Source organism: Pungitius pungitius, chromosome 14 (assembly GCF_949316345.1).
Source record: "Pungitius pungitius chromosome 14, fPunPun2.1, whole genome shotgun sequence".
In the NCBI taxonomy this organism is placed as follows: Eukaryota; Metazoa; Chordata; class Actinopteri; order Perciformes; family Gasterosteidae; genus Pungitius; species Pungitius pungitius.
Genome location: NC_084913.1, coordinates 1,805,784 through 1,873,172, shown reverse-complemented (window position 1 = coordinate 1,873,172; position 67,389 = coordinate 1,805,784). Strand labels below are relative to the sequence as shown.

At 45.1% G+C, this 67,389-nt stretch overlaps 3 protein-coding genes and 1 long non-coding RNA gene across 6 annotated transcripts; 2 read left to right on the top strand and 2 right to left on the bottom strand.

The window, feature by feature from the left end:
• Positions 1 to 7,242: 7,242 nt before the first annotated feature.
• LOC119227391 (transcription factor IIIB 90 kDa subunit-like) lies at positions 7,243 to 20,321 on the bottom strand. Its single transcript, XM_062557273.1, has 12 exons — positions 20,080 to 20,321; positions 18,990 to 19,198; positions 18,142 to 18,222; positions 17,534 to 17,707; positions 17,377 to 17,408; positions 15,747 to 15,819; positions 10,032 to 10,181; positions 8,515 to 8,608; positions 8,319 to 8,445; positions 8,042 to 8,081; positions 7,730 to 7,822; positions 7,243 to 7,647 (listed from the first exon to the last, which is right to left on the bottom strand). The coding sequence occupies exons 2-12, from the start codon at positions 19,171 to 19,173 to the stop codon at positions 7,268 to 7,270; spliced, it is 1,428 nt and encodes a 475-aa protein (XP_062413257.1). The 5' UTR covers positions 19,174 to 19,198; positions 20,080 to 20,321; the 3' UTR covers positions 7,243 to 7,267.
• LOC119227396 (BTB/POZ domain-containing protein 6-B-like) lies at positions 11,613 to 15,283 on the top strand. Its single transcript, XM_037486150.2, has 4 exons — positions 11,613 to 12,663; positions 12,950 to 13,040; positions 13,232 to 13,350; positions 13,892 to 15,283. The coding sequence occupies exons 1-4, from the start codon at positions 12,203 to 12,205 to the stop codon at positions 14,922 to 14,924; spliced, it is 1,704 nt and encodes a 567-aa protein (XP_037342047.2). The 5' UTR covers positions 11,613 to 12,202; the 3' UTR covers positions 14,925 to 15,283.
• A 29,667-nt stretch (positions 20,322 to 49,988) lies between the features above and the next one.
• On the top strand, positions 49,989 to 52,592 carry LOC134104173 (uncharacterized). Of its 3 annotated transcripts, none has more exons than XR_009941625.1 (3): positions 49,989 to 50,874; positions 51,794 to 52,087; positions 52,218 to 52,592. It is a non-coding gene; the product is annotated as an uncharacterized LOC134104173 (long non-coding RNA). The 3 variants fall into 3 exon arrangements; XR_009941627.1 differs by lacking the exon at positions 49,989 to 50,874 and adding an exon at positions 51,360 to 51,665; XR_009941626.1 differs by lacking the exon at positions 49,989 to 50,874 and adding an exon at positions 51,360 to 51,672.
• Positions 52,593 to 60,230: 7,638 nt separating this feature from the next.
• Positions 60,231 to 66,999, bottom strand: LOC134104086 (protein NLRC3-like; the record flags this gene model as incomplete). Its single annotated transcript, XM_062557392.1, is given in 5 exon segments — positions 60,231 to 61,348; positions 61,468 to 61,514; positions 63,542 to 63,777; positions 65,994 to 66,974; positions 66,976 to 66,999. Coding segments are annotated over 5 exon segments (1,875 nt in total), but the record flags the coding sequence as incomplete, so codon positions are not given.
• Between the last annotated feature and the right edge of the window lie 390 nt (positions 67,000 to 67,389).

Below are 67,389 nucleotides of genomic sequence, written 5' to 3'. Positions count from 1 at the left end.
CTCTTCGCTGGGCCGGTGGACTGAGCAAAGGAGGTCCTGCAGAGTCCTCTGAAGTAGAGCAGAGCTCCAGGGAGGAGGACGAGCTGCTTTATTTTATTACATCGGATACGTGTGACGGGTTTAAGGAGAGAACTCAAATACATTATATTATAAATATTATAAATAAACTAATGGAACCGATCTCAAGCTGCAGAACCTCTGCATGGATTCATCAGCAGAGTTTCACGCTTTACTTCCTGTTCTCCTGTTGCACAAAACATCTACGCATGCAAAACGTCTCTCAGCAAAGTGCCTTAAATGGAATAAACCCCCCCCCCCCTCGCCCCCCAGCTCCGGGGGCAGAAGTCGTCGCCTACGAGGAAAAGAGTCTCGGTGCCCCGGAGACACGAGCAGCAGAGCGCCCATTAAACGCCGACCTCCACGACCTCAGAGGAGCCCAGACTGAGAGAACGCCCACTCATCCACCTGCTGCTCCTCCTCCAGCAGAACCATGAGGGGAGAGAGGGGGGTGGGGGGGGGGGGGGGGCAGAGGAGCCAAGGGACAATTCGGCTGTGATTTGAGATACAATTTCATATGTTAACATTTGAGAAATCTAAATTAAAAAAGACATCCAGACAGTAAACACAACCTCGGGGCAGAAGCAACGCGTCTGATAAGACGGGTTCTACGTAGGTCCAAAGAAAGTTGATTTAATTGGACTTTAATGAGCTGGTGTTGGGAACGTCGTAGAGAGGTGATTAGATTATTAAACGTTGTGACATTTCATCAGCGCGTCGTACCTGTCGGGTGGCATTTGTGATATTTTAATGAAGTCATTTGTTTCCATTGTGCAACACGTGCCACAAATGTCAGGGGACGTTGTGATTGGGCTTAGCGAGGATGTCTTTTATGTCGTGAAGAAGAGTTCGACAAGTCGCTGATTTGTGATTAAAAGAATCCAACATGACTGTTGGGGGTCAAACAAGAATTCTCTTTAAAACGAATACATTTTAAAGAAAACTGAGCCAAAAAACTAACTTTTCTTGCCATCTTAAGACAAACGAACAGTAAAAATGGACTTTTCTGCTCCCATAGACGTCTATGAGGAAATGACTCTACTTCTGTGTAGTGACCAGCAGGGGGCGACTCCTCTGCTCCCATAGACGTCTATGAGGAAATGACTCTACTTCTGTGTAGTGACCAGCAGGGGGCGACTCCTCTGCTCCCATAGACGTCTATGAGGAAATGACTCTACTTCTGTGTAGTGACCAGCAGGGGGCGACTTCTCTGCTCCCATAGACGTCTATGAGGAAATGACTCTACTTCTGTGTAGTGACCAGCAGGGGGCGACTCCTCTGCTCCCATAGACGTCTATGAGGAAATGACTCTACTTCTCTCTTGATTTATTCCCTCAGTAAACATTGTAAACATGAGTTTATGGTCTCAGTCTCTAGTTTCAAGTCTTCTTCAATGCAGCATGATGTTCATTTAGTGGATGAAGGTCCATTTAGAGTCAAACAGACCATAATGCAGGGGATGCTTCCTGCTCCGTTTGCCAAAAGGAAAAGACGCCAGCGGTCACTCGAGGTTACTTCAAAAGCATCCGTCCACAAACCGATGGGCGCCGTCACCATGACAACGCCTACTTCTTACAGACTGCTAAACACATGGAGACCTTTTGTTTCCTGAGCAATGAAACAACGTTTGTGAAGATTCCCTCAGAGTCGCTGTTAAACTGAACATTCCTCCTGTTTACATACCTTCAGTCTCAGAGACATCCCATCCGCTCGGTTTCCATGGTTATGAGCGGCCATGTTGTTTTTCAGCCCTCTAAAGACGAACGTTAGCACTGAAGGTGACAGATCCTTTCAGGCTCGAGTGCAAACTGTCCCACCTTCTGAGTAAAATCAAAGAGGCGTCCTGTCATTTTGTCTCGTTTTAACATTCTGCAATGAGGACGATGATGTCACAACTTCAGAAGAAGAGGAAACTCATGAGAACCGTTTAATGTTCGTAAAGTCAAAACATCTGAGACGCGTCAGACGCCCGCCAGGGGAATGCTGGCGTTACCACGGCGATGAGTCAGCGGTCCCAACGCAGCGAACAATGATTTTGCGGCGACGAGCGCGTTTCAGCTTCTTTTCTCCAGTCGACAATGAGTGACTCACAGCTGCAATGCATCATGGTATATTTTTAGCAGCCGAGGGCATCTTCTCTAATGGATTTGTGTCTGAATGGTGGTGGATCTCAGGGGGAAACTGAAATTAACCGTTTCACTATTTTAAGTGTTTCAGACAATGTCCTTCAGATCTCCACAAGGTCAAAGAAGAACTTTCAAATTCCACCAAAAATGATATATCAGTAAAACTAGATATTTATTACTGTGTACACACAAGAAATGCAAATGAGCAGAACTCTCCAAACTCCTATGAAATAATTGTTTGTTAAAAGCTTGTTAAAGTGTGATAAAAGGTGATTCAATATGACCAGAGTTTGATTTTCAAAACAAAATCAAAGAACGAGTTTTTGTATTTTTACCAAAATAACGAACGATCTCCAACAGCATCTAAATATCCATGTTGTCTGTAGGAGATGATTATTTTATTATGATAATTAATAATAATTAATGATGATGATGATGACAACTATTCTTCACCTCATCCTCCAACATTGGGAGGCCCTGTCCCAGGGGGAGCCAATGCTAAGCGTTAAGAGGGATGTGTGTGTGTGTGTGACGGGGGGCGTGCGTTGGGTGTGTGTGTGTGTGTGTGTGTGAAACCTGCTGTGACGCAACAGCCGGCGGCGAGCGGCTTCCCGCCTGCTAAACGCTAGCTGTCATCTCCCGTCAGGCAGACGAGACGCCTCGCTTTATTTTCCCCTCTCGCCTCGGGCCAGAAGACGCACATCGTCTCCAATCTCACCGAGCGCTGTGACGGGCCGCTGAAACCGCCTCGACACACACACACACACACACACACACACACACACACACACACACACACACACACACACACACACACACACACACACACACACACACACACACACACACACACACACACACACACACACACACACACACACACACACACACACACACACACACACACACACACACACACACACACACACACGCACACACACACGCACACACACGCACACACGCACACACACACACACGGCAGCTCAGCTGGTATCTGTTCGCCCCTCCCTCCTCAGAGAGGTCGCTCCCCGGGCGGCCATATGTCCGGCTCTACTGTACTGCCCCCCCCCCCCCTCCTCCCCCCCAGAGGTCCCAGCTGTCCGGGCGGCAGACAGGAAGTGAAGACGTCATCTTTAATGAACAATGCGTTTTGGTTTCACAGGGATCGTTGTCAGCTGAAAAAGACCATGAATCAAATATTTATCCAACAGGTGCTGAGATTCAGGTCTTTCAACCCCCCCCCCCCCCGCCAGTTTGCACTATACCACCACTGACAGGATGCATCAAACAAACCCCATCAACGTCACAATAATGACGTTATCCTATACTTAACATAAGTAGGATCATTTATTCTCCTGTGTTGGTTGTCACTTTGCGTAGAGGAAGGCGTGGCCCTCTGTACGTGTGCAGCAGATGGTTAAATGATAGTTTGGGTGGGGTTGTATGAATTACTTATTTATTTATAGACAGTGTAGACTACAGTAGACAGCTGATTTATTTTTTGCATGTGTACTTGTACCATTATTAAGTATTTTAACGTTTGCTGCGTTAAAATACTGCGACGCCATTTTCCTTATGTTGATTATTTAAACTAAAAGACTCCGCTCGGATCTTCATCTCTTCAAATACACTCTGTGAAACTCTGGTTCTCTGCTCCTCAAAACACAAACCCAGCAGGAGGTTGTTGCCGAGTCGCATCAGCGACGTCCACCTGTTTCCTGACGGCGGGAGGCGCTGGGAGCGAACCAGTGACCTGCTGGTTTTGAGGGCTGCCTCCGTCTCCTCCTCAGCAGACTCCAAACGCCGTGCGCAGCCGTTTTTAGCAGCTGAAGCGCCAGATGAGACTTTGACCACCGTCCAACGCCGGCTTCCTTCCACACGGACAAGTAGCTCCAAACAAACAAGGGGTGAAGAATGAAATAGATTCTTCACAGGCTGAAATCTAGAGCCCCCCCGCACATATATGGGTGTCAGAACGGCAGCGGCGCTCTGAGGCAGCCACGGCCGGCGTCATCGATTGAACTAAGTGCTCCGTGTGCCTCGATCAATGCGGCCTCTGATGGAGCGGCGCCGTGCTCCCAGGGGGCCGGAGCCGCCCGGGAGGGGCCGGAAACACTAGTTAATAAAAACACCCCCACTGGAAACACCAGTTCATAAAAACACCACCACTGGAAACACCAGTTCATAAAAACACCACCACTGGAAACACCAGTTCATAAAAACACCACCACTGGAAACACCAGTTCATAAAAACACCACCACTGGAAACACAAGATCAAAAACAATAACATTATGTACCTTCTAGTGACAGCGAATAAGCGCTACTTTTAATTATAACTGTAGTTTTTTATTAACTTTCTCTGGTGAGCGGATAGAACATTTGAAGAAACTCGGGTTGATAAGAATAAATGCCGAAGCTAAAGCTAGCTAGCATGCTACGAGTCCATGAAGCCAGCTAACGGCAGCGGGCTAACGGCAGCGAGCTAACGGCAGCGGGCTAACGGCAGCAGGCTAACCGCAGCGGGCTAACGGCAGCGAGCTCAATAAATCACTTTCATCCTTAGCTGGGAACGTGGCACTTAGAATACCATCATTGTTATTGATTGAGATCGATGGGTGATTTGTTCTCAAAACAGGTTCACATGTCAATAACAGATATCATTTAAGGACATGTTTTTTTGACCGTAGTAAATTGTATTTAGGGGTTGATTTGACTACAGTGCAGGGTTCTCATGAACCGGTTTCTCACCTATTCAGATTTGAGAGTTTTGAATGTGCTCTTTATTTCGATTTATTGAATTCATGCTCCATTCATGCAGTCTGAAGTTAATCATAGGCTTGAGCTTTGTCACTACAGAAGCTTTATCATCTAAAAGGCCAAAATAATATTTAGTTAAGCACAGACCTCTTAATGTAATCAACTATATTATATCCATGGACTGTTTTATTATTATTTACTTGAGCCCTGTAAAGAAGTCCAGCTTTAAATGTTAGAACTGAGCTAAATAATAACTTAACGTGTGCGAGGCAAAACATGAGGAACATCCCCCATGTTTCCATCGTATTAATAACCGCTGCGACTGTTCCAACAACTGCCTAAACTACAACCTCTCCCTCCAGGGCCACACACACACACACACGCACGCACACCCAAGTCACCACAATTAGCCAGAAGAACTGAATCCACGGCAAACACGCGTCCATTAACCAAAGGCTCAGCAGGAAGGACGTTTAGTCGCATCAACGAGCCTCAAGTCCAGGGGTCCCCAAACTTGTTCCTGTGAGGGCCAGATTACTTTTCCCTTCTCTGGAGGGGGCCGGGCTCAGAAAAAGTGTGACTATTGCAGTGGGAGCCTAAATGTAAACATTTGTTGTTTTCCAGAAAGCCACATATAACCAAATAATAACAATCTGGGATATTCACAGAAGAAGTCAGGAAAATAAATAATATCACTTAATGAAATAAATAATAACCAATAAACCATCTTCTCTGGGATCTTTACAGAAAAAAATGAAATAAATAATAACCACCACCGCCTCTTGACAGATGAGAGCATTAAACAAACAAATAATCGTTTGACCACTGCAGGTTAAATACCCTGCATTCTGAATCTACCTTTGCTCCATTATTCCGTTCTACTTCACAGGGGCTGGTCTAGGATTTGCGTGGCCAGACTGAAAAAAAAAAATCAAAAGGCCCCTCTGGTATTGTTCAGGGGGCCGGGCCAAGTGTGGAGGCGGGCCGTATCCGGCCCGCGGGCCTTAGTTTGGGGACCACTGCTCAAGTCCATTGCGTTGTCGTGTTTAACGACTTTAAAGCCGCAACGAGGTCCGTGTTGCGTTGATGATGGTGTCGCTGGACTGAAGTGGTAGTGCCTCCTCCTCCTCATGTGCTGCATCGGTTCTGACGAGTCGAGGCTCATAAGATTAGTTTTTAATTGTCTTCATGAACTTTTGCCACTCGAAGGGAGAGTGAAAAAAAATAAAAAATAGAAACCGTCCTTTGGTTTAGCAGCCGGCCAATCGGGACGCTCCTTATATAAACCAAAGCAGAGCCGGCACACACTGCAGCAGCAGAATAAAGGCCCTCTAATCACCCCCCTCCCTCGGTGAGATCAGCCTCCATCCCACCAGCCAACAATTAAAGCCTTTAATCACAGCCGCCTTCATCTTTTGATGATCACTCACGGCCATCACGACCTTCGTGATACGACGACTTGAAGAAGACGACTCAGACCTCAGTTCTGGGTTCACTGGTGACCTTTACTTTGGAGGTGACCTCCAAACACCCCCCCCCCCCCCCATCCATCCAGACTCCCCCCATCCACTAGCAGCTGTAACACACATTTCCACATCAGGACAGATGTAGCTGCGTGGCACCATTACCTCACATCCATCACCGCCTCGGCACCACAGACAAGGGGGGGTCAGAACATCCTACTGGTGTAATTAGGTGATTATAGGCAACACATGACGGATGCTTGTAGTCCTGTTACATCTGCAGACGTTAATAAGTCACAATGACAGTTTATTTTTCCTTTAGGACCTAAAATGCAAACAGATTGCTTTGTTTTGGACTTTCGTCCCTTTTTACCTCGGAACTTTGGCTTCGTTTGTGTCTTTGAATCTGAACTGTTGGCACAGATTGAGTGTTTGTGTTACACTTCTCTACCTTTACAGTGGATGACCTTCAGAGGACCTTCAGACTAAAACTCTCTGCAGTCGGACTTTCTGCTTCAGCACAAAAAGATTTTAAAAAAAAAAGCAGCCAGCTGCCGCCTCCGGAGAAAGGTCTTAAATATGCAGCAAGAAAAAAAACAAAAAACAAAACTACTTTGCAGAATTTGTGCACAAATGAGTTAACGAACTGGCACCTCGACCCCCCCCCCCCTCACTTCCCCTCGCCGCGTGAGGCCCACCAGAAAGGGAGGAACGGGGACGACAGATTTCACACGCCGCTCAGCCAATTTCATCCCGCCGCAGAGTTAATTACGACAATTAGACCTGGGAGAGCGTTCTTTAACGTGATTACGGGTCGTTACGGGGGGGGGGGGGGGGGGTTGGGGGGCGCACAGCGCTCGCAATCAGACCGCCCTGCAAAAACAAGGAGCAGCTGACCTGAGCTGCCGAGAACAACGTCGCACCTGCAGAGCGATGAAAGCAGAGTCCCACTCACCGTCCTCCTTCCCGTCCCCGAAGCCCTCCGGGAGGCGGAGGGAGGCCGCCGTGGGCATCGGGCCCAGGATGGACAGCAGCGACGGGGATTTTCTCTTCGGGGAGTCCCCCCCCTCCTCCTCCTCTTCCTCCTCCTCCTCCTCCTGCCCCGGCTTCCTCTGCTCCAGCTTCATCAGGGCCTCCAGCGTGAGCTCGCCCAGGTCTTTGCCGAAGTGCTTGGCCACGGCCTGCAGCACGTCCTCGTCGTCCAGCTCCTCGCCGCCGCCGCCGCCGTCGTCTTTGTGAGCGTCTGGAGGAGAAGAGGCTTCATCTCAGAACGCAGCCACTGGCCTCATAATGTCAACAAGAAGAAGACCCGTGGCGCCCCGTACCTTCTCTGGCGTAGGCGGCGTAAACTCCTCTCAGTTTGGGCCGACAACTCTCGATCTCTGCGTCGATCTCGTCCTGGTAGCCGAGGATCTCCTCTGAGGGACACAAGGTAACGCAGAAGGCCTCCTGGGTCAAACTAAGACAACTCGTGTCCATCTAGTGTGTCCACCGTTTAAATGACATGTGTGTGTGGAACTCTATGATTACAATGCGCTTAGGGACGTGATGTTTGGGTAATTAGAGGCCTGCTGAGGAGCAGAGACAGAGGGTCCCACTACGCTGGAAAGATCAAAGACAACAACAAAGAGCCAAACCTTCCACGTCAGTCATGCTCTTCTTCAGCTCGATCTCCAGCTGGACAAAAAAAGGAGAGAAGCGTTTTATTCTCAGTCCAACAGGCTGCAGCTCAGGATTCAGACTCCACGTGACGGCTGCTCATCTGATGAGACGCAACATGAAGTGAAGACGTCTGAACTACAAGACCTTCTATTCATAGAGGAGAAGAATGACAACGACAGAGAGGGGCCCTCGTTGATTGGAGGAAACATCCAAACAACATTGAGTCCTACTAAATATCGACCAAATCCAAACCTGATTGAATTTCATCTTCTTCAGCCCGCTGGTGAAGCAGGGCGGGTCGCACTCCTCGTCCAGGTCCATCTTCATGAACTCGTCGACGGTCAGCTGACTGCTGGGCGTGGCGTCGAACTCCGTCAGTCTAACACAAGGCGGCGCGTTCAGAAATCATCCGATCAACGCTGAAGGCTCATTAACTGGCGGCGCCCACCTTTTCCTCAGCGTGGTTTCCCCCACTTTCACAACGCCGACGATTTCTTTGATGGTGCGGCGGAAGTCGTGCATGTGAGCGGCGACCAGAAGAGCTAAAAAAAAAAAAAAAGAAAGACACCGTGTGACGGTGCAGGAAAGACGCGGCGCAGCACTCCGCCCTCTGAGGTCGGAGGGGTTTTGCGTCGTTGACCTTAAAAAGGAACAGCTGGTGAAGGAGAGCGTGATGCAAGGCGCCTCTGGAGGGGCCGCGGTTACATAACCGTCATTAGAGCGCCGCAGAGCCTGCTGAAAGATACGTGCACGCTGCCACGTGCACGCTGCCACGTGCACGCTGCCTGCAGGACTGAAGCGATGCCTTTTAACATTTTTACACGGACGCTGCTGGGAAACCACTTCATACTCGGTTCCTGCAGCAGAGTCAACTCTGGGATTTGATGCTTTTCATCCACGACCTTCGTCGCCCTTCAACTTTTTTTTTTTTTTTTTTTTCTTCTACAGAAACATTTGTGGTTCATTACCCGCGGTGTTTATTTCGTGTCATATTTGGGAAGAAACATCTTCCATCTGACTGTCTTCTCAATGATTTATGATGAGGATTTAATTATTCAGGCAATGCAGCAGAGGAACGGGGGGGGGGGGGGGGGTACACATAAACATGCAGGAAGCCCCCTCGATTCCACTTCAGGACGTCTCAGCCGCTGACGCATCAGAGAGGGCATTGAGGCCGACAGCTGCTCCGCAAAGACTCCAACGGGGAGCAGGAGGAGAAAAGCAGGTCGGGCTCCTGATGACAAACGGATCCCAGAATAAAACAAACACACCTGCAGATTTAAAGTTATTCTGAGGCCACAAACCAGCGGCATGACTTAAAACATAAACCGGTTTAAATATAGTAAACCTCACTTTGAACATTTATGGGAACCTGAAGACACATTTTAGGTGTCACAGATTTTCTTCTACTTTGTGAAAACAGTTTAATTATTTAACAGGAAACCTAGAAAATCGATTCTTTACAACAGCACCACTCAAAGTGTGAAGACTTCACTCCATTTTAAAACGAAAGGCGCTGTGATCCTAATTTGTAGTTTGGTTTTCAGGAGACATTCTCTCCTCTGATCTTCAGCTTGTTGCTTTTTTTTCCTGACACCATTCGCTGCCGTTTCCACGACGATGTGGTGAAAGCAAAGTGCATTCTGGATGAAATGAAACGGCAGAGCGTTTAAGACCCAACGGAACACACAACCTTTGAGGATCTGTTCATTATAAACCTTTGACGGGGTGGACTGTAATCGACTTTGGGGGGGGGCAGCGCTCTGACCACTTCCTCAATGCTAAAAGCTAACGGGGGAACGTCGCCCTCTAAAATATGACACACACACGGAGTGAGAGCCTGTTGTACTGCGCGCTCAGACCAGGCTCTGAAAAAGGGTGAAGCCCCCGACAGAGGTCACCTTGATGCTAGCAGAGCGCGTTAATCACTCATGTCGATGACTGACTGACAGTCGCCGTGGTTACCTGCGCCGCAGAGCCCCGAGGGCCTCCGGCCCGTGTGCATCCAGTCCCTCTTCATCCTCTGCACCAGCCGCATCGCCGTCATGGACACGTCGTGGTTCTTCTCCCCAAATTCCAGCAGCTGGGAAAAGCGGGGAATGTAGAGGCACGGGTCTGTGGGGGGAGACATGGGGGAGGGGGGACGCCTTCAGATTCAGTTGCATCACAAATATGAAGCGGTAGGTCCTTTGGCGACAAAATGGATTTTTAAACCCTTGTTTATCTAAATTAAATATTTTCAAACCAAGATGTAAAAACCCCCCAAATGGACTCAAAGCTGCCAGAACGAACCCAGCGAGCCTTTAGCTCCACGCGGCTCATCCACGCATGGAGCTCCCATCAGAACCACCTGCTTCTTAAACCAGACCTCTTTTTTTATTATTCATCCTAAAAATGATTTCAGCATTGCTAAAGAAATCTAAGTGAATACTGAAATTCGGCGGCGGCGTGTTTGCACCGTACGGTTACCAGAGCGGACGGGAATATCTTTGAAGTGGCTGTGCCAGCTGGTAACAAGATCCAGGCTGACCCCTCCCCCCCCCCCATGTAATGATATGTCTGCAGAGCTCGCCGTCACCGCTCCAAGTTGCACCGGAGAGTCTGGAAAATACCGGCCAGGCGAGATCCCCACAGAGAGGGAGAAAGGGCCGTTTAAGGGGAATGAAATCCACCTTCACTGTCGACTACAATCAATCAGTGACGCTCCAAGGGCCCAGGAGGCATTCAGGGATGCAGCGCTGTGGTTGACTTCCTCAGCCTTCCTCTTCTACTCTGCACATTCCCCCAAAATGACTCCACCACCTCCAGAGAAGAAGGGGGCCGTGAACCTGCTTCTTTAAAATCGAGATACGGAGCAGGGAGGCATGAATAGCTTTCCTCAGAAATCCAAATTACTGGAATGCATTCTGGGGATTTTGTTATTTTTGGTCTCTGTTGCATTTTCTCATAGGAACTTCTTGTGAGAGTTGAAAATGACGTGACGATGTACGAGTTAATCGGAACTGTGGATGGCGCGTCACGTTTCTTAGTAACATATAATCGGAAGAAATGACCAAAAAGTTTCAAATTGATATAAACATGTAATACAAAAAGTATGTCCCTTTTCTGTAAATAGATATATACACATTAGTTATATATAGTTTACCAAGTACTTTTACTTTCGGGTCAAGTACATTTTGATGCTTAGAATTTTTAATAATGATTAATTGTAAACAGTGTTCACACCGTAGTAGAACTACTTTTCCTTGAAGAAATGATGGAACTACTTCGCCACTGTTTTGTTTGCGTCACGTTTCTGGGTCAACGTCTCATTAATGTACTGTACTTCTAAAGTAATTCATGAACGACCTTTTATTTTAATTTTAATCTTTCCACCGGGTCTAATCAGGGGAGACTGAGGCGGAGCGGTTGAGCCCTGTGACGCACTCTGCGGAGCTGCCGGCAGGGAGGTGCTTCGGCTCTGTTGACGTCACTAGCACGGAGGGCGGGGCGGGGGCGGGATCTGATTGGTCCTCAGCCCGCTCTGGGCGTCAGATGGAGATCACGACGAAAAAAAAAAAGAAAGAAAAAAGACAAAAAAAGGGGGAAGAAAATGAAGCAGACCTTAAAAACTCCCGTCAAATGACTGTTTACATCGAATGAGGGCGACGCGGCATTCGGTCGACGACTCCGTTTCAGAGAAGAAAGCGGGAGACGTAACGGCGAGGATTAACGCGGAGGCGGAAGGACTCTAATACCAGCTGCGACTGTTCGGATTACCCACTCACTGCTCACTGGACGAAAAAAGGGAAAACAAGGAGACGTTTCTGCGCGCGAGGGACGAGGAGGTGACGGACAGGAGCGAAAGTGCTCGCGAGTCGGCAGTTGGAAACCGAACGGAGCCGAACGGAGCCGAACGGAGGCGTCCGATGTTGTCGCGTGAACTTCGCTGTCGATGCCGTTTTAAAGCGGCGCTGTAGGAGTTCCCCAGAAGGGGAAAAGACAGTTAAAATCAACGCCGAGCGAACGGAACCCCCCCGCCCCCCATACAGTCTCCCTCTTCTCCGTACAGGAGGTTCATTTCCTGCAAACCCAGCGACATTTCTCCGGATATCTCCTATAGAGGAGGTCGGGGGAGGAGGGGGTCGCTTGTGCCGATGCCAACGGCGGACTGCAGGTTGCTCCATCATGGCCGGATCATGAGGTGTCTGACTTATCTGCTCCTACTTCCAGAAACGCTGAAAAAGTCCAAGAAGGTCGGCAAGCTCCCGGGCAAGCTGCCGGTATGTTATGAGATCCTGACTCTGTCCCTGACGAGCAAGAAGAAGCACCACAACCAGCAGGAGGAGCAGGAGAAGATGGCCGCGGAGTTGTACCCCGCCGCCAGCCCCAACAACCCCAACCTGTCCACCGGCACCACGGTGGCGGACACCGAGAAGACCAACAAGGAGGTGCAAGTGAGCCAGGCGGGCGCCGGAGGAGGAGGAGGGGAAGGAGGTGGAGGAGGAGAAGGAGGCCGCGGCAGCGCAGCGACCTCCCCGACCACCCAGCAGAACATCAACAACAACAACGTGGAGCCGCCGAGCTGGCAGTGCAGCCACCCGACGCTGCGGGAGAGGTAGGACGCCGCGTCACACCAGGCCTTCACATGCGAATGAGCATGTGAAACTAAAAAAAAAAAAGGGGGGGCCGAGATAGTTCAATTGTGACTGTATTTGATGGTAAAGGGAGTATCTGTGGGGGTTCCAGTACATTCAGCTAAAAATAAAATGATGTAAATAAATGACTAGCTGCAGAGTGAAATCCTCCCAAACCTGTGAAAACAACAGGAGCAGCGTGGGAGGACTTGATGTTACACAATACCTGTTTGAGGCTTATTCCTGAATCCATGCTCCCGCTTTTAGGAACGCCTTGATGTTCAACAATGAGCTGATGGCTGACGTCCACTTCATTGTCGGCCCCTTGGGGGGGTCGCAGAAGGTCCCGGCCCACAAGGTAAAGACACATCTACATGTTAGGACTAACCCCAAAAAAAGGTGGATCTCAGAGAGGAGCAGGAGTTGTATCCATCCCCGCAGCACTAATTAAAAAAAACAAACTGCTCCTCTTGCTCCTTCATTGAACTTGAGAGTGATTCTGGATGCATCTTTCTCTTCCCCCTTCCCCCCCCCCCCCCCCTCTTTCAGTATGTGCTGGCCGTGGGAAGCTCGGTGTTCTGTGCCATGTTTTACGGCGATCTGGCGGAGGAGGATTCTGAGATCCATATCCCAGATGTGGAACCGGCTGCTTTCCTAATTCTGCTGAAGTAAGCCACTCACTGCCCTCACGCAGCCAAAACCAGAAGGGGATGGGGGGGGGGGGAGGAGAGGAGATGACAAGCACAGTCAGTGTCACTTCAGAGCATATTATTACTCATCCACAGCTAAGCAGCAGAGACGAATGCCAGAATGCTGGGAGCGCTCCGGAGCAGCAGCGCTCTGTAATTGCCGGTTCTCTCGGTGCTCTTTGTCCAACTACAAACATTTTTCTCCCCGTCATCCGCTGCCTGACAATCTCCTTTGAGGGGGGGGAATGCATGCAGGCTAGTAGTTATAAATATCCTGCCTTTTGTTGCCGTTCGGTAGCATTGGCTAAGCCAGCCCTGTTGCATGTTGGGTCTTTTGTGATCGTCATTGCACAATCCTCCTTGGGGAGAAAAACAGATTGTGGAAATTCCGATGAGTTATGACCGTTTCCCAGAGTCTTTAGCGATCCGAAGGGAATGTTCCCCGACACGTGTCCCATTCTAAATAGTTGTCCCTTCATGCAGCAATTTTAAAAAAAGGGTCATTGTCCCCCTCTCCCAGGTACATGTACAGCGATGAGATCGACCTGGAGGCGGACACGGTGCTGGCCACCCTGTACGCCGCCAAGAAGTACATCGTCCCCGCGCTGGCCAAGGCCTGCGTCACCTTCCTGGAGACCAGCCTGGAGGCCAAGAACGCCTGCGTGCTGCTGTCCCAGAGCCGCCTGTTCGAGGAGCCCGAGCTGACGCAGCGCTGCTGGGAGGTGATCGACGCGCAGGCCGAGCTGGCGCTGGGCTCCGAGGGCTTCTGCGAGATCGACCTGCAGACGCTGGAGATCATCCTGCGGCGGGAGACGCTCAACACCAAGGAGTTGGTGGTGTTCGAGGCCGCCATGAACTGGGCCGCCGCCGAGTGCAAGAGGCAGTGCTTGGGCCCGACGACCCGCAACAGGAGGGAGGTGCTGGGCAAGGCGCTGTTCCTGGTGCGCATCCCCTCCATGACGCTGGAGGAGTTCGCCGACGGGGCGGCGCAGTGCGACATCCTGACGCTGGAGGAGACTCACAACTTGTTCCTGTGGTACACCGCGGCCAAGAAGCCCCACCTGGACTTCCCGCTGACCGCGAGGCAGGGCCTGGCGCCGCAGAGGTGCCACCGCTTCCAGTCCTCGGCCTACCGCAGCAACCAGTGGCGCTACCGCGGGCGCTGCGACAGCATCCAGTTCGCGGTGGACAAGCGGATCTTCATCGCCGGTCTGGGGCTGTACGGGTCGAGCGGCGGCAAAGCCGAGTACAGCGCCAAGATCGAACTGAAGAGGCAGGGCGTGACGCTGGCGCAGAACCTGACCAAGTTTGTGTCGGACGGGTCGAGCAGCACGTTCCCCGTGGGGTTCGAGCACCCGGTGCAGGTGGAGCAGGACGCCTTCTACACGGTGAGCGTCGTGCTGGACGGCAACGAGCTCAGCTATTTCGGGCAGGAGGGCATGACGGAGGTGCAGTGCGGGAAGGTGACATTTCAATTCCAGTGCTCCTCCGACAGCACCAACGGGACCGGGGTGCAGGGAGGACAGATCCCCGAGCTCGTGTTCTACGCGTGAGGCGCTCGGGACTGGCGCCGGGCGTATAGAGGACGGCGCCGTCGACCCTCTCCGCCTCCCAGCCTTCACAGCAATGTAGCATCAAAGACACTCGACTCATGGTTCGTCCAGTCAGAGACTACTTTAAAAGCCAAGGAGCTGTCGTTTTATCTTATTTAATTTAATGTTATTTTTTTATTTAAATACTGGGTTAACGTTATTCGCTCTGACGGCAGAGCTGCTGTAGGAACAACATTAATACGGTGATGTGTTGCGTAATCAAGCCGAGCTCCGCCACTGGAACAAGTAGGGACCGCTTCAAGTTGTGTAATTGCAGGTTTATATGCAATGTTGTTAATAAAGTGTAAGCAGCAATATTACACCAAGAGCAACCTTTTATGTGCTGTTATGATTCTAAATGCAAAAAAAAAAAAAAGTAGATCTTGTCAAAGAGCGGCGTTGTTTTGCACTTCAGAGGACGGCCTCAGAAACAATGTGTCTTTTGTAGATTAACATTTTGGCAGCTTGATGCTGTTAAAGACGACCACATGGTTCTGTACGACGATGCAAATACAGTGAAACATAAAAAGGTTCTAAAGTGATCGACGGCTGTCTTGATTTGAGGGACTGCAGCGCCCCCTGGTTACGGTGGTGGGAACTACATGTGCTTTTCATGAGAACCAAGAGCTTCAGTGCGGCTATTCATTAAGGTTTGTTCTTAAGAGGGGGGGGGGCATTTGATCCTTTAGTACGATATGTAGGGAGGAGCATCTTCTCATCTCCCTGGTGATTCTTAAGTCATGTCACATGTCAGGGCGTTGCTGGGGGTGGGGGTCAGGGTACCTATAGCCGGGGCGTTGATGCACAGCTCTCTGGACAGGACGAGGAAGGTCCTCCCCAGGACGTAGACGTTCACCTGTGGAGGAGAGCAGGGTCACTTTAGAATAGAACTCCAGTGTGACAATAAGACGCTGGATGGACATCATCGACCTGCAGGGTGACTGCAGGTCAGTATGCGCGAGGATTAAAGTCAGAGCTTTGGGCCATTTCAAGGGCTGCTGGGACTGGCCCCTCCCCTCACAGATGTTTCATTGTACTTTACCCTCGACACCTCCAGAAAGCCTGGCAGTAAATCTATCTTCCCCCCCCCCCCCCCTTCTGAAAGGATGAATAACAAAGCCCACAGGGCAGCGCATCTATCACTCTCGCCACAAATCAGCATCATCACAGCCTGGAATCCAGATCTGGGGCATAAAGCAGGCGGGAGGAGGATCGGGTCGTGAACCCAGGTCAGATGCCCAGTCCGGGGGGGGGGGGGGGCAGCAGACTGACAGACTCTCGCTAGCGGCCCCCTCTGGAGTCGGCCAGATGCTTCCTCTGCTATTCTGGGAAGTGGATTCCAACAAGGAATTTATATGCAAACAGGGCTGAAGGAGGGGGGGGGCTTTAAAGCGCACACATTATTGCAGAAATATTGAGCCAAACAGAAACAAACTCATCTTGGTCAAAGAGCATCTTCGTTTACCCCCCCCCCCCCCCCCCTCACATTGTACCGATCACGTCTCTGATGTCTCAGGCGTTAAAACAACGTCCCGTCGGGGAAATCTGAATCGTGTCAGTCTTTAAATATCATTTCATCATCTCTTTCATCTCTCAGCAGAGGAAGTCAATTGAGTTTTCTTTAAGAGAGACTTAGAAGCTCACATCAGATCTGTGAAGATGAAGCCAGAAGGTGGAAGAGACGACCAACACAGCTCTTTAAAATCCCTCGTTTACCTCCACCCGAAACAACAACAGCACATTGCAGCATCTCTCAGGAATGAGTTTAGTGGAGCCCTGAGGACGGTTCATGTCTTCATGGTCTCACCATCATGTCCATCAACCCTCCATGTCCCTCAGCCTCTTGTCTCCATTACGTCTTCAGCAGGGAACCCAAATCAGGATTATGGGTCCTGAGCCCGCTGAAGGCAAAGCGCTGACTGAACGCCGGTTACTTTTTCTTTAATGTGAAACTCACATTTCTACTTACTTTTAAAGCCAAATATGAATCAAAGTGGAGTCTTGTCTTTAAAACTCTTCATTTTTGTGAAATTGAATGTTCAAGTAAAAATGAAACCATCACGAGGGAATAAAAGCTGCAGCATGAAGAACAGCTGATTGCTTTCCACTCCTCGATCATCTGAACAATGCAGGCTGGATCCATAAGGAGACCCACCCAAAGCCCACTCCCAGCCTCCTCATGCCGGGGGGGGGGGGGGGGGGGTCCCGGCCCCTCCAGGGCAGCTGGGTGCATAAAAATACCCCCCCACCGCACACACCCCTGACCAGCTGTGACTGAGAAATGTGGGCACACCCCCGACCCACCGGTTAAATAGTGCCAAATCCTTCACAAATGTGGGTGTGAGTCACATGACTCAAAGGCATTTATTCATCTGTGGGACTAAGCGAGACACATTTAAATTGACGGGCTCACCTGCACGATGTCACTGAGGTCGAGCAGCATGTCTGAGCCGCAGGAAGTAAAGGACTCATTAAACGTTTCACAGTAACTGGACAATCTCAGATCTCACGGTGTGTCGGTTAACCCCCCCCCCCTTTGTGCAGAGGACAACGTTCAAATGGAAGGATACGCGGCGTTCCCTCGGTGCGGCACACCAGGTAGAGGCAGGCGGCGACCACGTGGCAGTTCTTGCGCCCGCGGGTCAGGTTCTTCATGAGCGCCATCTTGTAGAAGTTCAGGGCCGTGTCCAGACAGTGTTTGTTCATCTGCAGCTGGTGGCCCAGCGTGTTGATGTTTTGTCTCGCTGGGGAGGAAAAAAAAGGTTTAAGCAGTAACTTTTACTGCTAAATCTGACCTGGTGACCTTTTAGAAAGACATCACAGACCCGCCTTTAAAGCAGAGAAACACACGCACAATACATGTTGTTACACAAGCACGTGTGCAAACGTGTCGAGACAAACACGAGGTTTTTGCACGAAACCAGCAGCTACATACACCCCCCCCCCCCCCCTAAACTTCTAAAAGAAGACCCAGACGATGAATTCCTTTGTTTCAAGTTATTTAAATAATTCTTAATCATCTCCCGTTTCCATTTCTTCAACAAATTGTTAAAAAACCCGATGAGAAAGTAACGGCAGGAAACGGACCACAGCTTTCAGAATAAAAGCATCAATGAGCCATGATGCACACGACCGTGGTGGAGGGGAGAGGCTGTGGCCCCCTCTGCTGCCCACTCACCGTTCTGCAGGGTCTGAGCCCGGGACTCCCTCCCCATCCCAGAGAAGTGGTTCTCCCCAAAGGACGGGTTGACGCCTCCAGCTGAAGAACAAAGATCAAACATCAGGACTCGTTTTGGATATAAAAATATTAAAGTTTATATTTCAGACAAACAAAGTCATGAAATTAAAGTTGTGACTTAATTTGCAGTTTTTACTCATTAATGTTAATTTAATGTTTACAGACACGGATCAATTAATAATGAAACTAATCTGGAGCTGCAGCTCATTAAAAATCTTTAAATAATGAAATACTAAAAGAAGATCCAAACCATGAATTCCATTTTTTCTTTCTCCAAGTCATTTAAATAATTCTCAATCATCTGCCGTTTCCATTTTTTTCAATGAATTGTTATTCTTGTAATAAATGTACTCCAATCCATAAAATTCAAGACAAATCAAGTTAGTGTGAGTATTATGATTTAGTGTTATTAAAGAGGTTATCAGACAGCGCCCTCTAGTGGGCGACAACACATCGCACGTCAGAGGGAGGCCTTAGCAGGAGAAACGTCCTGCAGGCTGAAGGTCAGAAGATCACCTGGAGGTAAACGTGACACACTGAAAAGCGTGACCCCCCCCCCACAACGAATAAGCGGTGACGGACCTCATTTAAGAAAAGGAACTTCTGAGAAACTGAAACGTTGGAAATGTTGCGATGATCGACTAATCAAGTAATTGATGAATTGACTTTTAGCGTAGCGTCTTACATCAAAGAGTCAAATGACCCTTCTAGGCGAGGGTATAAATACTGGTAAAGTACCTCCGTTGTGTACTGGACCACAGCTCCCGTGTCCCTGCCCCCCCGCTCACCGTCAGCGGCGATGAACTGTCCCACGGCCGACGAGGCTCCGCCCCCCGTCTCCACGAACTCCACCTCGGACACGATGATGTTGTCCTCCAGCACGGAGCCGCAGGTCATGCAGACGGCGTCGCCGCGGGCGTGGTCCACGTCGATGTCGGCGCCGCCGCAGTTCTTGCACACCTTGGAGCTCATGGTGTCGCTGGGCGAGCCGCAAAGCCTGATGGGAAAAAAAGAGAACTTAAATTCTTCTTATTTGACAATCAGAAGGTGATGTTTGCCCTCTGTGGATTGAAGAAGAAAGATGAAGTATTGGTACTTTAGTACTTCCACTTCTTACACTCTACAAGTACTCTGCTTCACTGCAGTAGTTACTTTATAAATGGACAAGTTAAGAACTGTTTTTAAGAGTTTTAGAACAGTCAACTTAAGCAGTTAGTGGTTTTACCTGGACAGGAAGTACCTAAAGAACAAGAATACTTCTACCCCGTGGTATTGCTGCTCCTCCTGGTACTTCCAGTACATTTCTGACTGTAATACAATTATACAAAAGCTGATATTCCAAATATGTGCCTTTTACTTAACACAGTGTACTTTCAGCATATTGTGACATATTGTTCTATTCTAAAATAGACTTCCAGTAGTATTTCTACCGTCTGTCAAAAAACACAAGCCCTTCACTTGTAACGGATGAGTACATCATAATGAAGGTACTTTATAGTGTAGTACTGTGCTCTGCTGCCGGTAGCCGGTTAGCTACGTGGCACTCCGGCGGGGGCTCGCCGGGCTGTCCTCCCCCAGCGAGCCGAGCGGAGACGTCATTCTGCGGCCTCCAAGTTGGCAGCCACGGCCCTGCGTTACGTCACGTCACGTTACGTCAGCCGGCCTTATAAGGGGTTCGTTGAAATGACGCGTCAGCTAGCTGCTAACACGTTGACAGCCGGGCACCGGGATGCTAACGGGGCGCTGTTAGCCCGCCACACACACACTTTAACACGCGCGTGTAACGGACACGCAGATGACGTAACGAGTGTTAAACAGTCAAAGCGTTAGAGTTAAAAGTGTTAAAATCCCCCCTCAGCCCCCCCGCGTGTCACATACCTTCAGGCCGGTGGTCGGTAACAGTCAGCTGCTCCAGGAGCGTTTTCTGCACTATAAGTGAACCGCAGGCCGTCTCTCGTGGACCGGGACACTTATCGCATCGTCTCTGGTGTCGTCAACGTGCAGCCGGTACCGGGGGGTAAAGAGCGCGGCCGGTACCGGGACGCCGCTTCGCTAAATGCTGCAACAATCCTCAACACAACACACCCGACATGTGCGTTTAAGTTAAAGCTGTGGACTCACGGGCGAGACCAACTCGAGCCGGAGGGGGGGGTGAGGTGGTGTCACGGTGTTGATTAATAGAGCTAATAATGGGACAAGTGGGGACATTTCTAGAAACGAGAGGCCCAGGGAGGCCGATAACATTACGTTGCAAGTCAAATAAATGTAAAATAAGCACAAGGTTATCAAACAAGACTTTACACCGGCAACGGAATCCCCTACTTATGTAAAAGCACTTCTTATGTCCCTGATAGCAAGTACTACTATTATGTTTAATGGCTGAGAGGAAGAAAAAAGTATGATTTAAAACTATTTCTATTTCTTTATTCTTCTTTCACCATGTTTAGCTTGCATGTCTTTTTTATAAATATAAGACTTAGTGAGCTGGCAAGTTTGTAACAGTGAGCAACAATGTAGTATGTTGTAACTTTTATCTCCATATTATCATGTGTAGTTTTTTTTATTTACTTTTTTTATCCTAAGAGGATCAACAACTTGAAAGCCCAAATTAAGCATCTGAGCTTCAGTCAGAGGGACATTGAGATAAAAAAAAGAACTTACGAGCTTATTTAAGTCCCACCTATGGAAGCCCATTTCCGCCACAAAAAAAAAAAAAAAGAAGGGTGAGAAAGTCGAAATTATGACTTAAAAAGTCGAAATTATGACTTAAAAAGTCGAAATTATGACTTAAAAAGTCGAAATTATGACTTAAGAAAGTCGAAATTATGACTTAAGATATGCGCATGCGCAGCTTCCAAAGGTCAAACGGTTTTCTAGCCACTGACTATGTGCAATTATTTGACAAGTACAAAAAACAGTCGTAAAGCTTCTAAGCTCCAGTAGCCGATGGCGTAAGGCATCCGTCCTGGATATGTTGTTATTTTGCTCGACATGGTTCGAATCCAGGTTGTGGCGATCTTTCATTAATATATATTTTCTTGAATTACTTTCTTAAATGTCTGTGATGCACGTCACTGTATGACCGTCTGGACATAAAATCCTCTTATGTCCAAATGTTTCGGTGGTTCCAGGCTGCAGCCTCGCGAAAAAAGTATCGATACACATGTTTGCATGTGTTCCATGATACGCCACCAAACCAGTTGTCTTGGCTCACCCTGAACCAAAAGGCTTTCTTGCCACTGACGATGTGCAACTTTATAAGACGTATTGAAATCAGCAGCGGCACCGGACAGCTCGGTTGGCCGACGGCGTAGCGCCGCTGTCTTATAAAGTGTTTCTGCTTTGCTCGACTGCATGGGTCGAATCCAGGTTGCGGCGATCTTTTAATAAATGTATGTTCTTGTATGTTCTGTATTTCTTTATACGTGGCAGTGATGTAGTGCTCACTTATACAATCGTAATCGCTGCATTGGATATGGGATGCATTTTGAACATTTTCAGCAATATGTTTGCGACTGTGTGACGGATCAGGTGACCGAGGCAGACAAAGTTCGGTAAAGTTAGCAAGATATTGACAGATTCAGATTTCACGGTTCAATAGCTCATCAGCGAAAGGACGATGAAACACAAACGACACCTCCTTGTAACCGTAGTTATGTCGACAACATGCTACAACCCAAATAACGTATAATTTGACCAACACGGACCAGTGCAGAAGCTGTACAATTCACATTGATCTTAACGAGTGGCCGCTCGTGAGACAAGTGCGCGGACCGTGAGGCGAGTGCGCAGGGACCGTCTGCAAAGTGCAATGCGGAAAAACATATTACAGAAAAATTCAATAACTTCCCTATTATAAACGCTAGAACCACCAAAACCATGACATATGTCCATGGGCTTGTACTCATTGTACTACAACTTGTATCTTGTTTGAAAAAGGCTTTTCAGTATTTTTAAAGAATATTTTTCCATTTTTATTGCAAATACCATTCAATAGCTCCACTATTATAGATGGGAGAGCCACCAAATTGAAAGCATATGAACATGAGCTTATACTTGTTGTACTACACGCTTTACTTTGTCTAAAAATAGCTTTTGAGTATTTTATAAGAATATTTTTCAATATTTTTTGCAAATACTGTTCAATAGCTCCACTATTATAGATGGGAGAGCCACCAAATTGAAAGCATATGAACATGAGCTTATACTTGTTGTACTACACGCTTTACTTTGTCTAAAAATAGCTTTTGAGTATTTTATAAGAATATTTTTCAATATTTTTTGCAAATACTGTTCAATAGCTCCACTATTATAGATGGGAGAGCCACCAAATTGAAAGCATATGAACATGAGCTTGTACTTGTTGTACTACACGCTTTACTTTGTCTAAAAATAGCTTTTGAGTATTTTATAAGAATATTTTTCAATATTTTTTGCAAATACTGTTCAATAGCTCCACTATTATAGATGGGAGAGCCACCAAATTGAAAGCATATGAACATGAGCTTATACTTGTTGTACTACACGCTTTGCTTTGTCTAAAAATAGCTTTTGAGTATTTTATAAGAATATTTTTCAATATTTTTTGCAAATACTGTTCAATAGCTCCACTATTATAGATGGGAGAGCCACCAAATTGAAAGCATATGAACATGAGCTTGTACTTGTTGTACTACACCATTTACTTTATTTAAAAATAGCTTTTAAGTAATTTGTAAGAATATTTTTCAATATTTTTTGCAAATACCATTCAATAGCTCCACTGTTATAGAGGGTAGAGCCACCAAATTGATAACATATGTCCATAACCATGTACTTGTTGTAGTACACCCTTTACTTTGTTTGAAAATGGCTTTTCAGTATTTTTAAAGAATATTTTTCCATTTTTATTGCAAATACCATTCAATAGCTCCACTATTATAGATGGTAGAGCCACCAGAATCATGGCATTTGCACATGGCTGTATATAATTGTATCTGTTCCTGCTGTCGAAATGAGGACCTTCCCAAACCTGCTGTTCATGTTGTTTGGGTGAGAAAATGTTTCTACACATTAGGGTATAATCTGAGTTGTGAACAATCCGTAAATAACCTGGACTGAGCTTCAAAGAATAACATTAATCAAATATTGCTATAATGCCTTTATGCATTTCAGGTTTCCTTAAGTTGCCATTTTCTTAACACATTCAATGTATTTATTCCCATGTAGATTCAATGTGAAACCTGCTCAAGATGGTTTCACACGCAGTGCCTTGGAATGACATCAGTCGAAATACCAAGCAAAGGCACCCCTTGGTATTGTTTGTTGTGTAACAGCCAGTCTATACTATAGAAAGGCAGACTCAAGCTAAAGTTTTGAGAAAAAAGTCAGGCACAAAAACATTAAAAAAAAAATTTGTTCAGCAAAATATATGCAACTGAATTGAACATTTGTTTATAGCGTAACTTTTTTTTATTCCTTAGACCTGTTTAAAGTCATAAAAATGTTGTTCAAGCTAAAATATATGTTTATATTGTTATGTAATATTTCTTTGAATTAAAATAATTCGAGTGAATAAGTTCCAATGGCTCTTATCTTAATATATGTATTAATATTTGTATTGGTCAAAACCAACGTAAAGTATGAAACATAGGTTTACAATTGCAGTAGTTTGATCAAATCAATGATACTTGCAGACTAACTAATGACAACTGGGTTGAGTGTTTTCAGGAAGCCTTTAGTTAATATAAGATTGTGTGTCTGAGTCTTTATATTGATTTATAAAACTGCTCCATAACAAATATTATGTTTTATGAAAATCAAATGGGATCGAGTGATCTTTGTTTGAAGTTTAATGAAGCTACACTGCAATAGAATGTATTTGGATTATACTCAAAGAAATTATAATCTAAATTGTATCAAAAAAACTATTGATGGCCTGGTTCTGGTGGTGCTATCGTCCATGACATTATTTGCCAAAAATATTGAGTTTTATACTTTGAAATTACTGAAAAGCCATTTTTAAACAAAGTAAATGGTGTAGTACAACAAGTATAAGCTCATGTTCATATGCTTTCAATTTGGTGGCTATACCATCTATGATAGTGGAGCTATTGAACAGTATTTGCAAAAAATATTGAAAAATATTCTTTAAAAATACTGAAAAGCCATTTTCAAACAAAGTAAAGGGTGTAGTACAACAAGTACAAGATCCTGGACATATGCTATCAGATTGGTGGCTCTACCCTCTATAACAGTGGAGCTATTGAATGGTATTTGCAATAAATATTGAAAAATATTCGTAGAAAATACTGAAAAGCCTTTTTCAAACAAAGTACAGGGTGTAGTACAACAAGTACATGGTTTTGTACATATGCTATCAATTTGGTGGCTCTACCCTCTATAATAGTGGAGCTATTGATTGGTATTTGCAAAAATATTGAAAAATATTCTTATAAAATACTGAAAAGCCATTTTCAAACAAAGTAAAGGGTGTAGTACAACAAGTACAAGCTCATGGACATATGTCATGATTTTGGCGGTGCTACTATTCATAACATTGGAGTTATTGAATATTTCTTTTAGTTATTTTTTTACGCATTGTACTTTGCAGACGGTCCCTGCGCACTTGCCTCGAAAGCGACCGCATTTTAAAAACAAAATGATTCCTTTAGCTCGCTGAGCCGTCTGTTCTGGTAAAATGAAGGTTAATTCGGGGTGTAGTTGGTAGTCGACCTCACTACGGTTACAGAGAGGTGTCGTTTGTGTTTTAATGTCGTTTCGCTGACGAGCTATTGAGCCGTGAAGTCTGAATCTGTCAATATCTTGCTAACTTTACCGGACTGGCAGACAACATCTGCCGCTGTCGGGGCAAAACAAACACGCACGCGTAGCCAAACCAGTAGGTTCAAAAACCAGTAGCTATGTTGATGTTGCTGTAACGTCATCCCCCTTTGAGGAATACAGAAAACACATCCCTGATTACTAACAGTATTAATTTCCGTGTATGAATCAACATCACAAAGGATAGCGTATACATTGAAAAACCAGCGACGTTGTGATCGCGTCACGGAAGCTGCGCATGCGCATATCTTAAGTCATAATTTTTATCTCATAATTTCGACTTTCTTAAGTCATAATTTCGACTTTTTAAGTCATAATTTCGACTTTCTAACCCTTCTTTTTTTTTTTTTTTGGCGGAAATGGGCTTCCATACCCACCAGCTTCACTCATTACTATATAAAAAATACTGTGACCCTATGCAACAGGGTCCCAACATATTAATAATCTTTGTCTGCGCTCATTGCAACTTTTCGTTATACGAAATTCTGTCATCTGCCAAACTTGAAACAGAGTAGGTTTAATAATTGTTGGATTCCGTTGCGGACGCGTTTGCTTCAATGAGTCAAAGATCCAGTGATTGCATTGCAGTAGTTTATTGAGGTTTATAGATTTTATCCAAAGGAAGCATTTCAACCAGAGATACAAACGCAGAAGAACAAGTAATAAGAAAGTGCAATATTCATCAAATCAAATTTCATCCAAATTTATACATCTTTATAACGCGGGTAGATGAAATCCAGCGCTGTGGTTGGTTGAGAGCGAGTCACAGGGTGCATCATTGAGCGATAATGTACAGGTGCTGTTCACATTGACCCATTGTTCCATATCACTGCAAACTCAAAGTTACATTTTGTGGGACCGTTAGTTGACATTTGGCCGACATGCAGCCTCTTTATTGGAGTTCCACTAAATAATACTTTTATAAAGCAATTATTATAAACAGGAAAAAAGATGAACAAAATAAGAGTAGACGACGGGTGCTAAATAAACTCGTCTGAATTAGACGCAGAAGGTTTCCATGGCAACGTTTCCATCCATCTTTAGGTCACTTTGCGGGGGTCGTTCCTCCAGAACATTTCTTCTGTTCTTTAGAAATTCATTCGACCCGTTTCATAGGAGCTGCTCCCTGTGTAGATAGAGAAGTGTCATCGTCTACACACTGAGTACACATACTTATTGATACTACATGTGTTCTTTGTGACTACACACTGAGTACACATACTTATTGATACTACATGTGTTCTTTGTGACTACGCACTGAGTACACATACTTATTGATACTACATGTGTTCTTTGTGACTACACACTGAGTACACATACTTATTGATACTACATGTGTTCTTTGTGACTACACACTGAGTACACATACTTAATGATACTACATGTGTTCTTTGTGACTACACACTGAGTACACATACTTATTGATACTACATGTGTTCTTTGTGACTACACACTGAGTACACATACTTATTGATACTACATGTGTTTATTGTGACTACACACTGAGTACACATACTTATTGATACTACATGTGTTCTTTGTGACTACACACTGAGTACACATACTTATTGATACTACATGTGTTCTTTGTGACTACGCACTGAGTACACATACTTATTGATACTACATGTGTTCTTTGTGACTACACACTGAGTACACATACTTAATGATACTACATGTGTTTATTGTGATTACGCACTGAGTACACATACTTATTGATACTACATGTGTTCTTTGTGACTACACACTGAGTACACATACTTATTGATACTACATGTGTTCTTTGTGACTACGCACTGAGTACATACTTATTGATACTACATGTGTTCTTTGTGACTACACACTGAGTACACATACTTATTGATACTACATGTGTTTATTGTGACTACACACTGAGTACACATACTTATTGATACTACATGTGTTTATTGTGACTACACACTGAGTACACATACTTATTGATACTACATGTGTTCTTTGTGACTACACACTGAGTACACATACTTATTGATACTACATGTGTTCTTTGTGACTACACACTGAGTACACATACTTATTGATACTACATGTGTTCTTTGTGACTACGCACTGAGTACACATACTTATTGATACTACATGTGTTCTTTGTGACTACACACTGAGTACACATACTTAATGATACTACATGTGTTTATTGTGACTACGCACTGAGTACACATACTTATTGATACTACATGTGTTCTTTGTGACTACACACTGAGTACACATACTTATTGATACTACATGTGTTCTTTGTGACTACGCACTGAGTACATACTTATTGATACTACATGTGTTCTTTGTGACTACACACTGAGTACACATACTTATTGATACTACATGTGTTTATTGTGACTACACACTGAGTACACATACTTATTGATACTACATGTGTTTATTGTGACTACACACTGAGTACACATACTTATTGATACTACATGTGTTCTTTGTGACTACACACTGAGTACACATACTTATTGATACTACATGTGTTCTTTGTGACTACACACTGAGTACACATACTTATTGATACTACATGTGTTTATTGTGACTACACACTGAGTACACATACTTATTGATACTACATGTGTTTATTGTGACTACACACTGAGTACACATACTTATTGATACTACATGTGTTCATTGTGACTACACACTGAGTACACATACTTATTGATACTACATGTGTTCATTGTGACTACACACTGAGTACACATACTTATTGATACTACATGTGTTCTTTGTGACTACACACTGAGTACACATACTTATTGATACTACATGTGTTTATTGTGACTACACACTGAGTACACATACTTATTGATACTACATGTGTTCTTTGTGACTACGCACTGAGTACACATACTTATTGATACTACATGTGTTCTTTGTGACTACACACTGAGTACACATACTTATTGATACTACATGTGTTCTTTGTGACTACACACTGAGTACACATACTTAATGATACTACATGTGTTTATTGTGACTACGCACTGAGTACACATACTTATTGATACTACATGTGTTCTTTGTGACTACACACTGAGTACACATACTTATTGATACTACATGTGTTCTTTGTGACTACGCACTGAGTACACATACTTATTGATACTACATGTGTTCTTTGTGACTACACACTGAGTACACATACTTATTGATACTACATGTGTTTATTGTGACTACACACTGAGTACACATACTTATTGATACTACATGTGTTCTTTGTGACTACACACTGAGTACACATACTTATTGATACTACATGTGTTCATTGTGACTACACACTGAGTACACATACTTATTGATACTACATGTGTTTATTGTGACTACACACTGAGTACACATACTTATTGATACTACATGTGTTTATTGTGACTACACACTGAGTACACATACTTATTGATACTACATGTGTTTATTGTGACTACACACTGAGTATGTGGTATGGTGAGTGAGAGCTTACTGCGAGGTCTTTCTGTGGAACGGGATCGAAGTCTCTCCCTCCGGGTCGGGAAGAATCGGGCTGCAGCTTCAGCTTCATCGAACACCATGCTTCTGGTAAACAAGACAAGAAAATATTAGATTATAAAAGAAGAAATCAGGTCATTTGAAGTCAATCATAAAGTAATAAGGACTCACGGATGTTCTTCACAGCCACAAGTTCCATTTGATCCAACCTTGTCAGACATATTCCCTAAGAGACAACGCAGGGTCATCAGGTCACATGAAAATAACGATCCTGTCACTTAAATCATTGAGAAAGTACCTCCTTATTTTGACTTTGTAAGCATCACCAGGATAATTCCAACGTATGTGTGAGTGGTGAGAAGAATAATGAGGTTCCACACATTGTTGATGACTTTCATGAGCTGCTCCAATCAGTAGAGTGGATTACAAACATTCTAAGTGTGTGTGTGTGTGTGTGTGTGTGTGTGTGTGTTTGTTCCACATAACAAAGCCAGACGTTCCTTCTTTCATTGAATCTAACAGATTTCTTTATTGAGTAGAGGTCAAAGGTTAACGGAGTTATCTGCCCAAATCTGGAGAGGATGCTTGTTTTCTGTTCTTGTGACGTCCCGGGCGAGCGGAGCACGACTCCTCTTCACAATATGGAGCGATGATGCTCCAGCACCGGGGGAGGGGGGGCGGCCCAAGACCTGCCCAGAGGGTGTATCCCACAACCTGCTGTGGTCCCGATGGTTGGTGGTCCCCATCTCCATGGAGATCTCCATGACGATGAGCCGAGAGAGACCGAGAGCACCCCCAATGGGGAAGGCCCAGGACATCTGGGCCCCTCCCCCCGCACCTGGTCTTTCCTGTGGCTGGCTGTCTTCGCACATGGTCTTCTCTGGACATGGTCCTCCCTGTACCTGGTCCACGCTGCACCTGGTCCACTCTGCACCTGGTCCTCCCTGTACCTGGTCCACGCTGCACCTGGTCCTTCCTGTACCTGGTCCTCCCTGTACCTGGTCCACTCTGCACCTGGTCCTCCCTGCACCTGGTCCACGCTGCACCTGGTCCTCCCTGTACCTGGTCCACGCTGCACCTGGTCCACTCTGCACCTGGTCCTCCCTGTACCTGGTCCACGCTGCACCTGGTCCTCCCTGTACCTGGTCCTCCCTGTACCTGGTCCACTCTGCACCTGGTCCACGCTGCACCTGGTCCTCCCTGCACCTGGTCCACGCTGCACCTGGTCTTCCCTGTACCTGGTCCTCTCTGCACCTGGTCCTCCCTGCACCTGGTCCACGCTGCACCTGGTCCTTCCTGCACCTGGTCCTCCCTGCACCTGGTCCTCCCTGTACCTGGTCCACGCTGCACCTGGTCCTCCCTGCACCTGGTCCTCCCTGTACCGGGTCCTCTCTGCACCTGGTCCTTCCTGTACCTGGTCCTCTCTGCACCTGGTTCTCTCTGGACATGGTCCTCCCCCCGGACCTGGACATTATGATTTGAGCCTCTTGCCCCCCCCACTACAAACTGTGATGGAACAGTATACAATTTGACAAATAAAATCTTGTGAGGAACCCCCCTTATAATAAAGGGGAATGCCAAATGGTTCATCTCAGCGTCTTAGATGGTTTCTCACTAGGACTTTGAAGGACGATAGTGGGATGTTGACGTTCATCTGGCGCCCCCAGGTGGACACACGACGCAGCGGCACCACATCCGCTTTAGTATTTTTAAATGAGGCGATAAAATGGGCCCTTTGTAGAAAGGCAGGTTCCAATAAGTTTCCTTTCAGGCCACATTTTCAGGTTTTTCAGAACCGAACAATGAATGAATGAATGAATGTAGCGACATGAATCAGTCACTCATGTTTCCCATCATTCTAACAGTGTGTGTGTGGGGAGGGGGGCACGAAGCAAAGAAGTCAGGAAATGAAAACCAGCGGACTGACGACTTGGTAAAGTGGGTTTTAAATGTGTTGTATAACAAAATCTATTATTATTATTATTATTATTATTATAGTGGCGGATGAAGAAACGTCTTCTGTTCGATCCACAGACGGTTTGTAGCCGTCATGAGGGTCTCGTGTTGGGCTTTAGTCCCGCCCCGGATCTCCTCTTCAACCCGTACTCGGTAAACCTAAACACTCAATCTTCTCTCTGATGGTCTACTTCATAATACACTTTCATATAGAGTTGTTCCATAATCAGTTTAAAGTTCCTGTCATTTCCACATTAAAAGCTACAGATCGAGTTAGAAAATAACATTTATAAAATAAGCGGAAATGAACACAGCAGCTGCGGGACGAGACTCGACCTTCAGACTCTTTCTCGGTAAAAGAAACAGATCGATTCTATCGAATTTAAACCATTAAGCATTAAAACAGAAAATAAACATCTCGGTGAGAATAAATAGAATAGATTTGATGTGTAAAACACGTAGAAACATTACCTGCAATGGTGAAAGACAAACTGCGACACGAGAAGTGAAACCTAATTATTGTAACCCCGCCTTTAGAATGTTGTTATTCAAAGGAACAAGATGAACAACTTAAAGCTACAGAGTCAGAAATAAGTAGAAAGAAACATGTCTCACCTTTCATTATTGATCCGTGATACAAAACATAAGAGCTTTTAAAATATATATGAAACGATCCTTTGACTAAAAGCCTTTGATACTGAAGGAAACTTATTTAAACGTTGATTTTCAGTTTTAACTTTCAGGTGAGTTTGTATTTTGCTGTTAAAGTAACCCCACTAGTATTTAAAAGTTCAACCTTTACAACCACATGATGAATAAGCTGCTTTCACACTGATGTCCGTTCTAATAATCTCATTATGAAGCAAAGAACAAGCAGCCTTTTTCCTCCAGTGACTTCTTTTAATATTTGAAGGACAGATTTGTATTTTAAAGTTTCTCAGAATGATCTCTTGCAGACTGACAGAATCCCTTTATGTGATCAAAAGGATTTCCCTCTTATTAAATAACTGAAGTTGAGGAAGCAGCAGACATGATGAAGAGGATCCAAAGGTCCTGGTGAGGAACCTGGTCTCCTCATAGGACCACAGATCATCATTAAACTGCTAATATCCTACAAACAACACGTTGTTGCTACTAATGAAAATGTGTTTTCTTCCAGGACCCTGAAGCAGCTACCAAGGTCGTAGCCGACCCCCCTCCCCCCGCACAGAACCTGTTTGTGCCCTGCCCCCCCCCGAGGTCCATCAGGACACGTTTCTTCCGTTGTTCTAATTCTAGTTTTGTTGCTGTTAACAATGAAGAAACACATTACACTATTAGGAAAGTGAGTATTTGGAGCATATCATCATTTGTTTCCCAACTCCAAGCTGCTTAGACCTGAGAGCTAATTGTATTGAAGCATATCAGGAGATGTGTGTTTGTGTAATGAGGGAAGCTGTGGCCTGAGGAGATCAACAACTAAATCAAGGTGTTCAGAATTATTAGGCAGCGTCACGCAAAATGGGCCAAAAAAAGAGACGTGAAGCTGCCAGGAACCCGACCTCCTCCAGTGCTGCCAGAACTAAAAGGTGTTTGGTGCTCAGAAGAAGCTCAAACCAGAGCATCACTGAACAAGATGCAGAAGGTTTCATGGCCTGATGAGATGATGGAGCAGATGGATGGGCCCCTGGCACAGAGCTCCACCCAGACTCAGACCCCAGCAAGGTGGAGCTGGGGTTCTGGTATCATTAAAGATGAGCTAGTTGGACCCTTTGGGCTGAACATGGACTAAAAATCAGCTCCTAAACCTACTGCCAGTTTTTAGAAGAAACTTTCTTTAAGCAGTGGTACAGGAGAAGGTCTGCATCTCTCAAGGAGAACATGACTTTAATGCAGGACAAAGCGCCATCACATGCATCAGAATACTGAACTGTATTTTGTATAATTGTTGATGATCCAGTGACTTCATTCATTCACACATAAAATAAACTACTGAATAGGAATCTACACAATAAGTGCTGTAAACAACGGTTTCCATGGTGACGTCTCCATCCATCTTCAGCTCACTTTGGGGTGGGGGGTTTCCACCAGAACCTTGGTGGTTTCTTCCACTCCGGACCTCTGTAAGTTCGGTCGATCCAATTCATTGGAGCCGCTCCCTGTGTAGATATAAAGTGTCATCATCAGGTAACGGATGAAGTTACATTTTATGTGGATAAAAGCTTACTGCGTTGTACAGGATGTTCTTCCTCAGGTGTCAGTGAGTCGCAGGACGCAGCTGGACCTCCATCGGTCATCTTAATTCTGTCAAATATCAATAAACATTTCTATTAAGTCACATTTAATCACCTCAATCGTCTCAATCTCTTCTCATGCTGAACAAGTATCATGAAGCATCTTTCAGCCTGCAGAGAGAAGCCATCTTGTTATTAAGCAACACGTGTTCTAAGTCACAATCTCATGGAGCTCAAAGATCATCTGAAGGCTAATGTTGGATCCAGTGTTTGGTCATCACTCCTTTCACTTTGCTGCTGCAAATGATTGGAACTCATTACAAAACAGGCTCAAACCAACAGCCCTCGGCTCCCTCAACATGTTCAAACATAAGCTGCAACGAGCCGTAGTTGACTGCTGAACCTTCTGACCTCACTTCTCGTAACATGTGACGTGTGAAATGTTCATTCAGGTCAGTAAAAAGAGTATTACATGCAAGCTTGGGACATCCTTTCTAAATGTAAAAGCAATCTTCTAATAATTCAAAGTTTCTTGACCTCCATGTGGCGTCTAGAAGAAAGATCACAAACATGTAAACATCTCATGTTGATCTCTGAGAGGATCCACTAGTTGAGAAACACTGCTTTACACCTTGAATAATATTATTACATCACTATTGGGAGAGTAAGTGGACACTTCACATAGAATGAAGGAAACAGATTTGCCATATATGAACCTTTGAAGGAGGATGTGTTTGTGTTCAAAGTTACAAACTGCCACTTTAAGAGGAAACTGAGGCCCAAATCTTTGCATCAGACTCACATTTCGTTTGAAGGCTGCACCGAACCACCAGCAGCTGCTGCTGCTGCTGTACGCTCCTCCTGCACCTCCTCCTTCACCTCCTCCTTCACTTTGTCAGAAGTAGAAGTCGCGTTTGGTCTGTTGCAAATAACAAGCAGAGATACGATGCTACTTCTAAATAATAATAATAGCATTAGCATGGGGACACTTTAAAGATACGGATCACGATTTAAAAAATGACAGTTTGACTCTGAGCCACAAAAAGTGATGGCTGCACAGATAATAAATGATGAGTCAGCATCAGAAGTAAAAGATGATTTTTGACCCTTTCATCCATGAATTAAGATTTTCTATATTTGAACACGTCCACTCGGGGGGACAGCATGCATTTTGGTTTTCAACTGAAGAAATATGAATTCATAAAACAAATCAATGAAATGATCTATAATGACGTGAAAACCCTAAAATAATACATGTATACACAAAGAAGAAGTGAACATGATCTTTCATGATAATTGGCAAAGCAGCCAGGGCCCAAAGCCCAGATGTTCTTGGTTCTTCATGTGTATCCAGCATCGTGGCATCTGTTGGCATTTTTTGCTTCAGTGGTTTCCAGAACCAAACTGGATCTCAAGGGGCTTTGGACACAGCTCTGTGGATTCTGCTTGTACCTGTGCCATAGATGCCCTTGTGTTTCTATGATGTCCAAAAACACCTTCTTTATCTGTATGTCGTCACAGAGGAGCATAACTACGTCAATGATGCGTGATGTCCAATACAGTGGACAGATAATTAATCATAATTTCCTCCCAATATAAATTCAATACTTGGAACATTTGTGACTTATATGATTCCTTAGATGTTAGTTGATCCCAAACATTTTTATACCTGCAGGGATCTGTTTGAACTGAAGGATTGGCAACTTATTGATGAGTGACTGGACGTTTCTGAAATGTATCTTGTATCTACTTCCCACTGGGTGGAAATGAGTCAGCAGAAGTAAAAGATGAGTCAGCATCAGGAGTAAAAGATGAGTCAGCATCAGGAGTAAAAGATGAGTCAGCATCAGGAGTAAAAGATGAGTCAGCATCAGGAGTAAAAGAAGATGTTTGGGCAGGTGCCAAGTAATGAAGTGAGCATCTCCATAAAGCTTGTCTCCTGAAGGAAGCATGAAGTGCTCTAAAATGTCCTGGTACACGGCTGCGTTGACTCTGGACTTCATAAAGCCCAGTGGACCAACACCAGCCGACATATTCTCATTTCTTTGTTCCAACGGACATTCATCCACTGTAGTGTGTCTAAGGCGAAACTATGCCATAAACACCCATTCAAATACAAGAAAACAACAGTGACCCCTATGCATGAAAGGGTTAGAGAGAAATATTCAGACATCATGTCAAATAACCCACCTCAAGTCCTTCATTGGTCCCCGTGTGGCTGATGCAGCTCCAACCTTTACTTTCCAATAAGGATCATCTGACGCTTTGCTTTAAATGTCCACCATTAATCACATAACGTTAACTCGACAATTAGCGCGAGGTGACCTTTTTAACACCAACATTCAAGATTATTTAAAAAACGCGTCAAAGTGAGTAGATATCAAACCGTTAAATGGAGAAAGAATCTGTGACGCAGCTGGACGAGGAGACACTAATGGAGCCCTTCCACCAGAGGGAGGATCCTGCAGGATCCTCATGTTCTTCTTCTACTTCGTGCTGGCGGGTCGCACCAACGTGACAAGGAGCACAGCGCCACCTACTGTACAGCTGCACACTGTGCAGTGGGCACATTCTGGGTTTTATTGCTCAGCCTTCCACTGTTTCCTGGATCCTACGATCCTAGTTCCGTCTCCTTTATGCATCGTGTCAGTGTCCTGAAGCTCTCATGTCCACCCTGCTCCACTACCAGAACCCCCTCTACCAGAACCCCCTCTACCAGAACCCCCTCTACCAGAACCCCCACTACCAGAACCCCCACTACCAGAAACCCCTCTACCAGAACCCCCTCTACCAGAATCCTCTCTACCAGAACCCCCACTACCAGAACCCCCTCTACCAGAACCCCCACTACCAGAACCCCCTCTACCAGAACCCCCTCTACCAGAATCCTCTCTAACAGAACCCCCACTACCCCACTACCAGAAACCCCTCTACCAGAACCCCACTACCAGAACCCCCTCTACCAGAACCCCCACTACCAGAACCCCCTCTACCAGAACCCCCTCTACGCCCCACTTCCGTCCCTGCTGGCAGATTTTAGCCTTCAATCGGTTTCTTTCGTTATTGTATATTTAACACTTCGTAATGACAGGCTCTACTTCTTCTGTTTTGTTATAATTATTACACTTGTCTGTTTGTCATTGCAAATCGAGCCCTGTAGTCGTGATATGATGACCTCCTGATATGATATGATGACCTCCTGATAGGATATGATGACCTCCTGATGTGATATGATGACCTCCTGATAGGATATGATGACCTCCTGATGTGATATGATGACCTCCTGATGTGATATGATGACCTCCTGATATGATATGATGACCTCCTGATGTGATATGATGACCTCCTGATATGATATGATGACCTCCTGATATGATATGATGACCTCCTGATGTGATATGATGACCTCCTGATATGATATGATGACCTCCTGATGTGATATGATGACCTCCTGATGTGATATGATGACCTCCTGATATGATATGATGACCTCCTGATGTGATATGATGACCTCCTGATGTGATATGATGACCTCCTGATATGATATGATGACCTCCTGATGTGATATGATGACCTCCTGATATGATATGATGACCTCCTGATGTGATATGATGACCTCCTGATATGATATGATGACCTCTCTCCAAAACCTCCCTTTGAATGGCTTCATATTGATGGACTTCTGTATTTTGTGGTATTGTCTTCCTTTCCTGTTGTTCCCTCACCGCCTCTCTTATAACCGCTTTCGCTTCCCCTTTCTCAAATGAGATGTTCATCATTTCCTCCTGTCTGCTCTCTCGTTTCCCTCCACGCTGAGCAGATGACCTCCCTCTCAGGCCTCCCTCTCAGGCCTCCCTCTCAGACCTCCCTCTCTGACCTCCCTCTCAGGCCTCCCTCTCTGACCTCCCTCTCAGACCTCCCTCTCAGACCTCCCTCTCAGACCTCCCTCTCAGGCCTCCCTCTCAGACCTCCCTCTCAGGCCTCCCTCTCAGACCTCCCTCTCAGGCCTCCCTCTCAGGCCTCCCTCTCAGACCTCCCTCTCAGGCCTCCCTCTCAGACCTCCCTCTCAGGCCTCCCTCTCAGGCCTCCCTCTCAGACCTCCCTCTCAGGCCTCCCTCTCAGACCTCCCTCTCAGACCTCCCTCTCAGGCCTCCCTCTCAGGCCTCCCTCTCAGACCTCCCTCTCAGGCCTCCCTCTCAGGCCTCCCTCTCAGACCTCCCTCTCTGACCTCCCTCTCAGGCCTCCCTCTCTGACCTCCCTCTCAGACCTCCCTCTCAGACCTCCCTCTCAGACCTCCCTCTCAGGCCTCCCTCTCAGACCTCCCTCTCAGGCCTCCCTCTCAGACCTCCCTCTCAGGCCTCCCTCTCAGGCCTCCCTCTCAGACCTCCCTCTCAGGCCTCCCTCTCAGACCTCCCTCTCAGGCCTCCCTCTCAGGCCTCCCTCTCAGACCTCCCTCTCAGGCCTCCCTCTCAGACCTCCCTCTCAGACCTCCCTCTCAGGCCTCCCTCTCAGGCCTCCCTCTCAGACCTCCCTCTCAGGCCTCCCTCTCAGGCCTCCCTCTCAGACCTCCCTCTCTGACCTCCCTCTCAGGCCTCCCTCTCAGGCCTCCCTCTCAGACCTCCCTCTCAGGCCTCCCTCTCAGGCCTCCCTCTCAGACCTCCCTCTCTGACCTCCCTCTCAGACCTCCCTCTCAGGCCTCCCTCTCAGACCTCCCTCTCTGACCTCCCTCTCAGGCCTCCCTCTCAGGCCTCCCTCTCAGACCTCCCTCTTCCACTCACTGCAGCCTCAGGATTACTGCTGTGATTTCCGCAGTGAAGACGGACATCTTGTTATTAATTCTTTTGCAAATAGCCTTATTAAACACTGTGACGTATAACTCTGCTCCCACGTGTTCACTCCCATTGTCTTTCGAACAGATCAGTGTATATTTGCAGATATTTATAACACGTGTTGTTTATGTACTCCTGAGTTTTATGGCCAATATCACACCCGTATTTCCCTCTGTTCTATTAGTGATGGATCCACTTGATCCACAGTGGGTCATTTCCTCACATTACATTGGGACCATACTGGTACCCACCAAACCGGCCTCTTTGACCACTGCACTGCTGCTCCATCCAAACCCCTTTCCTTTATTCTGGGTGACCTCCCAGCATTCGTGCACCACGTTGTCTGCAGGGAGTCTCTCCTGATCCCTTTAGCTTCACCCACTATGCCAAAGATAATTTGGTGCGTCTTAGACTTAGAGGCATCTCGTCTGCCTCCACCAGAAGGCCGTCTTTAGGGGTGGATTTAATTGCCCCCAAAGTTTATGTCCTTTCTAATGTGCTCTTGGCAGCTGCTCCACCCACCATGGATCCATAGTCGATACACGATCGCATCACGGCCTTATAAATATCCAGCCGTGGCCACTTCTCTGCCCCCCATTCACATCCAGCAACTGCTCTCATAACGATGAGCGCCTTTTTACATTTAGCTTCGATATGCTTAATATGAGTTCTCCACAAACGTGTTTCATCAAACCACAAGCCTAAATATTTAAACTTTGCCACCCTCAACTTCACATTTTTTATATTTCTTTTCCTGGTAACAGACTGCTGACATCTTTAATCCCCATTCATACGACCACTTTTCAAGCCTTTTGTTTGCTACTGACGCCCCATCATCGGGCGTCTCGGCGCAGGAACGGGCGCTGACGGGCGTCTCGGCGCAGGAACGGGCGCTGACGGGCGTCTGGGGGCCGGAACGGGCGCTGACGGGCGTCTGGGGGCCGGAAAATGCCCGCTGGTGACCTCCCCTGAGGTCAGCGTAGGGCGGCGAGGGCGGTGACCGGAACGCTGCCCGGCGCCTGCTGGCGAGCCGGGGTTGGCGTTGCGCCGGGCAGCCTGCTGAGTCTTTTTGTGGTCGCGTCATTCTGTCACGAGGGCGTGGAGGTGCAGGAGGAAGCAGGACTCAAATGCAGGATACAAGTTTTACAGAATGTGCTCTTTATTTAGCACAAAACAAACGGAACGTGCACCAACGAGGACTGACATGGACAATGACGCGACAAAGGACAACTGGCACACAGGGCTTAAATACACAAGGGAGGTGCAGGTGATTGGACACAGGTGGAAGCAAACAGGCAATCACAGGACAGGAAGTGAAGTTACCCAGAGACACGAGACACAAGAAAGCTACAAAATAAGACAAGCAGACCCAAACCGTGACAGTACCATGCTGTACTATGCAGTGGAAAAGTGCCATAATTGGATCCTACAAAGCATACAGTTTATACTCATCCTTACTACATAATGTTATTCGCCTGTGGTTTCGCTGAGTTTTTAGTTGTTGCCGCGGTCTTGTTAGAGAAGAAAAACATCTTTTCAACAATTTTATGCATGTGGGGCAAGTAAATTACATATTACCACTAACTATCCAAACATAAAAATCTCTATAGCTTAGTTAATAACACACACTGAATGCAGACTGGTAGTGTACCTTGTTCTTTGTGTCATGACGCGCCTCATCATCCACTTTCTCCTCCTCCTCCTGTCTCGTATTTAGAAACATTTTTCTTTTTCACGACAACCTTTGGAGGGAGAGGGAGAAACAGAGGAACCATGAATGTATTGTAATGTAATGTAACAGCACACACACAGGATGCAGACTGGTAGTGTACCTTGTTCTTTGAAAGTCTGTCATGACCCTCCTCCTGCTTCTCACCCTCCTGGTGCTTGTTTTTGGAAGACCCTCCCTTTTTACTGTCAACCCACAAGACACTGACTTTTAGCCCAACTCTTATTAACTTGCGTTACACCACCTTGCACATATATCTTGGCAAAGCACATTAAATCATCATAGATGACACAATTACAAACCTACAAACATACACATTAAGAAACAAGAGAGGGGAGATAACTTAAACTAAAGCACCAATTGGTGCAGTCAGTTACCTTTTTTTAAGCCTTCTCAGTCTTCCCCTGCCGAATTAAGAGACTTAACATTAACATTAGCAAATAGCTAATGTTTGCTAATGTAGCTAACAGCCAGCATGCTAAGCTAGTCAGGTAACAAGATCCATTTTACACTTCTTTACGTGCGAGCAAAATTTAATGTAATATATACATAATAGAATGTAACATAACTTACTTGCCACGTCAATAATTTTGGCTGGGTGAACCGGCCAGGGTTGGCGGCCGTTTCGCCATTCCACCAGCTTCTCGTTTTGTTCAGTCGAGGCAAAAAAATCTTAAACTGAAAAGTTCCGGACACAGTCAATCGCCAAAATACTATGCGCCCCACTATCATCACCCTCAGTCCATTCAAGTAGTAAAAAGCAGTAAAAATGGAGACATCAGCGTTTCGCTATGTCTCCATTTTTACTACTTTTTACTTAGTCCCAGCCGTTATCTTTCGGCGCGAAAGATACGATCGCAGCTGCATGTGAATGACGTCATCCACAAGCGGCCCAGCGCGGTTGATGACGTCATTCGCACGCGACGCTGTAGCGGAGCTGTACAAGTATCTCAAATTAAAGACAAGTGTCTTCGTTAAAACCGTGTACGGAAATGTTGACATTGTGTTAAAATTAATTAACCACAGTGAAATGCTCAGATAGATATGGGATGATGATTACTTTTTTTTGCTACATTTAGACTAATGACCTTTCAGCCATTTAGAAACTGCATTAATGTGAATGTGTGGAAGTGACTTGACATTGCAAAAAAAAGGCTTGATTGACAAAATAAAAGAAAAACACGAGTGATGTTGTTATACATTTTCTTCTTTACCACTATCTTCATACAAGAAATATTTGAAATTGTATAGCCATCATAGTTTTCCATCTCCTCTCACTTAATTGCCATAGTTAAATTCCATAACATCACATTACATGTGATACTAATTTCACGTGTTTGCATTTATACAAGTTCTTGCAGAATTTTTATTATAGTTAGTTCTTAATTAATGCTTTGATAATAATATGAGCTAGGCATCATGTATGACAGTATGACAGTGAGATATGAGCTACATAATGACCAGATCCTGCCATGAGCTATATAAGACATATCTTGTTTGTACATTGGGTGTACATTGGGCTTATATGTGGATATAAGAAATACAGGAGACCTATATGGTCTGTATATGCACATATAAGCACCACAATTTAGCCTTTATGTGGCATATATGCAACATATATATTGTCATATATGCGCATATGCTGCATATATGCGCATATGCTGCATATATGACAATATATATGCTGCATATATGCGCATATATGCTGCATATAGGTGACCTTTATGCGCATATATGCTGCATATATGCGCATATATGCCACATATGACAATATATATGCTGCATATATGCGCATATATGCCACATGTAGGTCGCCTATATGTAGCATATATACGCATATATGCAGTATATATGTACATATATGCAGTATATATGTACATATATACTGCATATAGGTTTCATATATGTGCATATATCCACATATAGGTTCTTTCCATGTGGGACACCCTCCAACTGTTACATTATTGGAGGATAAAGTACAGCCTCTCGTACCTTACTGCTTTAACACACGCTAGCAGATAGCATGTATGGAGACCAGCAAGCCAACACAACACATGGTGAGGTTGAAGAAGTGCACCACTTTGCACGTGAAGCAGAGAGTCGATGGAAAGGAAGGCAGAAGACGGTGAAGGAGACGTCTGCCACGCTCGGGTTGGTCGTGTTGCATCCGCAGCAGCACGGCCGGCACCAGGCTGAAGATGAGGGAGGAAACCACCGACACCATCACGCTGGTCGGGTTCTGCTGGTAACTTTCGGGAAGCGCTCGCCGGCTTAAATCCTCAAAGTCGGACATTTTCTGAAATAGGGGAGAAAAGAGAGACGACAATTACAACTTATGAGTCCTCCATGGAAGGAAAGGACGTCATTCCTTTCCTTTGTTACAAGCCTAGTTCAAAATGTTATTGCCACATTCAGACTTTATTTTATAGCTTGTATTGTTGTTTTTAAGAGTTGTTAAAGTCACAGTAACACTGTGAGAAACAAGGGTCCCCTCTGAAGGTGAGGATTTCATGCTGTAATGATGTAAACATATAAGTGGGCGGAGCCACTTACGGCCAGCCATCGACCTCCTCTCCTCCCTCGTGAACCAAACACCCGAGTCCTCTATTTGATTCACTCTCAGCGGAGGATCTGTGGAAAACACATCATCCATTCACTGAAAGCAGTGACTCCAGCGATGGAGTCAAGCCTGCAAGCACCAGAAGCTTTATCAAACTAGTCAGTGATGGAGTCACCTCGGAGCTTCTGACAAAGGAGGCTCTCATTTAGGATGGCGAGTCGTGAATGTGAATGAATGTTGAATGTTGAAACTAGAGAGGTGCTCTTGATGGTTGACGAGTCACAGTGAAGATAATCAAGCACGAGGGCCCCGAGCATTTTGTGTCATTCTACCAATCCAACATATAGTTTGATTCTGAGTGAAATGTCAAGCCAGGTTTAATGAGCAGACCACAAATCCTGTGTGATTGGTCAGTTTTATGAATTGTGTGACATCTAATCAAGACATTGTATGAAGAGATGATTTAGTAGCAATAGGTCATCAGGGTCAATGGTTTTATTTGACATTACATTATGTGGATGTCCGCTCACCACAGGAAGATCAACCCCAACAAAACTGAACTACTTCTGTTCCCTGGAAAAGACTCTCCCACCCAGGACCTGACTGGTAACTCAGGCAACTCTGTGTTAAAGCCCACTCTGACTGGTAGAAACCTCAGTGTGACACTTGACTGCCAACATCACAGCGACAACACGATCCTGCAGGTCCACGCTCTACAACATCAGGAGAATACGACCCCTCCCCACTCTGAAGGCAGCGCAGGTACTGATTCATTGTAACTCACTCCTGGCAGGTCTTCCTGCTGCATTCTGGATGAGCTGCAGAGGTGGAATGGAGCAGGGAGACCTGCCAGGAGCCAGTTACAATAGTCCAGGAGATGACAAGAGCCTGAATCAGTACCTGTGCTGCCTTCTGAGTGGGGAGGGGTCTTGTACTTATAATGGCACTTATCTATAACATATTTTGAAACTGCTTATATGATGAAAATTGTACATTCTTGTTACTTGTTCTTCTGAGTTTGTATCTCTACGGTGGAAATGCACTTATTGTAAGTTGCCTTGGATAAAAGCGTCCGCTAAATGTAATGGTTTTGTTTTGAAATATATATATGATATATATACATATATATATATATATATATATATATATATATATATATACACACACATACTGTATATATATATATGTATATATATGTCATCCTAAATGAGAGCCTCCTTTGTCAGAAGCTCTGAGGTGACTCCATCACTGACTAGTTTGATAGTTTGATACACACACATATACATATATATATATATATATATATACATACACACATATATGTATATATACATATATATGTGTTTATATATGTGTTTTTGTATATATATATATATATATATGTATGTATATTTCTATATATATAAATATACATACATATATATATATATATGTGTATATATGTATGTGTATGTATATATGTGTGTGTATATATATACACACACATATATACATACACATCTAATAGCTTTTATTTATAATAATACTTAAGAAGGGATGGGGGGGGACATATTGGATGGGGGGGGGCGTAAGATGGCTGACATTCACTGTCCACCACAATGTCTCACACTGTTTTACACATTGGGGGCGGGGGCGGGGGCGGGGGGGGGGGGGGGGGGGGGTAAGATGGCTGACATTCACTGTCCGCCACAATGTCTCACACTGTTTTACACATTGGGGGCGGGGGCGGGGGGAGGGGGGGGGGGTAAGAGGGCTGACATTCACTGTCCACCACAATGTCTCACACACTGTTTTACACACTGTCTCACAGACTGTGTCTCACACACTGTTTTACACACTGTCTCACAGACTGTGTCTCACACACTGTTTTACACACTGTCTCACACACTGTGTCTCACAGGCTGTGTCTCACACAATGTCTCACACACTGTTTTACACACTGTCTCACAGACTGTGTCTCACAGGCTGTGTCTCACACAATGTCTCACACACTGTTTTACACACTGTCTCACAGACTGTGTCTCACACACTGTTTTACACACTGTCTCACAAACTGTGTCTCACAGGCTGTGTCTCACACACTGTCTCACAGTGTCTCACACACTGTTTATCACACTGTCCTCATACCACCTTTTAAGGGGAGCAGTTAGGGGTGTGGTGTCTTGCTATAGGGACACTTTCTCACCGGATGCACAATAGGCACTGTGCAGACCTTCCTTCTTACAGTTTCTCTGGCATCATGCCTCAGTATCCTGGTATATCCATCTAAAGTGTCCTTTACAAACATCTTCCACTTCAATTTTGCCAGCTCTGTGTCTCTGTCTTCCATCACCCTCCCAAGGATCCCTAGATTCCTTTTCTTCATCCAGAGGCAGATATCCTCTAGGAGCAGCTGTTCATCCTCCATTCGCTCGATTTGAATCCGATCAGCACGGAGTTCTGTCTCCAGAATCGTGTTTTTTTCCTTCAGAGTCTCGTACTCTTTCCTCAGAGTCATAGCATCTGTCATCATCCATTTGGCGTGGTTGGACTTTATAAGATCTGCCTCCTTACTAACCAGAAGCTTTTCATCAGAGAGTTTCTGAATTTCTGCCTCATGATGTTTAACCACCAACTGGACATCTTGGAGTCTCTCATTCAGAGTCGAGATTTTCAGCTCTTGTGTCTTGATGGTCTTCTGAGCCTTTATTTTCTCTTCCCTACGATAATTGACATCTTTCTCAAGATCTTCGACACACTGCTGCAAACCGGAGATTTCAAGCTTTTTCTTTTCGATGGTCTCGTTAGCGTCAGCCAATCCTCCCTCATAATATCTGGCTTTGTTTTGGATAAATTCAACATTCTCCTTCATCCTGCGAACGTTATCCCTTTGTCTCTCGATCATCTCCTGGCTGTTCCTCAGAACCTCAAGGAGGATGGAGGGAGTTTGAGGCATGGAGGACAAAGAGGGGTAAGAAGGGGCGCATTGGACCTCTTGGTCGACGGTAACCTTCTGCTTTTCCCCCAGCTCAACCTTGCAATCCTTCCTCTTCCAAAAGAAACCACGTCTCTTTTTCGTTGACTTGAGGCAGGATTCCTCAAGGACTTTTCTTTCTTTGTCCCATGCCTCTTTTTGCTTCTGGAGCTCTGGGAGACACTGCTTCAGACTGGAGATTTCGAGCCCTTGTCTCTCGATGGTCTGCTGAGCCTCAGACATTCCTGCCTCATAATATTTGGCCGTGTTCAGGAGGTCTCGAAGATTCTCCTTCAGAGCAGAAATGTCTTGCCTTTGTTCCTCGATGGTCATGTGAGCCCTGTTCATCTCTTTCTCAAGGAGGCTTGAGGGAGGTTGAGGCATGGAGGACGTAGAGGGGTAACAAGGGGCTAAATCCCGCATCTCTTGGTCGAAGGTAACTTTCTGCTTTTCCCCGATCTCAACCTTGCAATCCTTCCTCTTCCAAAAGAAACCACGTCTCTTTTTCTTTGACTTGAGGCAGGATTCCTCAAGGAGTTTTCTGTCTTTGTCCCCTGCCTCTTTTTCCTTCAGGATATTTGGGAGACACTGCTTTAGACTGCAAATTACGAGCTCTTGTCTCTTGATGGTCTTCTGAGCCTCAGACAATCCTGCCTCATAATTTCTGGCCGTGTTCTTGAGGTCTTGAAGATTCACCTTCAAAGCGGAAATGTCTTGCCTTTGTTCCTCGATGGTCTTCTGAGCCCTGTTCATCTCTTTCTCAAGGAGGCGTGAGGGAGATTGAGGCATGGAGGACGTAGAGGGGTAAGAAGGGGCTAAACCCCGCATCTCTTGGTCGAAGGTAACCTTCTGCTTTCTGTCTTTGATCCCTGTCTCTTTCTCCTCACAGAGCTTGACGATCTGGTTGTTTTGGTCTTTGATTTTGTCAAAGCTGTCATGGATGACGTGTTTTAAAGCCGATTTTTGGAGGTCAGACATTTTCTCCAACTTTTCCATTTTGATCACCCGATCTGTCAGTACGACGATCCTTTCCCCGGACAATCTGAGCTCCTCTATTATATCATCCATGGTGTCCTCTGGACTGCTTCTCTCCGAGTTATTCTCAGCCATTAGTGAGCTTGTGTGTCTGTTGAGTTGAACTTGTGTACTGAGTGTGTGTGTCTGTTGAGTTGAACTTGTGTACTGAGTGTGTGTGTCTGTTGAGTTGAACTTGTGTACTGAGTGTGTGTGTCTGAGTGTGTGTGTCTGTGGTGTTTAACTTGTTGACAGTTGAACATCAGAGATAAAGGGGCGGGGCCTAAGATAAACTGTTTTGATTGGCTGTTGAACATCAACGCCAAGGGGGCGGGCCTAAGATAAACTGTTTTGATTGGCTGTTGAACATCAATGCCAAGGGGGCGGGGCCTAAGATAAACTGTTTTCATTGGCTGTTGAACATCAGTTCTAGGATGAAAAGATTCATCATTCAGGATCAAAATGTCACATGATGTCACAGAATGAGAGAAAACTATATCGATTTTTTTGAAGCTTTGATGTTTTTAGTTTATTGCTTTTAGTGCTTTTAGTTATTTTTTCTGGAACTTAAACTTGATAATTAAAATACGTTTTTAGTAGGGCTGTCACCATAAACGCATTAATCTATGCGATTAATGTGACCGAATGAATGCAACAAAATATTTTAACGCACGTTTGTGTGCTTCCGGTCTCGGGAGTAAACCGGAAGTTGACTGCGGAAACGAAACGGTCGCTAACTGCAGTTTGATATATCAAGAAGGGAAAGATTTTTGCATTGGAAGTAAAACCGAGTCGCAGCATCAGCGAATAACTGTGGTGAGGAATTACTCCACGTGTAGCTAGGCTGCTTCTATCTCAACTTCCAATGTCACCCTTTGCGGCACAGAGCCTGCAGAGGACACCTCTGTGTCCCCAAAAGACGGTGATTTGAAAACGTCCTGCTAAATGTGGGACGATGGTTGGCACTTCAAACACAGCCGTCAAATGATGTGGAATTCTGTCTCTAAGATGATCAAATGTTTTTGTTAAAAATAACCTTAACAATTAAACAGCAGTGTCTAGAATACACACTTTGGGTACTTTTAAGATTTAGTCATTAGAAGAAAAAAAAACATTCATTAAAAAGAATATTCCTTAATTGCCATTGATCGAGATAAATTAATTTCAAAAAATGTGATTAATTAGTTATTTTAAAAAAAATCTATTGACAGCCCTCTTTTTAGTTGTTGTTTTTATATTAGAAACACATTTAGCTTTCTTTGACTGTGGCACTGGCCTTCATTTAGAAATGTTTGGAGCCTTTTCGTTTGGAAACAAAATCCAAATAGAAAATGTGAATCCAATGTTTTATTGTTGGTTAACCTCACAGAATTGATTGAATTGAATGAAGTGCCAGCACCACTCGGTCACGCCACACGCCAAGCTACGGCAACACCATAAGGTCATTTTTCAGAATAAAAATGAAAGGAATCACCCTAAAGCAAGAATATAGAATGATCTGAGTTGAATTCAAATGAACAGGTTTTAAACATGCTGCATTATTCCGTATTGCGTCATCACAGATGCGTGGCAGAACAAATGCGATCATTTCATAACTGGTTGAAGCTGAATGGACAGAGAAGCTGATCACAGTGAAGTGGAGATGGGAGGAATGGGTTCTTATAAGCCTCGTGAAGAGGGGAGGGTGATGGCATCGGGTGGATGGTGCTGCCCAGAAATGTCCCTTCAGCAGCCTCTTACATTGTGAGGCCAATCCTCCATTCATCTCCAATCTAAAGACTGTGGACGGATGTCCCACGTCCAACCGCAGGGGGACATGGAGGCTTGGAGCCTCGGGGGGGTCAGAGCCGAAGGGAGCGTTCAGAACTGGTTGCAGTATGCGCGGGACCCCTCCCTGACTGGATCCTCGTGACGGCACAATCACAGTTTGTTGATACAGTAAAAAGTAGCTGAGCCAGATATTATGAGTCATTTGTGGGGAGCATTCCTGAGCATGTTATTTATTTACTAACCCACAAATCCAACTTCTAACATTTGATGTATGTATTAAATTCACAACTACACAGTCAATAATGAATGTGGATCCTTAATAGTTGAGGGATCTCTGAGCCACAGCTTTAGGAGGCTTTAAAAGCCATTTCATGATGATTGAATAGTGTTGGCAGCAGGGACGGGGATCATGAAATGCAGGATGTCACTATGATCCCAAAGACCTCTTATGATGCTGTTGATTGTTGAGCAACATTCACTCCCTTGGCAGATTAATATTATAGATCATTACAGCAGCTATTGGGAAGCATACGTGAGGTACATGAAAAGATCAAAACCTATTGAAAAGTAAACTGGTGACATAATGACTCCATGAAGCTGAAATAAACGTCATCAATCTACCTTTTATGCATCATACCTCCCGTACACCCCCCCCCCCCATCTAGAGAGCACCTGTGGGCCACACTGCTTCTTCTAATAAGAGAGGAGGAGACAGAAGTGCTGACGCTCTTCCACCTTCATTCACTCACGGCTTCTCTTGCAGACGCAGGTGAGTCCTTCTGTAGGAGGACAGGGACCCGCCGGGGGTGCGATGTAGGGCCGAGCCCGTAGGAGACGCCACCTCCCGACCTTCAGGGCGACACGTCGCCGCCTCTGCTGTCAGCGAGCATCCGTCAAGGAGACGACATCGGGTGAGACACAGCGGCACAACGGGCCTTCGTGTCCACAGCAAGGAACAAAGTGCAGGAGAGGCTTCTTCATCCGTGACCTTACATCTCAACCAGTGACCTTTTAGGATGCTTCTAAAGGCTCTTTTATAGTTTTGCCATGTTATAACAAATCATCTAAAGGAACAAAACCGCACAGCAACTCATTAATGAGCAACATCTCCTCAGTAGATGACATGTTTAATCTGATTCTGCTCGTCTTACAGCATCGGACCTTCTTCCCAAAGGAAAGAGAGCAGTTGGGCCGGATGAACAGTCTCTATGTTGCGGTATAAAAATGAACATTCAGAAGCTCCTTTGGGTGTGGTTTTGATGTGAGAGTTTCCATGGCAACCACAAATTGATTTCCAACCGGAACAAAAGGAGAACCGTGACCTTTGAGCCAGTAGTCGTAGTGAATTGGTGAATTAATAGAAAGGAGCTTTATGCCGACACGTCGGATACCTGCTGACTCTGAAAAAGAGAAGCATTCTTTGGCCAATCGGTGACGCTGTTTCCCAGCTAACTATAGAATGACATGTGCAATCAAAGTGCTCTTTTGATAAAAGTGTGACAGAAATACTGATGGATTCATTCACTTGGAGATGCAACATCTCGTATGTTCTCCACTCAATTAGGTGGAACTGAGCATCTAATTAGTCAGTCCGCTCCCCAGATGTGAGAGCAATGACATGTGGGGGGGGGGGGGGGGGTGAAGTGGGCTCACAGACACACAACTGGAGCGCTTCCATCAGCTGGAACTCGCTCATGAACACAGTGAACTGAGAGAGATTTGGCTGCACCGAGCTGCTGGATCAGTTGCTTCTGTGGTGGAAGAAGTTTCCCATATTTTCCTTCAGTAAAGTATACAGCAACTTCAAAAAGGGCCTAAAAGACCTGCTTTCAAAGTAAAAGAAGGTTTCATTGTTCTTAAGTGGACTCATACATTCTTTTAAAATCGCCCGGGACGTTTCATTGATCACGCTCCCTTGTGTCCTCTGGCTCTTTGAAAGAGGAATCTGGTGCATAAAAGATGAAAAGCAGAGATTCCGAGCAGTCGCACAGAGCCACACCGCTGAGGAACGACTATTTGATCAATGGAACATCAATATGTTCAGATGGAACATTTTCTGACCAAAGTGGAAAAGAAAAACAAGCTGAAGGACAAATGAATGCAGGCGTGTGCGTGGTGTGTCGTTTGTGACGTATCCTCAGGCTTCCTTTGACACTTTGAACCAATCCATTTCACACATACACCACAACGAGGCCTTTTCTCAGGGAAACACTGTCAATGCATAATACTACTTTGTCATGCTGTTGCACCTTGAATTTAGACAGAAAATCATGCTTTTGTCAGTATTTGCAGTGGAGCATCCTGCTATTTTTTGTGGTAATTACACACATGAAATGTCAGGTGTACCTCACGTTAATACTTGTAGAAGATCCCACCTACTGACTTTTAAGAGCTCTTGCCTCCAGGCTCTGGCTCCTTGTGTTTGAAATGTCTCACTAATGTTCATTTAGTGTTTTTCTGTCATCAGGGTTCAACCCGTAATAATGGAAGACCTGCAAAGCACAATGTCAATCATTCCATCACCATGTGGTCTGCTCATCCTACCTCCAGGCCTTACTGAAGGTTGAGATCTTCTCCAACAAGAGGCCTGCTGGGAAGGATTGAACAGCTCTGCACTGCTGCTGCCCTCTAGGGGTCAAACTGATTCTTCCTGTGGCCAAAACAAATATTCAGTTTACAATGATGTGACACGAGAAAAGACCAGATTATTCAATACTTTGTTTGTTGTTGAAATAAATAAAATCTTCCAATTTTAGAAACTGAGAAGGTTTTATGTCACAGATCAGCATACGATCTAGTTTCTGATAACTTGTCTATTGATTGTCCACAAGCAAAAGACTGCAGAAGGACGGATGGCGTTATAAAATATATACATAGAATATGCAAGTGTAGCTGATTCAATCCTCTTCTGCAAATACACAATTAGAAATGATATCTATCTTATATGGCGTCACAAAGAGGCTCATGGGAAGTGACAAACAAGGGAGTCCACACGGTGACTTAAAGAAATAACAGGTTTTATTCAAGAACTAACAAAATATGAATCTACAACGGAAGATAAACTGGTGAAGTGTGAAAGTGGGCATATGAGGGGTGTCATGGAATTGAGAGGTGTCCTTAAACAAAACGCATACTCTAACAAAGACTAAATCCAAATGCTGCTGGTGGGGATGGAGCTCAGGCTGGGCCCCAGGAACTTTAACACCTGGCTCGCTCCACCCACAGGTGCAACCTGTCACCTTAACGGGTTTCCCCAGCTCCACCCGTCTCCAACCTGCAAACAAGAACATAGAGAAGGTCCAAGGAGCCACAGTGCGTGACTAAAGAAATGAGTGAGTGTCGCGCTCAATGCCAGAACCCTACTGTTACATTATTGGACAATAAAGTACAGCCTCTCGTACCTTATTGCTTCAATATGTGATGTATGAAATGTTCACATGAGGCCATTAAAAGCCTTTTACCAAAGAAGAAGGTCACACAAAGATCTAAACATCTCACAAACATCTCATGTTGATCTCTGAGAGGATCCTCAGTGACTTTATTGTGGAGGTTTAAAAGCAGGAAGGACGTCTGTGTGTGTTTCCTGTTCTTTAACCACTTCTTTTAAGGATGTTTCTCAAACAATAAGAAAGTACTTTATATTACTCTGAATAATATTAATACATCACTATTGTGAGAATGAGTGGACACTTGATGTGGATCAATGTAAAAAAAGAGACAGACCACCAGTTAGTAAATTACTGAAGATAGTTTAGACTCTGCAGAAAGCGGACCACTGTAGGTCAGCCCCTCCCTGTGGGTTATGAGGGGGGGGGGGGACTGAGTAGAACGTTTACAGTTGGGTAAAGTTGGCAAGATCTTCACAGACATTCTCAGACTTCCAGGTTCAAAAGGTCATCAGCGAGACGTAGTTAAAACACTAAAGACGCCTCAGTGTGACGTCAACAATCCAATCGGCCCCAATGTTTTACAACAGGAGCAAAAATCACCTTTCCCTCCCCATGGAAGAAGGACCAGTGTTCCACCCTGTGCTCTCACTCACACTGAGTAGTGTTTGTACTGTTCTCTCTCAAAAAAGGCTTCACTTTGACTCTCTTTGAGGTTTTGATGGTTTAAGGTTTAGGTAAATGGTAAAGATTCCTCCCTTTCTCCTCTTCACCTTTTCTGCCACAATTTGTGGATTTTTGTCCCCAAACCATATATTTGACCTGGTTGCTGATAGTAATGTGCATTTCTGTGTCCTTTCTTCAGTGCCAGCTGGTCTGCCCTCTCATTGCCACGTACACCTACATGCGAGTTGAAGCTGACCTCCCTGATGATTCCTCCTTGGAGCTGACTGGAGGACATGGTGCAGTAGACCTTGCTGGCTATTTGAAGGACACGACCTCATACGCATCAGGGCTGAAGATGAATCGGAGCAGATCAACACATGTTCCTGCTGTGTTTCTTCCACCCGTCGCAGTGCAATCCTTACTGCCAACATCTCCACTGTGTAGAGCCCCAGATCATTAGATGTTCTCCTGTTGATAGCCATCCCTTGACTTGGTAAAGACGCCCCACACCCTGTCACCCCTGTCTGAGGTTCTTTGGCACCATGTGTGTAAAGCTGTGTGTAGTTCCTGTTCTCTTTCATTACAGACTAAAATCGAGTGCAGCTCTTTGGTTTGAACACCAGGGGGCGCCATAAACTAACGAGTCAGAAGCTCAATTTGATGGCAACGAGTAGCCCGGTAAGTTGTTCCCAAAATACTTCCCCAAAACAATGGAATACTCTTGTAAAAAAATATATTAAAACAAATATATCTTTGGGCTTCCTTGACCATCCTGGAGGCACTGTCAGAAATATCCGCCCCGACTTACCAACAGCCAAGAGGTTTTTGTTTAATTCACGTCGACATGTGAGTAAATATGTGATTGTTTGTTGTTATGCACACGAAACACTTCCCACACCAGCCTCGTGTGTCCAGCTGTCCCCCCGCAGTGACGTCACATTGGCCCTGGAAACTCATTAAATCACCAGACCAAAGGAATGCAGGAAAAAGAGAGTCACTTCCAGGGGGGGGGGGGCATTACGCATCGAGTGGAGGTTTCGTAAGATACCCGTGAGAGTCGGGATCTGCCCCCCCCCCTCTTTAAGTAGCCGATGGTGGAAAGATTCTTCCCCCTTGTAGGACATCTGCTGGAGGAGCTTCAGTAGCAGAGGAGAGGAGAGAGGGGTCCAGCCGCAGCTCCTGAACTTCTTACTTCACTTTGCAGAAGGGGGGCTACAGACAGGCTTTTATTTTGGTGGGGGGTCAAATAGGTGAGTGGGAAAAGTTTTTTTTAATTATATTTATTTATCTAATAATGTTAATTACAATAACAAATATATAACAGATACTATTATAATTTTGTTCTATAGTTTTATGCTTGTAGTAATTTGACCCCCGTACATTTAGATAATTAACACACCTTTTGAAACTTTCTTTTGGGGTCAGTTACTGTTTTCAACATTTTACACCTCAATCTAATTGTTAAACTACATCGAGTGAAAAAGCGTCTTTAATCAGAGTGAACGGCAGGCAGACGCATCTATTGTGCTCCATGTGTGATCTGAATCACATGATGTCCAAACTGTGTGTCCAAGGGCCAACTGTCATTCCGGCCCCCCCCCACCACCACCCCTCGGGGGGCTGCAGTTTTGGTGCGCCAGACGGGGCGAGCAGCCTGCGGGGAAGATTCTAGTGTTTTACTGGAAGTACTGGAGTTGAGACTAGACTGTGTGAGAGTGGTTTTTCTTACTGGGAACAGTTACCGTGTGGGATCAATTTATTGCTGTTCAATAGTTCCTCACGGTACGAGGGGTGTGCACTTCAACAGTTACATGCCTACTGGCAATATATATATATATATATATATATATATATATATTGCATTTTCAATGATGCTTATTAATGTCCAACATGAACATGTGTTAAGATGTTCCTCATGTCATCACCTAAAGTTACATGTTCCCCTCAGGGTGTGGGAATCTACTGGAAGCAGCGAGATGACGAGTAATGATGAAATCATTTGAGCTCTCAAAGGGCCCCGTGGTTCCAACGGGTACATCGAGCGCTTCGGGGGGGGGTCGAGGTCGAGGTCGAACCCTTCCCCGTCCTGCAGCTGAACCTCTGCACCGACGGGTCTGTCCAACCTGTTTTTCTCTCTCTCTCTGCCCTCAGACTGACTGATGATCTGCTGACCCTTCACGTCCAAACATGAAGATTGGGCTGTCGCTTCCTCGCCGCCCTGCTGTTCTCACACACACACACACACACACACACACACACACACACACACACACACACACACACACACACACACACACACACACACACACACACACACACACACACACACACACACGGGCTACAGTGATCAGTCTTTCACTTGAATGTCCGAGAATCAATCAAATGGACACTGGACTCTTTCTATTGATGAGCTGAATAAAGTAATCCTTGTGTTATGTGGATGATATTTGTGCCTTTGGACAACTTGTCATGCTTTTTATTCCTCATTGTTGTCAGAATTATCTGTCAGGATTCATTACAGGCTTTGATGTCAAATCTAAATACTTATTTGTATTAAGTCTGTCATTTAGATCCCTTTAAACCAATACTTTTGGGGCACATTTACCATTGAGCTGCTGGGAATGTATACTGAAAACAATGAGTAATTTCATGGCTAAATGTTTCCCACATAAATGTTTATGCCAAACTGTTTTCTTCTTTTATGAAAGCAAGCGTCTGCACTTTTTTCAAAGTAAAATGTGCAAGATTTCCAAGCCTCTTATGCATTGAAATGCTAGATTGCATGCGTTAAAGGTGTCACGCTGAGCTTCTTGTAGGACTGGGTTGGGGAAGGGCTTTAGCAGCAAGAAAAATTGAAATAATGAAATGAATACATAATGTACAAAGAGTTTGAGCTGCATTCAACATTTGAAACTCCTTTAACTTGCTTAATGGAATTGAATCAGATTACTGGAATGATCAAAGGAAATAGCGTGCACTTTAAAAATGGTGCTTGAGTGGCGTTCCTCAATAACTGCTGCTTTGGAGTTCTGTACATGTCACATGTTAACAATCTGTCAGCAGTTTTGACCGAAAATCACTCAAAGTCATTTCATATGCAGACGTTTCCATGGCAACTATGGAAATATGCTACGGAACCCCACACATCTTCTTTCTCCTTTTGAAAGCTTTGTGGCTGCGTGAGGAGACGTTAGACTCCTCTCACGCATCTCCACCAACGGAACGGAAAGATGTCAAATAATCCTCAGGCAGCACAAAGAGAAGAAGAAAAAGAGACCTTCTGGGACTTCTTTGTGGGCACTTTTGCAAAAAAACCCCCAAAAAACCAGCTGAATTGCAATACAAATGGAAAGTTATCTGCAATGTTTAATGTCAGCACATGTTGTGGAATGACTTTGGCATCTGTCCTGCCTCTTTGGGAGGATCGGTGTTCTTTCCTCCTGGAAGTAGCTGCTGCTCGAGGCCTGTTAACCGCAGCCAGACTGTGGCCATTGGGAGCACGAGGGTCCATAGAGCAAGAGGAAACACCACCAATAACATTTCAGAGATCTGCCATGTGACATAACCCCCCCCCCCCCCTTTTTGTTCCTTCAGTATATTTTAAAAAGCAGGTGGACAAACAAGTGAATCCATGTTTGAAAACAGTGTAATGTGAATTTTTCAATTGACCACACACACACACACACACACACACACACACACACACACACACACACACACACACACACACACACACACACACACACACACACACACAGACACACACACACACACACACACACACACACACCCCCACACACACACACACACACACACACACTGGCTGCTGTGCATTTGGTGTGTCCCGAGATGTACCCCCCCCCCCCCTCAAAGGGTATTTTATAATGATATTCTTACCCTACCTTACAGCAAGCATGAACCCAGATGGCGAAGCTCTGTGCTGACGCCTCACTGTCGAACGCATGCTCACTTACCTCAACGAGCTCTGCTAATGAGTGCAGGTAGACATCGTGGTCATTAGCGCAACATTAGCATCATCCATTATGTCCTCTTTGGTTGTTAAAACACTCCTTTCCCACACAATACAACACATTTTCTGATTTATTCTCTAAAGAATGAGGGGAATTAACACTCCCATGAAGAACTAACCATAGGATCCTCTTTTAATTGATGGTGTGTAACTTGCTTAATACAACGTGAACGTGGTACTTTTAGCTCCAGCTCTAACTTCTATGCATGTAAACAGTCTATAGTAGCACACCTTTACTAACCAACTCTACTGGGTAGCCTAGAAGCTGTAAAATGGAATATCATTTTATCATATGTTTGTCATCTGTGTGTGTGCGTGTGTGTGTGTGTGTGTGTGTGTGTGTGTGTGTGTGTGTGTGTGTGTGTGGTCCCAACTGTAACTGTACATGCAAACTACCATCCAGTTGGTCAGAGTTGTTGATCCAAACAACTTTCTCATGTACATGACGCATGATGCTGGGATCACGTTAGCTCAATGTTAAAGGCGTTGGGGCCTTGTCACTCTGTATATCGTTTCCTGAATGTATTTATTAGTAGTAGTATTATTATTATGGGCCTTTTTGAGTAAGCCCAGAGCCATTTGGTTCTCTGGTGCCTTCTCACGCATTATGCTGCCAATGAAAAAGTACACAAGGGTCTTTTTAAAAGGTTTGCAATGGATGTGTGCCACTCACTTGTGTCAAAAGTTCAAAACCACTTTTTGGTCTTTGAAATATGTTTATATACAATGCGTATATAACATATGGTGTTCAGTTCTGTCCAGAGTTACGTCATCAACTACACGGCAACCTGGATTCCATTGTATAATGGTGCTGGTGTGCGTTTCAGTAATGACGGTCGTTGCCGTTGTGTGTGTGTGTGTTTTGTTGTAATGACTCCACTCACTTTTTGCACCTTGGGGGACTCCGGCGTGGAGTCGCCAGCGTGCCAGAGCTTGAGTTGCGCCCCGTCTCGGTCGAGCAACTCAAACAAACGCCATTTTGCTCCGAAATGGCTTCTCACACCTTTCAATGTTGTCACGCGTCGGTTACTCGTCCCCCCCCTCACAAAAACGGACGTCAGTGCTGTGTGTCTTCTGTCCCCCAACAACGAGAAAAATCCACTTCAGTCACAACGTGTTTGTCGTTGGGATCAGTGTGAATGCGCCTTTTAATTGAGTCACAAATATCACCACATTAACACACGTGCGCCCATACCTGTCGCCATTCAACAGCGTGTCACCTCTTGTTTTCAGTGGAACCCCCTCAGACGTGACATTTAAAATCCTAAATGAGAACTCGGTGGAAATGTCATGGACGAGACCCTCGTCGCGGACAGACGGCTTCAGACTACAAGTGGTGTCAGACGCAGGTCAGTAGGCGCACTATTTACACAGCGCTGTTTACTACACAAAACATGAGTTGATTTACTTCTTAAATTCCTTCTAGATGAACCAGTCAGAGACTAAAATCACTGACCTGACCCCTGACTTGGACCACTCGGTGTCCATAAACTCCTATTACGGGTCCGAGGAGAGCATTCCCATCACTGGACAACTGACCAGTAAGTGCATCTTTCACAGCAACTTCTTTTACAACCTTTGCATGAAATTCATAACTTTGAGTTATCAATTGAAACTCGTGAGCGTCCCTGTAGTGTTACAATAATGGTACAGTGATGCTGGTTTGTAGGCAAACAGCACATTTATATTTCATTCATGTGAGATTAAGAATACATGATGACACTTATCACACATATCAGACCACCAGTCAAACCTCTTCCTTCATCCTACAACGCACGGATAGCATTTGGCTGCAAGTGATATTCCAGAGAAAGTGATTCTTCCCTTTTATAGTAGCAGTATCACTTATTCCATTTAGCACATTCTTCAAGCCACCAGACAAAGGAGAATATGGCCGAATCCCATCTGTTTACTGCCTCTCAGCCAGTGTTTATGGCTAATGCTGCATAACCATATGTGTTTGTGTGAATGCGCTTTGGATCCCGTCGGCCAGCTTTTATGATGCGTGGACTCTCTTAACGGTTTTCCCTTTGGAGAAACCCGCACACAGTGAACGGGGCGATGTGAGGTGCTAACTAACTCTTTCCTGTGTTTCAGTCCAGTCCAGTAACACCAGTGGACACGTCAAGAAGCCAAAGTCAGACGCTATCAGTGAGTACGCTCGTGTCAACAGGAATCTGACAGGGGGCCTTTTTCTCCACGGTTTCCCATTTCTGATGTTTGTTTGTTTTATTCCCACAGACTAAATGAGTCAGGCAAACATCTGACCTTCTGCTTTGGTAGTCAGTGGGGGGGCACACGTTGGCTCCTATAATTAAAACCAGTCTGTCATCAAGGAAAGGTGTGTGTGTGTGTGTGTATAAAGGTTGAACAAGAGGAACCTTTGAAGGGCACTTTGAAGGAGACACGTGTCTGGATTGAGACGCGGCCAAACCTTTGGAGTCGTGAAGGAGACGAATGTTCAGAATGGAACGCAGCCGAACAAAAGCATTTGAAGGTTTAATGATGTTGGACTGAAGGGGGGGGGGGGGGGGGGTCAGCAGCTGCTAGATGATTAAGATGAAGCTGTTTGTCTGTCGTGTTTCTCATCAATCAATCAATGGACTTGTTCTCTTTCATCATGTTGTTGATCCGATCTGCTCTCATCCAGACGCTCCGGTGTACAAACCCACTGACTTCTAACGCCATCCGCTGTGTATTATAGGAAATAAAAAGCATTTTCACTAATGAAAAACTCTAAAACTAGGATTCTCTCCATAATGTTTCCAAATAAAGTCTCTTTTTTTCCAACATCTGGTGTGAATGTGTTTATTTTTAAATCCTCTTTGAAGTAAATTTCATGGGTTCATAGAGATGTCTTTATTCTTTTTATACTCAACTGATCCTAGGTAGTACCGTTTGAAGTAGTAGTACTAGCTAGTACATTGAGATATGTATATTATTTAATTCATTTAGCACAAACAATAGAAACAAATGAAATAAAAATCACTAAAGTATCAAAACCGCTTTAAACCAAGGAAAATCTTTCAAACGTAAGCTACTTAGTACATAAAAGTACAAATACCTGAAGTCTGGAGTATTTGTGGTACTTTATGTCTTCTGACCCCTCAGAGGATTCATGTGGCCCTTCAAAGGGACGCGCCCCTCAGGTTGAGTGACTCTACTGCAGTAATATAAGTAGAAAACAAGGTTCCTTTTCATGAAGTATTGATGATGGTAATAAAGCTGCTTCAGTCACTGAGGCGATGAGAAGGTAAAGGGCGACACCTCGTGGTCACAATCTGAACTGCACCACACAAAACCACTTAAAACTCATCAAAAAGTGATTTTACATATAAACACAGAGGTAAATAAAAGAGTCAAATTATTTCTACTACAGTTCAGACACATTGATAACAGCCTGCTGATGAACATTCACACTTTTTTAACAAGGTTATAGATGGAATGCAGTGGGTCATTTCTCCACCTGGCCACCAGGTGAGCTCTGATGTATTTAAGCCTCGTTCCCAGCATCAGGATTTCTCTTCTGTTGTCTGCTCCAAGAAATACTTCCTGTATTCTTTGTGATCTTGACCTCAAGTTGACAACAGAACATTTATATTTAATACATACATCTTCATCGACCCGCACTGCATGCTGGGATATGCTGCCTCGGGAGGAGGAGTCGACCACATGGGACACACGAGAGATGAAGGAGATCTTTGTGTCTGAATGAAAACATGAAACCTCCAGGTTCCAGGTGCTGCAGATGTTCTGCGCTCACCTGCAGCACCTCCTGAAGGAGCAGAGCGCTCTGAGGCCGCTGGGCCGCACCAACCTGCCGCTCCGGGTCCACCTGCACAGGTGAGGTCCCGCCGGCCCCCTCTGGTCCCGGGTGGGACCCGGTGGTCTCAGGAGTCTGCTTGTGGTTCAGGTCTCTGGTGGAGCTGCTGCTGGACTTCATGGAGACGCTGGAGGAGAAGCTGGACGTAGTCCGCCGCGGTCCGGCCCTGGGGGAGGAGCTGGCTCAGCTGGTGGGTCACATGACGTCATGGCGTTCCCCTGTGAGGTCATCGTTGACTCTCTGCTGTCACTCAGCTACTGGCCCACGTGGTGGAGGGTTTGTCCAGTCGGGTTCTCCAGAGCTCAGTGGGATGACCTCTGACCTCTGGCTCCTCATCATCATCATCATTGTGTCAAATATTAAAGACTTGCTTTGTTTTCCTGACAAAATGTGACTGGTTTAATTCAACATGAACCTTTTAGTTAAAACACAGATCTTCTTCATCTTCATCACCATAAATCATGTCACTGTGAAACTGAAGCAGCTCTTTCATCAACATTCTCTGGGGATTAAAACTTATTGCAGCTAAATCTTGAGTGTTTTATTGTTAATTTAAAACCTTTACATTAACAATGAAAAGTCCCTTAAGAAGCAGGAAGTCATGTGACTAAAGAGCTGGAGACCAAAGTGACCCTCACAGGCCACCATCTGATTCACCACAAACCAACTATTGATTAATAGAAATAAAAAGGCTCTTCTGCGTTATGGACATTTACTCGTTTCTCAGGTTCTTGTTGAAGAAAGAAAAGTTTATGACACGACGAGCAGAACGCTGCTCATCAATAAAGTTTCACATTAAACACCTTTATTAACAATGATACAACACAAAGTACTACATGGAGGGACTAAACGTTGTACTTCTATGTAACTTTAATAAAAACACAAGTAACTAATATCTGTTATTAAAGCTTTTTTTCAGAGGTTTGCTGAAGCTTTAAAAAGGAACAAAGCAGATAATGTGAAATGATCTTTAATGTGACACATTGAAATATTTGAAGTTAAAATTTGAGTACAATTTATCAAACAGATCCATTAGTCGTATAAAATGTCTTCTTGAACATTGTGACACATAAAGATTAAGATTAAACTGTAATTAGGAGCCAACATCTAAATGATGATTATTGATTCATCCACAGAGGCATCGAGCACAGAGACATTAAAACACACCTCGCTGAGCTCTTTCACACGTTCATCTGCAACAGCACAAGTCCCAGAGAGCTGTGGACCCCCAGAGTCCAGACCAGCTCAGGTACCCCTCACCTGCTCCACCTGCACCTACACCCACATGGACCTCCATCAGCTGTACAGACTGAACTAGGTGGTGAGCAGAGAGGAAGGTTCTCCACCAGGAGGAGACTCTCCGTCCTGAAGAGGACACAAAGACACGGAGGAACCAGGACTGGAGCAGAACCCAAACCCAGGATAAAGAGGTTCAGTGAATGTGGTGCTGAAGGTGTGGAGGTGGATCAGTGAGTCAGAGGAGACTCTGTAGAAGGACAGAGAGCCAGCAGGACAGTCCACATACACTGCTACTCTACCAGAGGAGGAGGAGGAGATGCGTGTTACTGTCTCATTGTGACAGACATAGTAAACTCCATAAGAGCATCTCAGACTCCAGGACTGATCATTGCATCCAAACTCACAGTCATCACTGCGTCCTTTCCTCTTGATTCCTCTGTAACTCACTGATACATAAACGTCTCCTCTCCACTCGACCTCCCAGTAACAGCGACCAGTCAGACCAGTTCTACACAGCAGCTGAGGCCAGTAGTCAAATCTGTCTGGATGATCAGGATGTGACTGAACCTCCTCCTTCTTCACACATGTCACCTTCCTGTTGTTGTCAGACAGTTTGAGTTTTCTGTTTACTGTGTTTGTGTCGATTGTGAGTTCACAGGAATCTGATGAGAGAACAAGACACAATACAGCTGCAGTTATTAATCATGTGTTCATCTAGTGACATCACAGAGGTGAATGAGTGATGTCACAGTGTGATGAATCCAACTCAAAGCTCACTTACACTTCCTCAAACCTGGTGTCATCCATCGGACTCCAGCAGGCTCCACCCTGAAAGGAGGAGAATGGAGACATGGACATGACATCACTCTCATACACACAGCTTGGTCCTTCATGTCCACATGGACCACCTCTTCTTCTTCTGATTGGCCCATGACCACAGCTCATCATGTTCACTCATTCATCATCTGTTAGGATTAGTGCATGTTAACGTGTTAGAAACCTACTACAGGACTAAAGTACTACCAGAACGAAGTACTGCCAGCATGAAGTACTACGAGCAGAAAGTACTACCAGCACAAAGTACAACCAGCATGAAGTACTACGAGCACAAAGTACTGCCAGCATGAAGTACTACCAGCATGAAGTACTACGAGCAAAGTACTACGAGCACAAAGTACTACGAGCAAAGTACTACGAGCACAAAGTACTACCAGCAGCAACACGCATCAACACGCACGGCGTGAGGAGGACACACAAGTTGTGTGAAACAGTGAAACAACAGTGACGAGCTGCAGACTCTCAGTCTGAAGAACAACATCTGCTCCTGTGGAAGGAGGTTCTCTCCTGCTGCTCATGTTGTTCACAAGAAGAAGAGAAGTTCTTCATCATGTGGAACTTCAATGACCTCGTGTGTCTCAGCAGCTGGATCAGTGCAGAGTGACAAAGTGAATTTATTCATTGTGTAACTGCTCAAGCTGCATCAATGGAAGTCATTTTCAAGTAAATCCACATTCTTTACAGACTGAAAGTCATTTTCAACTAAAATCAAAGTAAGTTTACTTTTAACTGATGGAGACTAATGGCACCATCAGCATCATAAACATCCATTATTTTCATGTTTTTTTGTGTACAATAAACGAGAAGCAAGCCGACAACAAGGTGCTCCTGGTTCCTGTTGGGGGGCTGCGAGTCAGAACCTGGACCCGATCTCCCTGTGTGGCTAAAACAAGAGGACGAGGAAATAGGAGCCATAGGAAAGGCCAAAAGGAAACGGTTTAGCCACTACACATATAGTGCTTTACATGTTGCTACTCAAAGACACTTCACAGTAAAACCAGCACATTTACCACATCAACACAGATACAGCAATAAAACCAACACATAAAACAGTCAAATTAAAAGCAACTAAAACAGAGTGTACAACTTTCCTAGTAAGGAGATATTTTTAAATCCTTCCACATTCAGTCGATTGTCTTCCAGACTTTTTCTCTGTTTAATTACAGCTGCCGTATTCCTTGTTTTGCGTCTTATATGCTTCACCTCCTCATATATTTGATCAGTTGCTGATCAGCAGGTGAGAAATATGCTGCGCGGCGTCTTCTCCATTTCAGCATCAGTGAATGTGTGATGGACACCGTGGTCTACTTAAGAAAGCTGTGGACCTGCACTGATCCCAGATATGTGACCTGGATCCACTGAGCTCCTCCTTTTCAGCGCGACTCAGCAAACGTGCAACAGATTAAGATCAAACTAAGTCAAGCTGAGCTTAATCTCTTTCTTTATTGTACTTTTGTGCAATACCCCCCTGGTCCACAATCAGCTGTTGGTTCTTCACTGAGTGTCTGTGGCCGACTGTCACCTGTAGTTTCAACAAGTCCAACTTATCATCCAGGGATCTGGCTCTCAGTGCAAAGCACCACAACCTGAAGCTGAGCTCCTTTAAAACAACAAACATTCCTGCTGTGATGATCCATCAAGACGGTTTGAACATATTGTTTCTTTAACTGTGTCATTTAGTAATAACGTGTGACTAAAGGACAACACACACTGGAGGCAGATGATCAGCTTCTAAACATCCAGGTGACGACGTTGACTCATATCAACCCACCATGATGCCGTCAACGTGTCAGGAGACACCTCTGTCCTCTCTGATAACAACAAGACAAGGCTCCAGAGACACAAGCCTTTCATCACCTTCCTCCCTGTTTAGGGAACAGTCATCCTGACTACTCTTCCTCACTACTTCTGTCTGTGTTGATGGTCTGATGTGGGAAACAGTTTGATGAGTCTCTGGTAGTTTGAGGTCAGCTTGGTGTCTCAGGGTCACATGACCAGACTGACAGGTGTCTTCATACCTGAGAGTCTCCAGTCTACAGTGAGGATCCTCCAGTCCATCAGACAGCATCTTCACTCCTGAGTCTCCTGGATGGTTGTAGCTCAGGTCCAGCTCTCTCAGGTGGGAGGGGTTGGAGCTCAGAGCTGAGACCAGAGAAGCACAGCCTTCCTCTGTGATCAGACAGCCTGACAGGCTGCAGACACACAAAACAACACACATGTCACATGACCTGAGGGAGCTGTGAGGGCTGGAAGGTCACTGCAGGACTGAGATACTGTCGGCTAGTGAGGGATCATGGGAACATTTTAGTGAAAACAAAGTCTAACAAATGTTTTTGGAAATATTTAGTAAAGAAATGTTTTATTTAAATCATACAAGAATCATATGAAGTAAAAAATGTACCATTGATGTAAATAAAGACCAAGTGGACATTGAATCCTGACCTGAGAGTCTCCAGGTCACAGTGTGGACTCTTCAGTCCATCACACAGCAGCTTCACTCCTGAATCCTGCAGGTGGTTGTTACTCAGATCCAGTTCTCTCAGACTAGAGGACTGGGAGCTGAGGACTGAGGACAGAACTTCACAGCTTCTCTCTGAGAGGTTACAGTCACTGAGTCTGAAGAGACAACAACCAACAAGAAAAATAACATTTGTGTTAAAATGAAATTCTCTTTAGTGATGAGTTTGAACTAAAATGAAATCATGATGATCAAAGAACATTTGTTCAGTGAATGTTTTTACAATTGTTCTTTTTCTACTTTAAAACAGGAGAAAAGCATCAGTTAACAGTAGAGACACACATTAAAGTCTTCATTCTCTTTCCCACTTCTGATTTTCTCCTTTTCATTCGTACATTCTATAAAACTATGATCACACAGCTTAATAAGTAGAAAAGATGGCAACATATTTAGGTCCTGATGAATGAATCTAACTGAAGTAAATCCACTACATGAACTGTTTTTAGGTTTCATGACCAGTTTTCTTCTCTTGTGTCCTCCGGTTTTCCTCCACCTGCTCTGTGCCTCCACATCCTTCACCTGCACTGAGCAGCTCTTTCAAAAGCCTCCACCAGTCACATGTTCTGGTGCGTTGTTTGTTGCTTAGTAACAAACGTACAGTGATGAGACGGTTTAACACCGTCTTCTCATGATGTGGATGTGAACTGGTTGAAGTGCTCGTGTCTCCAAACGCTGGCTTCTGTCACCAGAAAACGGAGCAGCCAGGTCCACATGAACATCTCTGCTGGCCGACCAGCCCCGAGCTGTTAAACAGGTCTTCATCTCCACCACATCGTTCTCTTAGTTCCTCGTCTTTAGCCTGCTAACAGTTAGCTAAACTGAGACAGCTGAGCTAAACCAAGGAAGCTTACTCACACTCACTGAGGTGTTAAATAGTCGTTGTGGTTCGTATCGGTGAAAAGAACCACTGCTGCCCCACAGTGAGCGAGCGGTCTGGGTCCGTGGATGATGTCATTATGACACGTTAATAACCGCCGTACGGGGCCGTACTTTGTCCAGGTCTGTAAGGTGGACGCGAATTTAGGGGGAAAAAGTATTGACTTCTTCAACCACCAACATTTCTGTCTCATTAACCAAAGTTAGAATAGATTTAGTCATAGTTTAGTTTTAAGATCTTTTTTCGTCTTGTCTTTGTCATGGAAAAAGGTTGTTAACGAACCTTTTTTGTCAAACAAAAGAAGGGATCAAACTAAGAATAGCGTGAGATTAGGAACTTGCGGTATAAAGTTAATTAAATCTGAAATCGTCTTGAAGAACTAATTCATAGATTGAGGAAGATGTTTTTTACTCCGCATGGAGCTGATCCGTTAGAGACACATTTAAATCATTGAAGACAAACTTAATCTGACCTGAGAGTGTCCAGGTCACAGTGTGGACTCTTCAGTCCATCACACAGCAGCTTCACTCCTGAATCCTGCAGGTGGTTGTTACTCAGATCCAGTTCTCTCAGACTAGAGGACTGGGAGCTGAGGACTGAGGACAGAACTTCACAGCTTCTCTCTGAGAGGTTACAGCCACTGAGTCTGAAGAGACAACAATCAACAAGGAAAATAACATTTGTGTTAAAATTAAACTCTCTTTAGTGATGAGTTTGAACTAAAATGAAATCATGATGATCAAAGAACATTTGTTCAGTGAATGTTTTTACAATTGTTCTTTTTCTACTTTAAAACAAGAGGAAAACATCAGTTAATTTGCTCTCTTGTTAACAGGAAGTACTGTAGTATCAGTATCAGGATGAGGAAGGAAGATTTAATGTTGTTAAATAGAGCTGAAAATACAAAGTTAAGCTTCTCTATCCTCCATCTGACTCGTTTTAAAGAAAGAAAATAAATAATCTTTATCTTTTGATTCTGATTTCATGTTTTTCATGTTCTGAATCAGAAATAAACAACCATGATGTCGACATGAAGTCATGATGAATGAATCTAACTCTTTACTTACAGAACTTTGTTGGAGGCTTTGACCACTGGCAGCAGCCTCAGAAGAGCCTCCTCTGAAGCTGAGAATTTCTTCAGGTCAAACACCTCCAGATCTTCTTGTGATGACAGTAAGATGAAGACCAGAGCTGACCACTGAGCAGGAGACAGTTTATCTGTGGAGAGACGTCCTGATCTAAGGGACCGTTGGATCTCCTCCACTAGAGAACCATCATTCAGTTCATTCAGACAGTGGAACAGATTGATGCTTTTCTCTGGAGACACGTTCTCACTGATCTTCTCCTTGATGTACTGGACTGACTCCTGATTGGTCTGTGATTGACTTCCTGTTTGTGTCAGCAGACCTCGTAGGAGACTCTGATTGGTCTCCAGAGAAAGACCCAGAAGGAAGCGGAGGAACAAGTCCAGGTGTCCATTAGGACTCTGTAAGGCCTGGTCCACAGCACTCTGGTAGAGACACTTTGGTCCAGGTTCTCCTGACAGCAGATTGACACCAGAGCTGAAGAAGGTCAGATGGACATGAAGAGCAGCCAGAAACTCCTGAACACTCAGATGGACGAAGCAGAACACCTTGTCCTGGTACAGTCCTCTCTCCTCTCTGAAGATCTGAGTGAACACTCCTGAGCACACTGAGGCTGCTCTGATATCGATGCCACACTCTGTCAGGTCGGATTCATAGAAGATCAGGTGGCCTTTCTGCAGCTGATCAAAGGCCAGTTTTCCCAGAGACTCGATCATCTTCCTGCTCTCTGGACTCCAGTGAGGATCCGTCTCAGCTCCTCCATCGTACTTGACCTTCTTCACTTTGGACTGAACCACCAGGAAGTGGATGTACATCTCAGTCAGGGTCTTGGGCAGCTCTCCTTCCTCTCTGGTCTTCAACACGTCCTCCAGAACTGTAGCAGTGATCCAGCAGAAGACTGGGATGTGGCACATGATGTGGAGGCTTTGTGAGGTCTTGATGTGAGAGATGATCCTGCTGGCCTGCTCCTCATCTCTGAACCTCTTCCTGAAGTACTCCTCCTTCTGGGGGTCAGTGAACCCTCTGACCTCTGTCACCATGCCAACACACTCAGGAGGGATCTGATTGGCTGCTGCAGGTCGTGTGGTTATCCAGAGGCGAGCAGAGGGGAGCAGCTTCCCCCTGATGAGGTTTGTGAGGAGCACATCCACTGAGGAGGTCTCTGTGACATCAGTCAGGATCTCATTGTTGTGGAAGTCCAGAGGAAGTCGACACTCATCCAGACCGTCAAAGATGAACACAACCTGGAACTCTTCAAACCTGCAGATTCCTGCTGCTCTGGTTTCACTGAAGAAGTGATGAACAAGTCCCACCAAGCTGAACTTCTTCTCTCTCAGCACATTCAGCTCTCTGAAGGTGAGTGGAAATGTGAACTGTATGTCCTGG

Bases quoted from the DNA above. Each gene is read 5' to 3' on its own strand.
- LOC119227396 (XM_037486150.2), top strand. From the start codon at position 12,203: ATGCCAACGGCGGACTGCAGGTTGCTCCATCATGGCCGGATCATGAGG. The intron at 12,664-12,949 runs GTAGGACGCCGC...TCCCGCTTTTAG, and splicing joins CACCCGACGCTGCGGGAGAG to GAACGCCTTGATGTTCAACA. The intron at 13,041-13,231 runs GTAAAGACACAT...CCCCTCTTTCAG, and splicing joins AGAAGGTCCCGGCCCACAAG to TATGTGCTGGCCGTGGGAAG.
- LOC119227391 (XM_062557273.1), bottom strand. From the start codon at position 19,173: ATGAGCTCCAAGGTGTGCAAGAACTGCGGCGGCGCCGACATCGACGTG. The intron at 18,223-18,989 runs GTGAGCGGGGGG...TTTGTTCTTCAG, and splicing joins ACAGTTCATCGCCGCTGACG to CTGGAGGCGTCAACCCGTCC. The intron at 17,708-18,141 runs GTGAGTGGGCAG...TTTCCTCCCCAG, and splicing joins GGCTCAGACCCTGCAGAACG to CGAGACAAAACATCAACACG.